Genomic DNA, 71,316 nt, shown 5'->3' with positions numbered 1-71,316 from the left:
ATCAGATGGATTCAAGGACCCCATGGGCTGCTTTGCTTCAGGCCCAGACATCAGCTCAGTCTGGCTGCCTAAAGCTGTGCTTGTCCCACATCACTTTCTATTTGAGCACTGTGCTCTAGCTAGGGGACAGGAAATACTTTGCAGAGAGTTCAATCCTTCTGGAAACAAAAAAGCTTCTTGAAAAGGGCTTTCCAGTATCCCCTCTGGGAAAATTGTCCTATTCAGCAGCTGGTCGACAGGGTCTGGCATAAGCCACCTGAAAATAGCGAGTCAAAACACAGTTGAGCACACAGCCAATTTAAAAAAAAAAAAAATTAAAAGCTGACTCTGCTTTTGAAAAGTGCAGAGTCAGCAAGTAAATTTGTCATTGCACCAAGCACAGATGCTGGGTCATGGTGATGACTCACCCCAAGTGTCCTCACGGTGGAAGTCTAGGCCAGCATCTAGTTGGAAGGGGTGGGATTCACTTCCCTTCATTCTGGGTTCCTTTTCAGCCTAACTAACCATCTTCTTCCCACTGCTAGTTCCTGGAGGGAGAGCAGTACCTGCAGAAAGCAGCTCCTACAGCATCAACACTGAGCCCAGCTGAGACAGCTGTCACATAGGTCAAGAAAGCCATCAGCTGCCTCCTCCCCACCCCTGGGAGAACAAGTGAGGTGTTATGAGGGGAAGCCTTGTCCTACAGCTCTCTTCAAGCTCTGCTCTATGATTCCTTATGTGTTAAATCCTTTGATCTCCACTCAGTCTTTTTTTCTCTCATCAGTTTTCCCCATCATTGTGTTCCTCCCCAGCTTCTTGTCCTCCAGCTCCCAGTCCCTCTGTGAAGGCTCTTCAGATTTGGAGGCATCAGGAGAGAGGAGGGGAGACTTGGCTGGGAGAATATTTGCCAGCAGATACCTAAGGGAACACCAGAAAAGGAACAGAGTACCTCACCCTGATCTTTCCATTTCCCAGCTACTCCTAGGAGTTCCCTTCTTTGCCCTCTCCCTATCCCTTCCCAGCCATGACTGTGGTGTCAGGCTAACTTTTCTGCCACTTGAGACAGAATTTCTCCATCCAAAAACCAAGCCCTTTGCTTTCCATTGCAATTCAAAGTCTTACCAGCAACTCCAGTTATTGGTAATAACTCTAATAAAAACTCCAGTTATCTCACTCATAACTTTCTGGATGTAGCTGTTCATCACTATGAGCATGGAAGGAAGGTGTTTGGGTTTTTTCTTTTACCCTTTAAATTATCTTCCTGTCCTTTGGCATTGTTACCTTTTATCTCTCATTCACTTCAGTGCTCTAATCCCATGCTTTTATTTTCTGTGCCAGACCTGACCAATGGAACTAAATTCTGGCAGATTTGGTTTCCTGGACAGTTACTCTGGGGACACCAACAAGCCTTGGGGGTCAGCAGAGCAGACCTGCCACCCCTCAGCTCCAGCCCAGCACTCCTCCCTGCCTTCACTCCTCTGTGCCTGCTGCTGTGCTGGGCTGTGAGGAGAAGGAATGGAGGAAGGTGGGTGTGTGGGTGGGGAAAGGATGTGGTGCAAAGCCGTGTTTGATTGCAGCTTTGCGTGGTCTGCAGCACTTCCATCAAAGATTGTTCCTGACGTCCCTGCCAGGGCAGCACGTCCTTCCCTGACAGATGTGGGGGTTTGGGCTGACAGGAGAGGTGACTCTCACCTGAAAGGCCCCACAGACACCAGCACACACCACGGGGCAAACTGAGCAGCTCAAAACTAATTCCTACCACTGGTACCTTCTGGTCTCCTACCCAGTTCTGCATTTTAACCCTACAATTTCTGCTTTCCTTTTACATCTTGACTTTTCCAACTTTTTGCTTCGTAAACAAAAATTCATGCCGTGGACCTCTTTCTCCTTCAGCTGCTGAGCATCATGAGAAGCTCAGGAAAGTACCCATCCCACAGGGTCACCCCATCCCAGCTCAGCAGAGGGGCCGGGTGGCTGCGGAGGGACCGAGCATCCTCTGGAAGTGTGCGAGCCCTGGGAAGGCTCTCCCAGGGCAGGAGCACCATCTCCTGGAAAAGGGATTTATAGCACTGGGGCTCTGTGTGAGGTGTTTCCCGAGGCACCGATGGAATGTGGAAGGCACTAGCAGTTTGGAGGGCATCCACTCTGGTTTCTCTCCATGTAGGCTGTGGAATACAGGTGAAGCAGCCCAGTACAAGTGTGCCCTGTGTAAAAAGGAGGGAGATGGAAAACCGGCTGCAGATAGGAGCACATTTTGTGGGCACATCCTTTTTTTCTGTGGTGTGCATTAGACAGACTTGAGTGTGAGTTGCAGGATCAGATGTTGAAGTTTTTACTATGCGTGTATCAGGTGAAGTTCCATCTTATTTCACATTTGAGACTGTCTCAAAGAGTCATCGAGTTGAACAAATATAAAGAAATACAAATCACATCTTGCTTTGCAAAGTTTTGAGGTGTACCTTAGAACAAGTTTTCTGCCTATATATCTTTCTATTGGTAAGTGCAATAAAAGGAGATACATGCAATGTATGACATTCTGCAGCCCCCACACATTTATTTAGCTCTCCCACTAAAGTTAAAGGCATGCTTCTGGACAGGGTCAGCTGCATGGATGAAGCCACTGACACACATCAGTGTCAAGTGCCCTATTAGGGATGACCTTGATTTCCTAACACATCATAGTGGTGTGTATTCACAGCTGCCTCTCCCAGCTCTTTGCAGACAAGCTGGTGTGGGCTGTACTGACATCAGTATTTGGGTAGCATCTGTTTCTGCCTCAGCAAGAAAGGCATGGACCTGTTATTTATAGTAGGACACAAAGATGATCCCAGGGGTGGAACATCTTTCCTGTGGAGACAGGCTGAGGGAGCTGGGGCAGCTCAGGCTGGAGAAGAGAAGGCTCTGGGGAGACCTCACTGCACCCTTACAGCACTTACAGGGGGCTTAGAGAAAAGAAGAGAATTTTTTTTATGCAAGCAGTGATAGGACAAGGAGGGACAGTTTTATACAAAAACTAAAGGAGATATTTAGATTGGATGATAGGAAGAAATTCTTTATTGTGAGGGTGGTGAGGCACAGGCACAGGTTGCCCAGAGAAGCTGGGGCTGTCCTATCCCTGAAGTGTACAAGGTCAGGTTGGATGAGGCCCTGAGCAACCTGATCTAGTGGAAAGGGTCCCTGGCCACGACAGTAAGGGGGTGGCAGAACAAGATGGTATTTAAGGTCCCTTCCAACCCAGGCTTTTTTTGATTCTATGATTTATATTTAATGCAGGGAACATGCTTGCTTTGCTTTGCACACTTGTCTGTCCTTACACACCAGAACACTTTCATGCAGGTTCAGACACCTGAGGAAATATCAGACTCTTTAATGTGAATATATGGTGCTACCTGAGACATCCAGACCTCCAGCTTCTGCCTCAGAAGAGAGGGGGACATTCTAACCTTCTGCCTAATTGACCAGCATGATGTCTTTAGACCTTTTCCAATGTAGATGATTCAGTGAGTCTACAGGGGTGTCCTGAGCATCCTGCAGAGAAACACCACGTACCTATTTTAGCACCTGAGCACGCGATCTTATGAGAAGATCATCAGAATTTAGTAGGAAAAAAATAAGATGGGACTTTCTGATACTGAAGAAATCCTTGAAGAGCACAGCACTGTGTGGGGGTTGCTTCAGCAGTGTCCAGGGAGCTCTGCCTATTTTTGTGGTTCACACATTGGTCTCACTAGGTTAGTAAGTCAAAATATGCCATTTTGGGCTCCTTCATCTGTGTCCAGAAGAAAAGTGCAGCTCAAAATGACTTAATATGACTGGATCCTGTATAAAATGAAATTAAATGATTGTTGGGAGGGCAGCTGCTGATTGCTAATCAACACTTCACACTTGGAACAAGGAGGTGTTAAATTCGGCCTCTCTCCTTTCTGTAGGACCTCATCCTGCATGCAGATTTACTCTTGGCTGACAGTTTTTATAAGAGTCAAAGGCACAAGGACAGTTAAAGGTTGTCCTTGATGAATTAGCAGTGAGGAAACTGCAAGTGAACCCAGATCTGAATCTTCTCTGTAGCTTTTTCCTCTGAATCTTCTCTGTAGCTTTTTCCTCTGTACAGTAATGGCTTGTGGATGCAATATTTATAAGACAGGTTGTGAATATAAAGACTCATGAGCTCTTCAGACAGACATAATTGTGCAAGAAGAGGTAGCCACTTGGGCTACATCTGTACATGCACATTAAATTTTGTAGAAACACTCATTGGTACCAAGGTCACATGCTGTGGATCAGCCTATGTCCACATGGATAAACTCCCATCATCTCTAAGACTGATGGTCATGTACAAGCTGTCAGCTGAGAAAGGTCCCCAGCCCATGTTAACAACTGAACAGCCCCAGGAACTCTTCATCAGGGTCTGAGTCCAAAACCACACCAGAGACGCTCTTCAATCTGTGCAGTGCTGACCTGGCTCCCTGGCACTATTTAATTTACTTGGGTAAATGAAATGCTGGAGACCCTGGAGATCAGGTCAGGGTACCTGATGGGCTGATGTAGGAAACCTAGGTCATTGTCAGGATTGTCTGTGGCCTTGCCTTCATTCCTTCAAAAGCTATTCCAGCATGGCTGGGCTGAACCTTAGCCAGCCAAGGAGCAGTGGCTTTTCTTGCTGGAAGAAAGGTCTGTGCCTTTGGTATCTGGTGGGGAGCTGAGAAGCTGGCACCAAGAACAATGAAGAATATTGCCTTGGGAAGGGATGTCAGCCAGAGCTCTCTGGAATTCTGGGACAGTCACACTCCTTCCCATCTTAGTTTTTCCCTCTCTTTTCAACAGGTACCTGACTGCTGTTGTGGGCAGTTTGGGAAAAGGATTAAGGAAATACTAAAGGTGTATTTACAATTTTGCACAGGGATGGAATGGATGTTCCTGGTAGAGTGTCAGGAGGGAAGAGCACCTTCCATGCAACCAACTTTTCCTTAATTCACTTTTTACTCCCCAGCTCAGCACTGCCCAGACCACTTCCCCTGACTGTGTAATGCTTGGGTAGCAATTACCATTCTGGTTTTGTAATTGTAGCTTTGAACCCACATGTGACTGATTCCAGCTAAGACTCCAGTCATATGAACCAGGAATAAAAACAGCTGGTTGTAGGACCAGCTTGAACAATGTGGTCTCCCAAGGAGACTTCATTTCCATTCTCCTCAGGCTGATTGTTTCTCTCACCAGGTGGTGGTTGTTTCTTGCACTACAGAAAGCTGAAAACTTGACTCATGAGAAAAATATCCAAAATGATTGCCACACCACTGTACCATAAACAGCTACATCTCTCTCTGGGAATGGTTTTTCCTCTGTCTTTCTGAAGCACAATCACCCACAATCACCTACCCTTCTCCAAAATCTCCAACACCCCTATAGTGCTACTTCACTATATATTGAGTAGATTACTTAATCTACAACATGAGATTTGTTAGACACACATCAGCTGTGCCACTCTTTGGACCAGAATTTCTCCTTTTGTCCATTGACTACAAAGTCAGTCTACCAGATCAGCACAGAGCAAGATGTTGATCAGGTCAAAATCTAATTTAAAGAAGAATAGTATCACTGTGTGACACTGGATAGGCAAGTAGTTACTGCTTCATAACACCTTCACAATTGCAGCCACAAATAACTTCATTAAAAAACATGAATATAAACAGCCATGACCTGGTGAAACCCAGAATCTGTTAGCCACTTTCTAGGTAAGAGCATCTGACTCAAAATGCCTGTTGTAAAGCATCTGTGAGCTAAACTCAGCTTCTGAAAGAAACAGCAATGACCTGGAAAGATGTTCACTTTCCTATCACAGCTGTGTATGAATGACTGGTTGATGAGATGGGTCATGCTGAGACAGAGGCATCTTGCAGATCTCCTTGGATAACTGGTCACTATCCTGGCTTGCTGTCACCTACAAAAGGTTGGGCTATTGAACTGGCTCTCATGGCACCTGCCACTTTAGTTATCTTGGACTGAAAAAAAATGCAGCAGAACCAATGCAACTCAGTTTACAAAAAACCTGCATTGTACTTCCTTTTTATTTCCATCACACACAGGAGGTATATGAGAAGCGACTGGTGAGCCAAATCAAACAGGTATCTGCTGAGTTTATGCCTCAGCTTTTCCCTTAGAGGCACATAAATCCTGGCCTCTCACCTATTGAGCTGCCAGGTTTTACAATGGTTGGAGGAGCTGAAAGTTGTCCAGCCATTCCCTCATCTGTTGTGTTTGGTTAAAATGGGTCATTGGGTCACTGCAGTGTTTTTCACCGGAGAGCAGCCACAGAGATTGGCAATACATGGAGCAACAGATGGAGCAATTGCACACAGCTTTTTAGGAAGAAGTACTGAAGAATAACATACTAACACCCCTTCACCTCCCAGCCCTTTCTCATTTTCTTGCTAATTCCAAAAGTTGAAATTCCTCCTTTTGGGAGAATTTCAGTCAGGTCCAGAATCGCTCATAAAATGGAGGAATAGTTCCAACAATGACCCTGAAAAGTTTCCTCATTTTAAAAGGAAATCCAGGAACAAAACCTGGCCAGCTGTAACCTGGATGGTTCACACTGTGCTCTGGTGAGTAGTTCAGCAGAGAAGCCTGGGTCTCCATCGCCCTCAGCCTTTACACTTACAGTCAGGAATCTGCACAAAGGGACTCCCTTCCACACTTTCACACAGTAATGAGCAACCAGGAGCCAGCACCAACACCAAGCAGGCCTTGGGTTCTTGCTCATCTCCATCTAAATAACTCAGCACAAACATAAACACCTCCAGAGCTTATTTGGTGGGAGTGGGGGAAGTGATTAGTAAAATCCTTGGGCACCAGCTTCAGTCAGGTGTGTGGTGAAGATGGACTTGAAAAATTTGGCAACATATTTAGGTGTAAACTTGTGCAGTTATTGACTGCCCAACACTATTCCTTCACTTTTCCTGCACTGGGGAAATACTTTCCATGGCTGCTATGTAAAGACTCAACTACCCAAAAACTATGGTTTCTTTAGGGGGAAAAAAATTACTGTATCTATCTACTGTAGATATGGTTTTTGAATAATTGAGACAATTTTCTGTATTTTAGGGTTTGGTTTTATTAAACTGAGGCAAACCAGGAAGTCTCATCTTTTCTTCCTCACTGGCTACCATGAAACTTACCCATGATTTACCTAGGACCCCCAAACTTAAGAGAGGTGGAATTTTAATTCTAGGGCTGCAGCAGGTCAAGAGCCAGGCTTATCTTTCAGCAGGGATTACCTATGGTTTCTACTAGATTATTCCTGACATGTGGCTCATCATATTACAGGTTAAATGTTTAAAGTGGGGGGGGAAAGCATGAGGCATAATGAATAACAGCTCTATAAGTCTGCTCCCTTCTCTCCAGAATAAATCTATAACGAGTTTAGGAGGTGTGTAGATTAAAAGACTGCCATGACAGGCTATCAACAACCTTACCACATCATATAACAAGAGTGAACTTTAAATCTACCATTTTGGCTACCTTTGAAACTCACTGAGAAGCCCAGTCATAATATAAAATCTCCTAGTAGTTCACATCTGGGTTTTGTAATTGTCATCCGAAAACAAATAGTGTTAGGAGTGATAAGTGAGTGATCATCTCACTGGAATTTCAGCACAGCATTTTTCAGTAATGAAATTATATTGCATTTCTCCAAAATCAAGGCTGAAAAAAGTTCCATGTTCAGCTTTTAAACCATGTTTCCATAGCTGATTTATTTTGTTTTTAAATATGTTCCTCTGCCCTCGCATTTTATTTACTATACCCTAAGCAGGGCTCTGGTTTCCCCTCATCCTGCCATGATTACAGCTAGAGTCCTCTGCCAGGGATTCAAAACTTGGTGGAACAATTTCCTCTGGGCTTATAAACTCACTGCTGCTCTCCTGCTGTTTTGGGGGAGATGAAAAGCAAATCCATGAGCTGCCAAGAATCACACCCAGGCAGGGATGCAGTGCTGAGAGAGCTGGTCCCTGCTCGGTGTACAAGAGACAGACACGACCCTGGGATGAGTTCATGGGGTCACACCTTGACCCTGATGGAGACCCTTCATCTCCCCTGCCCCTGTGAAGAACAGAGAGGGATTAAACTGTAGGGCTGCAGTCCGTTTGCATCGAACAGAACGAACAGACCCCAGCCACAAATCACTCAGTCTTTTATCGGGCTCTTAGAGGATTTTCTTCCTTGCTTTAACCCTTTGTGGGTCCTCAGTGCCTGCTGAAGATGGTTGGTGAGGAGCCCTCGAGCACAGGTGCTCTTCTTTACCCTTCTCATACTGCACACCTTACATCCATGCTGGGGCAGGGGGCTGAGAAAACCCCTCTGGGCTATGTGTCAGTGAAAGTCAGCTACTGGGAGTAAATTGTGTATCAAAAATAAATACAAACACCAGTCCTAACTGCAACTGCATCACTGACTGACTTCAGCTCTGTAGAAAATCCCAGTGTAACTGGTCCCAGAGGCAGGTTTTTAGCACGAGCTGAGTGTGGAGTTGGTGGGATTGTGAGTGTGAGTGAATGATGCCAGACAGGAGCTGGGCAGAGGGCTCCCAAAGGCTGGGTTTCATGGTTTACCAGACACTGTGAAGAAAATCAACTGCACTGCATGCAGAATCAGCCCGATGAGACGGAGCTGGGGACTGCAGTCAGCACCGTGCCCATCCCGTGTCTATAGGCGGTATTTGAGTGCTCTCTAGTGGACAGAAAAGCGGATCCAGAGCCCAACAAAACTGATGTGCTGTCCTGAGCCTCAGTCACTCTCAGCTGAGTGTCTGAGCCCTGGGTCTGTAACACCCACACACCACGGGTCTGTGCTGAGTGTCTGGGAGCAGCATTTGGGAGGCAGGCTCAAAGCCGGGTCTCCCTGATCTGGGAGCTTCAGGGCAGAGGTTTGATGAGAGGGCCATGCAGAGTGGCAGGGGATGCCCACCTCACCTGCTAAGAGCTGACTCACAAGCACAAGAACCACCTCAACCCCTTTGCACTGTTTTTCAGTGCTTTTCCTTGTGCTGAAGGAAACACCTGCAGTTCCTGCTCCTGTGTGTAGTCAGTGGTTAGAAGAGCAGAGAGGTACTGCAGAAGGAGAGTAAAAACCTTGGTCATGGAAGGGAACAAAGAAGTGGGGAAAAATTATATGAACTTGTTTTCCAGCTGCTGCTGAGCCTCCAGGAGCCCTCTGCTCTGAGAGCCCTGTCAGCACTAGACATAGTAGCTCTGAGGGAAAATATTCTTGTTTCATAGCACAAAGTGATAAGGCACTGGGTAAAGTGGAAACCTAGACTATGTCAGTGTAAAAACAAGGTTATTAAGGAAGTCAGCTCAGGACACAGGCCATAAAATAGTTATGTAGCAGGTACTTCCAGATCAGCAGAACCATACTGCTGAACCCATATGTTCAAAAGGTGCCCCAAAATCATGACATTTATAAGGATATTGTATTGCAGTTGGGATTTACTTATAGTAGGTATCTGAGTTTTGAGTTCTAAGAATAACTCGTTTTCCTTTTATTTCTGTGAAATGACAGCTAAAAGATTTTTATGATGGTGGTAGTAAAACCAGAAACAGCCACTTAACTCATGAAACACCTACACCTCTTGTTAAAGAGGTTACACACATTTCTCCATAAACTCTGTTTAAAACCTGGCTTCTCCATTACCTCTGTGTTGGGAGGGCTATTATCCTTGCCTGCTTGAACGATACCATTTTTCAGCATGAGCTCCTCTTACACAGACACTTCCCAGCACTCAGAGATCTTGACAAAAAAACCTTCAACCTCCTATTGAGCTTAATTACTGTCTCTCATTCTTTTCTTTCACTTTCTAGAGGCTTTTGACTGAAATCAGACTGACCTTTCCTTTGAGTATTTTCTCCCACTTGGGGCAGTCATCTTTGGCCTTGTCTCCTTTATGCAGAAACCACAGAGGGTCTAGTACAGTACCACACATACCTGCAGTAAAAGAACATGCATTTGTATTTAGGCTATTCTAATTCCATGCTAATTAATTATGAGTTTTACTACAGAGGCCACGCATAAATTAGGCTAGTAAATACGGATTGTATGAATATGCTGATTCAGTTTATTGAGGGTATAGAAAGAAAGGGGGGAAAAAAACAACCAGAAAAAAGATGGATAAAAATAATTCAAGCAATGTACCATACCAGCCAGCAGTGTAGAAATAAGAGGCAGGGAAAAAAGCCATAAATCCCAAAGAAAACAGTCCTGAAACTTCAGAGAGTTTCTTTGTCTTTCCTTTGCTCATAGGCAATTTAACTGAGGCAAAAGCAACCATGAAAGAGAGAGGAACAGCTGAGGGTAACCCAAGTAGTAGGAAAGAAAATGCACATTTATAAATGATGACTATTACTGGTATTGGTTCTCAGATCCTTTGCACATTCTCCCATAGGCTTTCCCCTGCAGGTTTCCGGTGGATAATTGAGTCAAAAATCAGTTCAGTGGAAGAAATTTTCCGTGTAGCATCCAAAGCAACGTGAGAATCAAACTCCAAGTATTCTGGGAGGTTGCTTCTCAAAGAGGCAAGCTGATGCTTAGCTCCTGCAGACAGCTCTATTGGCACATTAGTTTTCTCCTGACAGGTTTGATTTGTGTCCACCTTTTATGCAGAGGTTCACTCTTCACAGTCACCATCTGAACAAAGACCCTGCCCTAACCTCATGGGAAAATCAGCTGATTATTTACACAGCTTCAGAGGTTAGCACCACTGAGGCACTTGTTTTATTCGTATGTTACAATCATATAGGCTGTGGAGTTATAAAAATGCCATATATGATAAGGTTAGTTAGGAAATGAGATAAACAGGCAGTGCTTGGACTTCTTCATGAGCACACAGACACAGCATACACCAGGACAAAGAGTGGCTGCTTACTGGGGCCAAGCAGACACTTCTGTTTGGGGAGAAGATCCCCAGCTTTTGAAACACCTTCACAGGCACTTGGCAACATCTGGAAGGACACTGCTCAGTGAGCACGACAAGCTTCAGTGGGAACTCAGGTCCTGCTCTATTTAAACTGCCAGCTGCTTACTCCTTGTTACTATCTGAATAAATTGCATTATCCAGGAAGTCAAATGGGGGAAAAATGCCATTAGAGAAGCAATTTGTTTAGCCATAAAACCATTCATTATATGCTTTCAGCAACTCCACCCCAGGGCTTTTTAACCCTTCAAAGGCCACATGAGAACAATTAATGTCCCAAAAGTACTTTCTGGTGGCTTGCAGCACTTCTGGAAACTGCAACTCCTGTGCCAGAAAGGCTGCAGCTGGGTGGTGGTGTTTACACTCTGCTTAACAAAAGGTTTGTAGTGGCAGGGAGGGAAAACAATGGGGATTTAGGAAGGAACCCCACCTATGTAGTCTCCCTTTGTTTTGTTTTGACTCATGGGTTTCATATTTCAGACTTCTTGTTTCACCACAAGCATCAAAAGACTGTTATGTGTCTGCCACTTCAGACCTCTCTTGATTTTGACATTTCAATCAGATCCCAAACTCTTCCAGCCGTTCTTTTCTGGGGTGAAAAGTCTTAATCCACCCACTAGGTCCTCCTTCAAGGGCTGCTCCTCTCTGGGGACACTGTTGCATATCCACTTGAGATGCTGAGCCTGTTTGGAGGCTGGCTGCATTGACGTAGTGTCAGCATCTGGTTTTTATCATTTTTGTAATATTCCCTGGCATCACCTGTGGTTTCTGTCTGTCCAGAGAAGGACAACAGAGCTGGTGAGAAGGGTCTGGAGCACAAATGTGATGAGGAGCAGCTGAGGGAGCTGGTGGTGTTTAACCTGGAGAAAAGAAGGCTCAGGAGGGGAAATTATCACTCTCTACGACACGAAAGGAGGGTGCAGCCAGGTGGGGGTCGATCTCTTCTCCCAAGTAACAAGTGACACATGAAGACATAGCCTCGAGTTGTACCTAAAGAGGTTAAAATTGGATATTAGGAAAAAAATCTTCACTGAAAGTATGGTCAGGCATTGGGACAGTCTGCTCAGCGAAGTTGTGGAACTGTTGACTCTAGAAGCACTCAAAAAAAACATGTGGATGTTGCACTTAAGAGTTACGGATTAGCGGTGAGCATGGTGGATGGGTAAACGATTGGATCCCATGATCTTAGAGGTCTTTTCCAACCGTAGCACCTTTGTAATTCCGTGATCCCACAAAGCTGAGCCCGGTGCGAAGGCTTTTCCCCAAGTGCTTCCCTGCAGGAGCTCTGCACAGCAGTGCAGGATAACCAAGCGCCCAGGTATGCCCAGCAGCCTGCAAACAAAGCAGCGCTGCCCAGCCCGGCCAGGGTGCCTGATGGGCGGCAGAAGGACCGGCTGCTTCCCTCTTCTTTCCCGAAATGAACTTCGGAGCACACAGCCAGGGCTGCGGGGGTGCCTGTGCTTGCACCCGGCTGGCGCTGCCTCGGACGGAGCTGGGTGAGCAGCCGTGCCCATTGTTTCAGGGCAGGGAGAGGCGTGCGGGCTGCTCCCCGCGAGGAGGAGGAGGAGAAGCGGCCAGGGATGCTCCGAGGCTCGGAAATTTCGCTGGCGGGAGGAAGAGGAAGCGCGGGGTGAGTTAGTGGAGGAGGAGAAGCGGCCAGGGATGCTCCGAGGCTCGGGAGGAAGAGGAAGCGCGGGGTGAGTTAGTGGGGTTCGCACCGCGGCACTCCCGCCCGTCGGTGTAGTCGTGGCCGAGTGGTTAAGGCGATGGACTAGAAATCCATTGGGGTCTCCCCGCGCAGGTTCGAATCCTGCCGACTACGATCCGCGCTTCTCTTTTCCTCCCCGTGCCGGACGTTTTTTTTTTTTTTTTTTCCCCGGCTGTTTTTGCACCGGAGCCGCCGCCGGCTGACATCCGGCAGGGCGGCCGGCCCGGCCCCGGGCAGGGAGGCGGGCCCTCCTCCCGCGGCCATGGAGCAGCGCGGCGCGGCCCCCGCCGTGCTCGTCACCACCAGGTACCGGGGCGGGCGGGCCAGGGCCCGGGGCAGCCCGGCCACAGCGGGGGAAGAGAGAAGGGAAGGGAAAGGAGGGGAAGGAGCGCGGGACGGCCGAGCTGAGGGAAAGCCGGGTAGTGCTGCGTGGTTTGCCCCGGGGCGCTTCAGATGTTCTCAGTTTTCCTGCATTTCTCAGCCCCGGCCGTGCTGTGTTCCCTCTCCTCTGGCGTAACTCCGGCTGTTCGCGCAGCGTGTGCTGTCGCCATCCAGGAACGCCTTTTCCTGGTCGGCGTTCCGAGGTGGGTGGGCAGGGATTGGGATTTACCCTGGGGTGTCACCGGTGCTTGGGCTGGTGCCCATTCCCGCTGCTGTGCCCGCTCTGCCTGGAGCCCAGGGATGGGCAATCAGAGTTTATTCTCCTTTCCGCCTTCTCGAAGCTGTCCCCTGCGTGGTGCAGGGGCGCTGTTTTCCTTCGCGTTAAGTTTTTAAACCGTATCTTTTCCTAGATGGGGTAAAGGAATGCTCAAGAGAAATGCCTCAAGAAGAAAATGCTTATGGCAGTCTTTTGTAGGGAAATTGATAGATCTCTCTCTCTCTCTTTCTTTTTTTTTTTTTCTTTTTTTTTTTTTTTAATTTCCACGAGATATTTGAGACCGCATGAAAGCGTTTCCTATCAGATGAGATATGAGAAGCAGAAGTGTTGATTCAGCAAGGTCGTTACCTCCTAGGACATAAATAATGACTATTTCAGTCACTTTAACTTCAAAGCCATTATTTAATTCTTGAATATTTGGCTCTGTCAGGGCTGGACTTTCCTTGAAGCAGTGGCCTCAAACCTTCAAATGTATCTGATGTGACTAACATGTTTTATATTTATATTAAGTTTAGCCTTGGAAATATAAATCCAAACACCTGGATTAATTTTACAGTTGTTAGACTGAAAATGACCCCGCTTGCAAATTGTCCCACTGAAACTGGAATGTTTTCAGTGATAAAATTGGGTATATATGTACGTGTGGGATTAAGACTTTAGCAAGTGAACGTATTTTCTAGCTTCTGAGGTGAAATAGTTACATAGTTGTGACCTTTTCCACTCTTTTTTCCATATGCTTGTTTTGGGAATAGGATTCCTAGTTGCTGTGGTAATATAAATCATGGAATCATAGGATATGCTGAGTTGGATCATTCAGTCCAACTCCTGGCCCTGCTCAGGATATCCCAAGGATCACACCATGTACCTGGAGCATTGTCCAAATGGACAGAGAGAGGTGGACAGAGGTTGCTGGAGCTGGGTGCTGCTGGCAGGGCTGACTTTATCAAGGCAGGAAGCCCAGACTCTTTTATGCTGGAATAACTGTTTCTGCAGTCTCAGCACTTGCATCTCTTATTTTACTTTATTTCTGGTGGTTTCCCACCCCCCATGTTGGCCTTTCAGCACAGAAAGCGGATTAATTAAAATACCATTTAATTATTATATCCAAATCAAAAGAACAGGAGTGAAAACCTGGCCCTTAGTGAACTGTGGAAGCTGCTCCGTTCTGCTGACCTTTGTAGTCTGCACTTCCTCTGTTCTGGGCCAATCCTGCATGATCTGATTGTGCAATGATCTGATTCACACTGGTGTGGCTGGTATGAATGGTCTCCTTGTATTTGGGTGAAGGGATTCCTGTTAGGAAGGTTAATCACGTTCCCAGGTGAGCTGTCTGTTTTGTAGACAGAAGTGTAAACTGGAGATAAGCTAGAGTCAAAAAAGAGAAGAAGCAGTAAACCTGCGTGTCCAAGTTAAACAACCAGTTTTCTCCCTTTGCTGCTTTTTTTTTTTAAAGCTACAAATGCAAAAATAATTGTGTTTTATGTGAAAAAAATGCAGTGAAACTATATTCTGTCTTGGGATTTGCAGGTGCTGGTTCTGGTTGAATAACAATAACAATGTTTAATTAATTAAAACACTAAGGCTGCTTATTTTGAAAGCATTACAAGAACTAAGGGAGCACTTTGGATAGTATGCTCTGTCTGTCTCAGCCTCCCTGCTGATTTCTGTTTGTTTGGAATCAGTTTTATATTTAAAAAGAAACCCTGTTGCTATGGAAGAGATAATAGGGGTAGGTTTCCTGTAGGAGATGGTAATGAAAGTGATCATAAGGCCTAAAGCAAACAAACAAAAATGTAGCTATTCTCCTCCCTCTAATCATTTTCCACGACATTTTAGTGCAGACTTCTAACAACTTAAAAAGAGAACCCCTGGGTATAGATAAGGTGCTTGCTAACTTCATGACAGTTTCAGAACTCTATAATGCAGCAGCTCTTACAATGAAGCTGTAATAGTGTCACTTCAGAACATCTGTACATGGTGTTTTCAGCTAAACGCCACTTGAGGATGCACTGGTCATTATTCCTTTTATTTATATTAGAGGTGAAAAGCAGGTTAATTAGTCACTTATATTCTGTGTTAACAGAAGTAGAATAACAGATTCATTTGAGATGGAAAAGACCTTTAAGATCATCAAGTCCAAGCATTAACCCAGCACTGCCACTAAACCCTGTTCCCAGATGCCACATCTACACATCCTTTCAAGGGCTGGTAACTCAGACGCTTCCCTGGGTTAATAAGTCATTCCTGAATACCAGTGACAGACCTTTTTGCTGCCATAGCTGCAGTCACAACTTCTGAGTGACTGCACATCTGGAGAGCTGTTAAGATCTGATTATTGTGATTATTAGAGAGAGATGCTTCTACCCAGATTAATGTGCAAAATGAGATCATATGCCAAAATCAATAATGCATATTTTATTTAGTAAAATGTGTGTGAGAGAGAGACAAAGACATAGAAAAGAGGGTGGGGGGAGAGGCAGAAAGAGAACAATTAAGTAGAAAGATAATCACTAACATTGTGGATGCAGCAGTGTTCTCTTGGTCCTTTACCCTTTTTGGTGGTATGGGTCCCACAAAACATAAAGTTTAATGGGTACATTCAGGTGTACATTCAGCTATAAGCACATCCCCTGCAGGGCAGAGTTTTGCACTGTTTTGTTACACTGTGAATCATGCACAATCCTCTGATGGAAGGCCCCAGGAATAAATGTGGGTGTGCTTTGGGTGTCTTTGGTGGTTTATGACGCTTTTTAAGACATGACAGCTGCTTCTCATGCCTGTGTAGTTGAGCCTGTTCTGCCCCATCAGAAGGGATAAATAAATACCCTCAGGCCTACATGTGAGTGTGAATGTCCTGTGCTCAGTGTGTCTCTCCTTTTGAGTCAGTGCACTGTGGTCTCCTCCAGTCAGAGCTGACCTTCAGCACAGTTGCTGAGCTGGCCTTCTCCATGGACTCCTTGCAGTGTTATACTCTTCTTTCCCAGTCTTGTTTACCTCTCCTTAGGCTTGAGATAACTTGGACAATAGTACTACCTTTATCTTATCTCAAGTCTCCATCAGGTGGCTTAATTTACTGTCCATACTTCAAAGAATTCATGGGGGCAGATTTGGGGTGGAGGTGCCAGTGGTTGCAGATGAGGAATTGCTTCTTTATACAGTCTGCCATAGTGGGCAAAGTCCTTTGGTGATCTTAACAGTGTTTAAGGCTATTGTGATCTGTAAGTCTCTTATAAGAGCATATCCTCTGCTGCAGGTTTATTCTAAAAAACTCCAGATCCAGCTGATTTTACTGGCAGGTGCCCTTAGAGTCAGCATTTTGGCTGCCTCTGAAGGAGGCAGAGTTCCAGATGATGGTTGTTACTCGCAGGTCCCACAGGCTGTGTGAAAACCAGGCACCTGTGTGTTCACACACAGGCACTACTGGTCCTGTAGAGCCAACAGCACGTGTAACTGAGAACAAAATTTTGTCTGGATGTGTTAAGTCCTTGACTGGCTGAACATGAGAACAGATTGGCATCATCCAAACACTGGAGATGGTACAGCTGTTGTTAAAGCCCTAATGCTTTAAACATGCAAAGAGGATTGGGTACAAAACCTGGGTCTGTGTCCTTGTTTATTGTTATCCTACTTATCAAGAACTTTCAAGATACTCTCTTTAAAAGGCTTTTTATTCAAGCTTTGAATTAGAGATTCAGAGGTTGCCTTCTTGGGGAAGCTCAAGTTTCATAAGAACTGATCAAGTTTTGACATGATGAGAGGAATATTTTAAAACTCTGAAACTAGATGGTTTCAGCCTCTTGACAGTGCATACTAAGTTCTGTGCATTGTGTATCCTTAGGCAAAAGGGCACCTCTGTTAATGAATCTAAACCTTCTGAAGGAAGAGGTAAGAATTCCACACTCTGCAATACACAGGAAATCTAGGGAAGATGGAACTTCCTAATCCTCATGCTTAAGGTTTAAAAAGGCAGAAAAGAAATTTAATGATCCTAGTTTGGTTTTCTTTGAAATGGTCCGTTCTGATTTCTCAAAAAAATGTTCACTCACACATAGGAAGGATGTACTCAGAGATGTGTTCAGAAGGTATTCAATCCTCTGGATGGTGAACTTCTGATTCTGGCAGAGTACTTGGTTCCAGTGACAGTGAGTGTTCTGTAGCTTGGCATAGGGTAACTTTGGGGAAGGGATCTTTGACCAGTTTTGGTTTTCAGGCTATTGAAACAAGACTGTTTATTTCATTAAACATACTGTTTAATCGTCCAACAGCAACTGCTTGGTCTTGCTCTTGATGTGTGAGCACTCTAATATGATCCAGCATTCCTTTTGCAAAAATATCATAAATATTTTCAGATGGCAATCCAGGGGAAAGGTGGCACCACAGTTCTGTGGATCTGACGTGGTCAGGAGGAAAAAAATTGATTGAGTAAACTGCAGCAGCAGCTGCTCCCCTGTTGCATTTTCCTCCAGGAGGAGCCATGGATGGTTATGACTGCTGGCAGCTCTGAGAGGTTGATGCTGTGGTTGTCTACTTTAAGTGGGTATGAAAGGACAGGTAGTTCTGTTGGCAGAAGGATTTTCTGTGGCAAAGCCAAGGTGTTTTGGCTGGTGTGCCCTTTAGGCTGGTTGGCAGCAAGACTGTGTATCAGTCAAAACCAGAAGGCAGCTCTGAGGGATCATGTCCTCCTTTAACTTGTTCAGTCCTGATGTTTGTCTAATTTTCCTCGAGTACCTTCACAAATGGAAATTGTGATTGGCCCATCAGTCTGCTCCAGTAGCTTCCTTTGTATTTTGGCTTTAATCCAGTTCTCTGTTTGGCTCTTCACAAACCTCACAAACTGTGCTGCAGGGACAGAGCTTCTTTATTTCATGGCACCTTTCAGCTCTTGTCTCCATCATTCTTGGAAATGCATTTAGATTAAGGAGAGGTGGATAGGGCTCAGCACAAGTCACTGTGAACACACCTTTGTCTCAAAATAAACCTGATGAGAGATCATGGGATCTTCTCACCTGCCATGCTGGGTTAAGAGCACTTTAAGCTCCTGCGAGTGAGGTCCTGTTCTGAATAAATCCACATCTTTTCACAGAAATGCTGTGTTCTTGGCACATTGCCTGCAGTGTCATGGCAGGTGCTTTGGGATGGAGTATAGGAAACAGGCCGTGTCCCAGTTTATCTTGTTGCAGAGTAGGAAGTGTTTGGAGCAGGGTCTGTGTGATGTCCTATTCCAGTGAGAGCCTTTGCATTGATTTTCTTGGGCTTGTAACTGGGAGAGGGACAGTTAAAAGTCTTCGTGCGAGTGCCTGAACTCTGTGTATTTTCTTCCCTAGGCAAATTCAGAATACGCACACAGGGCTGGATTTGTCGGTGCCGGAATACCAGGAAATCCGGGGGAAGATGATGTCTGGCCATGTCGAGTATCACATTGTCGTTGTTACCCGGCTGGCTGCCTTCAAATCAGCAAAGCACAAGCCTGAAGATGTGGTTCAATTTATGGTAAATATTTAATCAGACCTGTTAGTGATCACTTTCTTAATCAGTGTCAATTATTTATGTCATGATGTAGCAGGTGCCTCATCATCAATCACAGCCTCTCTAGGTCAGGGTCGTTGGTAGGACAACACAGTCTGTACCATTTCTGCAATTCCTATTCCATTATTTGTATTCGTTATCCACACAGTAATTGAACTTTTATTCCAGGAGCTAAAAGTGACGATGACTGTTTTTGCCTTTAAGGCATTTTTCATTATGGATCAACAAAGAGAAACCAATTAAGCTTCTTGTAAGTTCTGCTACAAATTGGTTTCTCCAATATATGTATCAGTACTAGACTTCGTACAGAAACATGAAATAAATATATAGTAGCTTATTTGAGTGGGTCTATTACCTAGACACTGCTTTTAAAATCCTTAGTAAGAAAGGTTTACAAGGAAGTGTCCATATAAAACATTTAGCTGGATTGTCTTTTTCATTATACCTGCAGAGTAAAGGTTTGAAAGCACAGCACATGACTTCAGACAATTAATCTTATCTATGGCCTGTGCATATCCACTTAAGCTGTTGCCCCGGGACTGTCTGTCAAGCTGATGGAAAAGGTTTTTTTAGGTTGTTTAGTCATTTAGGGTGTTCTATTTGATCTTCCTTTGCTGCCTGCTGAACCACTCCCAAGAAGCGCATTTCTCTGTCCATTGACCATAAAGGGACACACCCTGTTGCATGCTGTGAACATGTGCTCTTTCCAGATGTTTTGGGAATAACTGTAATGTCAGAGTGATGTGAATGTGTGGTTACCTGGTAGACCATGACCCGTAGAGTAACTCACACTTTATGAAAGATAGTTGATAAAAACATATTGAAACAATCTGATTTGCAGATAAACATCTGTCAGTGTTGTAAAAAAAATACTTTACGACAGATGAGATCTCCTGCATTTATTCCCCACCTTGTGCTATATGTAACTGTGGTAAAAGCAACAATGCTGGCATAGGAGTCTGTTCTGTTCTCCCTCCTCATCCCTGACTGCTTGTTCTCACTCTGCAGTGTTTCTTTTGGTGTGCCAGTGTCATGTGGCTATTGCACAGCATCAGCTGAGGAACTGCTCCTGGCTAAAAATGGGTATTTTGGGGGGTTGTTATTCAGTACTGATTTACACCTCTTCCTTGAGCCTGAGTTGCACAATCTCATTAAAGTTTCTTCTAGGACAGGGAAGGGCCAGACAGGGGCAGATAAGAAAAGGGGAAGTGCAGTTGCATTTTTTCATGCAGCAATGCCTGCTTATGTAATATTTCCACACAGCTCTGTGGAAGAAAGAATCTGACTACACCTGAGGTGTTAAATTGGGCTGTCATCATCTACCTTCATTTTGCATCATTTAAGAATAAGTTGATAAAATCAGCTTGTCTATAAAGAGGATAAACAGATTTTGTACCGCAGCCCCTCTGCTTGCTGTGGTTGTTTGTTCTGTCTCTGGGAGGATTTTCAGCACTCAGTTGCTCTTCTCAAGTGAAATGAACCTTCCTGATTTCTCCTCTAGTGAGGCCTCCTGACATTTCATTCTTCATGAAGAAGAAAACTGGTGGAGCCTGACGAGAATAACACTTATCTCATCAGTTACATTTTTTTCAGCTGACTAAGTATGATATATTATATAGTTTGTTGTGTGAGAGTAATTCAAAACCGTGAGCTGGGAGGTTGAGGATGGATGCTTTCCATCGATTCATTCCGATGAGTCTTGTCTGTATGTATTACTGGAAGGAACAGAGGGATTCACCTGTCGTAACTTATCTCTCTGTAAGTTAGATATTTTAATCTGAGTCTGTCCATGCTTGTGTGGTCAGTGGGGAGGAGGGGAATGATGTGACTCATCCTCTGGAAATGCCTCTCTTCTTTGACCATAAAGGGAAAGTATTTACATTTTGGACAGCTGCAGTGAGGGGCTGAAATGCTTGAGGGTCAATAGAGTTGCACACCAATCACTGTGTGCACTCAGAGGTGCCCTGGGATTTTCTACCTGGCCTTCAGAAGGTTGTGGGTTTTCTATAGATCTTGTGTGGTATTAGCCTGCTGCACACAAGTCCCTTGGATACCCCAAAGCATCTCAGATCCCATGGGATGCCTTTTTCTGGGCAGAACAGTGTGCTGTCTATAATTAGATGTCTGCATTTGGTTTTCTAAACTCCCATCCCCATCAGTTCAGTGCTGTTGAAAAGGATGTAGCTGAGTATCTGTGGGGTGGGGGAACCCACTTTGCATAACAAAAACATCTGGTACCATTTGAGAAACCCTAAATTACCCTACCGTAAAGTAGGTGTGTGCACAGGGCTGGCAGGTGTGACAGAGGACATAAAGGCATTGGAGCTGCCCTGACACAGCAAGGAGAATACAGTGCAGCATCCAAGGTGCCACTGCTGCCTGTGTTCAGGTGAGTAGAGCTTCAATCACATTTCACCAAAATGTCATTTTACCAATGACTGTCATGGGAGCTGAGGCAGCTCATGTGTGTAGGCAGATGGCTTAACCTGGAGAGGAGTGCCAGTGCTGTGGAAGGAAGTGCAGGGAAGGGGGGTTGCAGCCAGCGGGTCTGTGCAGTGCCCTGTTCTGCTGGAGGCTGGAGCAGCACAAACAGGAGCTGTGACCCTTCCCCAGGAGTTTGCAGGTGCAGTGTCCGAGCCAGGCACCCGAGCAACAGCAGAGAGCAAGGCTGCGGTGGGCAGCAGATCTAACACGGCAAATTCTGTCACAGAGCAGTCGCATGAGACATCTGAAGGAGGAAGAAGAAACTATTACTATGTGCCTGTGCTGGGGCAGAATGGGAGAGGGGACGTCTTCTTTTTGCTTGTGTTGAAACTGCCAAATTGAAGGAAGGAGCCAGTGTCACAGCAGCAGCGTGACACGTAGGTTAGGGAAGGCAGGCAGGCGTGCTAGGATTTTCCTTGTCTTTGCATACCGATGTTCGGGGTGTGTCTGTTTTGGCCCCTGTGGAGCCGGGTCGGTGTTCTGTGGCTCCTCCTCGCCTGCCGCCGTCCCTGAGGCCTCCAGGAGCCGCCGCTCCCGCCCGGCCCTCAGGGCCTGCAGCGCGCGCGGCGGGCGCTGGGCGGCAGCACCGGCACCGGGACCGGCAATGGCACCGGCACCGGGACCGGCAATGGCACCGGGACCGGCAGCGGCACCGGGACCGGCAGCGGCACCGGCAATGGCACCGGCACCGGGACCGGCAATGGCACCGGGACCGGCAAGGGCACCGGGACCGGCAGCGGCACCGGGACCGGCAGCGGCACCGGCAATGGCACCGGGACCGGCAATGGCACCGGGACCGGCAATGGCACCGGGACCGGCAATGGCACCGGGACCGGCAGCACTGGCAGCGGCACCAGTGGCTCCAGCGGCTCCTTTTTCCCTGGGAAAGGATGGCGAGCAAGGCAGAAGCGTCCTCTCAGCTAGCCGTGCTCTCCAGGGCCGGACCATAGCATCCTTGGGGTGGGAAGTGGCCTTTAAGATCGTTGACGCAGCTTCGGACAGATCACCTTGCCAGCTGTGCCAGAGCACTGTGCAAGTGCCACATCCGGACGCTTGTTGAACACGTCCAGGGATGGCTCACCACCACCACCCCCCTGGGTAGTTCATGGCAATGTTTAAGGACCATTTCCATGGAGAAATTCTTTCTGATGTCCAACCTGAGCCTCCCCGACGCAGCTTGAGGCTCTGTCCTCTCGGGGAGATGTGTTAAGGCCCTATGACAAAAACCAGGTGAACATCAAAAAGAGATTTCAGATCTGATCTGTGAAGCCTTTAGTTTGGGTGTAAACAATCCAGAGTGCCCTATTCCCCAACCTTAATAGGACTCTGCAAAATCAGCATCGTGGCATCTCTAATTAAAATGTTTGTGAAGTATTAACAGAAGAAGGAATTCACTTCTGTGATGACTCTCAGATCTAAATTTTTAGAAACTGGAGGAATTTTTTTAATTTTAAAAAATACTAATTGTAAAATAGGGCAGGTGGGTTGTAGAACTGCATAATGTTAAGGTTATATTTGATAATTAAAGGAAAAGTCAGTTGCACTTCTTTCAAAGGTCAGAATACTCTTGTACTATTGAAAGAGGGAAATTGGTTTTCTCTTTGGTACTGCTACCAAGGTGATATTTAATTATTGCCTGCAGATTTGCCATTTTCTGTGATAAAAAGAAAAGGCTTTGCTTTTCTTAAAGGCATTTCTTCTAGCTACACCTTAGCTTTTTCAGCAATTAACTTCTCCCTTCCCAGCCTTATTAAAAATCCACCCAGCCTTTAGTGCCTTCTCTTTGTCTCTGCATCCGGTTTGATTCTTCTGCACAAGTTATTTGTTAGTCAAGCTTTTTCTTTTTCAAAACTGAGCAAATAACTACTGGTGTTTGACAGGCACAGCACAATTTAGGGAGGCATTTACTATAGAAATGTCTTCCTCTCTTAAAATGAGGGAGTGTGTGAGTACGTGGGTGTGTATTAATTTGTTTTCATCATTGCCTTTTTGCCTATGTTGGCCTTTTTTTTTTTTCTTTTTTTGCCTCAAAATCTGTGTGCATTGGAGTTGCTTTTTCCTTACCATACAGATATGTTGTGAAGATAAATTCCTTCACCTTATGGCTTCTGTGATGTGAGGGGGGCGGGAATTCATGCTCAGTGTAGCAGTAGGTTCAGGAGCCACTAAGGATTCATGTTGATTAAAAAGAAATATTAGAGTTCTTGCTCTTCTGCTGGGCAAAACAGATGAGGAGAACAGCATGTGGTCTTGTAATTAAAATCTACCATAATGCATACCCACAGGGTCACCAAGCAACATTAATTCTGGTATGGCTTGAATTGGGAGTTTCCAAGTGAAAGCTTTGTTTGTGCTGCCTGGGAGAAGGGATGCTTTTGATTCCTCTACCCAAAGCTGGTGGTTGTTTTAAAGGACAGAGATGCTGGATCTCCCTTTTCTGACAGCGTTAAGAAGTGGGCTTTTTAAGGAGAAAGTCACAGTAACCCTGGTTTTTACAAAATACTATTAAATCAGGCGTGCTCTTTGTTGGTGTGCGCTGGCTGGCAAAGGGCTCGAGTTAGCTGTAAGATCTCCAGTTTGTTGAAATCCTTGCAGCAGATACAAAGCATAGGAAGGCAAGTTTGAGGTCAGAAATGGGACAGTAAAATGAGCTTTGTAGGGAAAGGAGGCATTAAATAGCATTAATATTGAGTAGGATCAAATTCTGTGCACAACTGCGAGTCCCAGGCTCGTGTCCTACAGCCATTCCGGTGTGCATTTTCATGTGTGGGGCCCTTGGGAAGAGGGGGGCAAGGCACATGCATGGGATTTGAGGGATTAGCAGCAAACTTCAGACTTTCACTTTGAACTTCACGGTGGTTTTCTTAGCCTTCTAGCTATACTTGATCACATTCAACTTATTTATTTGTTCCCAGTGGAAAAAAAAAAAAACATTCAACTCATCCCTGTCTGTCTTTTAAGTTCTGTGTTGGATGTTAATTGTTACAGGCAAATAAGGTCTTGACCTGGCAAATGTGCACATGCTTTGCTGTATTTGCATGATTAACTCTTTTGAAGTGAAGCAGATTGAACCTTTGATATTGTGACTTGACAGAACTCCTTGAAGTGTGTGCACTCAGGCTGACTTACAGGTGGTGGGTGTTTAGCTCCACAGTGTTCACAGAGTTCAGTTAGAGGCATGGAGGGGGAGAGGGTAACTGCAGAATCAAGACCTGGAGGAATTACAGGCAGCAGAAGAAAATATATTTGAATATTAATCAAATGGAACTTTGTTTACTTAATAAGATTGATAAAATGGGGTTTAGAGCTGTGCTAATTTTTTATCCAGACATTTTGGGCCATAGGATCCATCAACAATTTTCAAAGAGCTGTAAGTGATAACCAGGAAAGGCAAGATTTAATTTTGTTACATGCTGATAGACCTTTCTCCTGGAAAACTGACAGAGGATGTCAAATTGAAAGGGTCCAGAATTGTTGCAGCAGAGCAGCGCGTTCTGACTGGAAAGGTGTGAGAATGCTCTGCGTCATGTCTGAGATTTGACTTGAAAAAATGCACTCTGTGGAACCTGTCTGGCACTTGTGTACGGCCTCTGTGCTGCTGCATCCAGCTCTGGGGTCACAGGTGCAGGAGAGACATGGGCCTGTTGGAGCAGATCCAGAGGAAGGGTACAAAGTGGTCACAGAGCTGGGCCAACTCTCCTGTGAGGACACTGAGAGAGCCAGTTTGGCCTGGAGAAGGCTCCAGAGTGACATTAGATCCCTTCCAGTACCTTAAGGGGCTGTAAGGAAGCAGGAGAGGGACTGCTTGCAAGGACCTGGAAATGACAGGGGAGAATGACCTTAAGCTGAAAAAGAGAAGGTTTAGATTAGATCTAAGGAAGAAATTCTTGGCTGTGAGGACGCTGAGACACTGGAACAGGTTGCCCAGAGTAGCTGTGGCTGCTCTATCCCTGGAATTGTCCAAGGCCAGGCTGGATGGGGCTCTGAGCAGCCTGGTCTAGTGGAAGGTGTCTGTCCTGTACTGAGCAGGATGATCTTTAAGGTCCCTTCCAACCCAAACCATTCAGTGGTTCCCAGTGCACTAGTGTGGGGCTGTTGGGCTCAGCCAGCCTTACCACTGCATTCCCAAGGTAAATCTGGCAGTGAGCTGAGCCCAGGTGTCATGGAGCCTACCAAGGGACAGTGGGTGAGGAGCCCCAGCTGGCAGGGGCTGGCAGGGGCCAGCACTGGGCTTAGGCAAGCAGGGAATGGTCTTGGCTGGTCTGACACCTCCTGGTACAGCGGGGTGTTCCAGCAGAGGGCATCCCGGCACTGCTGGATGTTGGCCTGCACGGTGTGCTGCAGGCTTTGGGAAGCACATTAGTATGCTTTGGACACGGTGCTGTCACACTTGGTATTCCGTGTCGCGTGTGCGTTCCCGGCGTTGTTGTTCAAAGCCCACGCAGATCCACAAAGGCGCAATTAGCGATGGGATGCGAGGGTGTGCATTTGCTTTAGGTTCAGTGGTGTAATTAGACATAAATTGAGATTTATGAATAATTTACAGACTTTGATAGAAGAGGAATGGAAATTAAGTGGGGAAAGAAATAAGTTTGTGTATCTCAGTTCAGTGTTAGAGTATTTTAAAAAACTGTTTTGGCATAATCTTGATTGGCTGCTGTCTTGTAATGCTTTCAGAAATTTGGTAGTCATTATTGAAATTAATTAGATGTTAAATGTTCTTCGCAAATCAGACTTAATTTTTTTTTTCCCTGGGTGAAAGGTAATGATGTTTATTCTTTTGGAAGAGCACTGCTGAATTCCTTACTACCCTTATGTTTGTGTTTACAGAGTATTTTTGGGAGGGGCTCAGACACCATACCTGGCTCAGAGTGCTACTGGGACCTACCAAACTAAAAATGTACAGCAGTTCAGAAGCTCTGGAATTGCTTTCCCTTCTCTTTTTGGGGTCTTTCAAAGGGAAGAATTTGATGTTCTGGAACATCCCTATTGCCCTCACTTTAGGGCTTGGTTGCTGAATGGCATTTCAGATCCTGCATGTGGAGCACAGTGTTACTCACACTTAACCTTTGTTGCTTTCACAAGACAAATATAAAATTTTTGGTTTTTCATCCCCCATCAGCTCAGGTTGGATGTTGTGTTTCAGATCTTTGTTACAGAGCTGCTTGCCTTTTGTGACTGGACACTGAACCCACAGTGAACATTTTGCAGCTGAAATGCAAATGCTTTTCCAAATCATCTGGCTAGGTTGGTAATTACTGCGAAAGGCAGGGAAGCGTGAAAGCTGAGGTGGTTATTGCTCTTTGTGCCCACATCTGAATCAGTGAACTGGTTGAGGTGTGCCTGTTATTGTCAGGGCCTGTTCCCTGGCCTGGAGGGCAGCTCACTCAGTCTGGCTGCATGTGCTGGATTTAACTTTCTTTCCATCTGCAGTGCTCATCAGTGCCCAAAGTGGCTGCTGAGGGGGTCTCTCCACCAGGCTAGATCTTACCTGGGGGTGTGAGAGCTGCCCAGAGTGTAGGAACTGTGCCAGGCATTGTCAGGTTCTGATTAGACACTATAAATGAGATTTCTGGTAGCTGCTCTCAGGTTCCAGTGGCTGGAGTATGCCTGGTGCTGTTTAGTTTGCTTGTATAAAGGTAGTGTAGGGATTCTGCATTAATCTGTAACTCATTTCCCTTCTGTGCTTTTGTTAGGCTGACTTTCTTTTATTCCTGTGTCTGTGGGAGAACTCTGCATTTCTCCATTCCAAGGTGTGGTTCTTGAGTCTCTCCATCTTTTATATCCATCTCAGTATGTGCAATACTGCACATACTGCAGGGTTAATTAGGATTCACTCCACTAGAGTTCAGCAACATGTGATAAGAGCTGGATCCTAAAAGAGTATCTGTGTCCTATGCACTCCACTAGCAATATTTTAGGAGGTTTTTTTTAAATTTCTGTATTAACTGAAACACTTTGGTAGATTGTGGGTCCATGGAGGGCCTTGACAAATATATTATCTGTATAACACCACAGAGCAGGGAAGTCACTCTCATTGCATCTATAATGTCACTTAGAGATAGTGTTTTGTTTGTGTTTTGGTTTAAGATACTGAATTCAATACTTAATGTGGCATAAAAGCCACACCTTTTCTAACCAACATTCCCATTGCTATTGCTTTCCTTGTAATATCTTGAGCCTTATTTCTCCTCAGGCTTCCTGTCTTTGTCCACAGAAGGAATGACTCCATTCATTGTTGGCATCTTCTCCCTGTATGAGAACCTTTTAGGCCATGGCCAAGTTGTTGTTTTTTATTTTCTCATGGATGTACTGAATATCCAGGGGTCAGCTGAGGTCTTTGCCCTTAGGTTTTTGTGTCAGGTGACTCTTCAGGGCAGAAGATGTGACAGTTTTTTAAGCCTCAGCAGCCAAAGGGCACTGAAACCACCAGGAGTGAGGAATGGGAGTGGTGCAAAGGCACAGGCAGCTTTCTCCACCATATACCTACCAAGCAGAGCTTTTCTTCCCTCCTGTCTCTCAGGACTGGGCATCACTTTTAGTAGACAAGGATTCCTGCTGTCAGAAGAGTGTCTGGAGCAGTGACCTTCGCAGTATTTCATTAGCTGATGAGTCAGACAAATGGATTCTGGCAATGAACTTTAATTCCATTAAGCAGTGGATTTTAATAACAGAATTAGAAGACCAGCAACAGTGCTTGAGGATTCACCGGGTGTATAACAGGCTTTTGCTAGGCCATGTGTAAAGCTCCTTGCTAATATATGGTTTTCTACTTCCACAGTTAATGTTTCACAGCACTTAAACTGCTACTTTGCTGCTCCTGTCTCTCCTGTAAAGAAATTAACCCGGGCAACACGTTTTCATTGCAGGTTTCCAAGAAGTACAGTGAGATTGAAGAACTCTACCAGAGACTGACAGCACGATATCCACAGGTTTCTCTTCCACTCCTGCCTAGAAAAGTTCTCTTTGTGGGGGAATCTGACATCTCTGAACGAAGAGCTATGTTCAATGATATAATGAAATTCATCTCCAAAGATGAGGATCTAGCAACGAGTCCTGAGTTACTGGAATTTTTAGGTAACTAAAAGATGTGAGTGTCCCCTCTCCCATGAATGTGCTTTTTGGAATTGTTAAGTTCTTGCCTTGGGTAGCCAAATACTAGAGAGTGCCAGAATAAAGGCTGTCACTGAAAATATCCTCACGTGCATTTGCAGTGCTGCACAGTCATGTTTGCTAGTGTTTTTCTGTCCTCTCAGTGGAGAGCCTCATTCAGAGATGTTGGTAGGCACCTTCAAAGCAAGCATTGTGCTATCCTGTTTCTGATTTCCTGCTGTGCTTCAGGACATATAAGTTTAGAAGGCTGAATAGTCATATGTTGCCAGTGGGGAGATGCACCCTAAAGAAGATAGTGCAGGGTCTCTTTTAGTGAGCAGCTCTTCCATGCTTTGTCTGATTTACCAGCATGTTGTTGATTCTGATAGTTCCTTTCCTATGTCCCTTGGACATAGCAGCATACTGAATGAGTGGAACATGAGTTCTCTGCTTTTAATTCAGCTGAGGGCTGCTGAGCAGGGAATACTCCAGCTTGGTGCTGTGCAGGATTCTTTGCAGAGAGTTACTTTTAAGTAAGTGAAGTTGCAAGAAACTAAGAAGTGTAAACATATCATCATTTTGCGGAAGTTTCAAGTGTGACTAGATCTGTGAAATTGGCAGCTTCCTAAAGCCAAGGGGGGCAAAGCTGCTAAATGTGTGGCAAGATCCAGGTAGTAAGGTTTTTGTTTGGGGTTTTTTCCTCTGGCAGTGTTCTCTTGAAAGCAGACCCCTTGCACTGAGAATTCAGAATTCATGTTGATTGATCTTTGCATGCTGGTTTACCTAAGCATGGTGCACATCTGCATCTGAAGTAGATGGATCTGCATCCTGTGGGCAGATTTGGTGTGAGTAATGTGAAATCAAAATTTGCCTTAGAATAATGTAAATCTTACACTGATTTGGCAGATGCAGACATGAAAAGCAGGGTGAGATGAGTCTCCCATGCCATGTTACTTCGATAGTCAAAATGATGTAACCATGAATTTCATCCATCATAGCTTTCAGTAGCCTTTTTTAAGCTGGTCTCACTATTTTAAATTGCTTCCCTAGATATCCAGAAACTCAACAACAAGGATCCATTTTCTCCTCATTCTGCTGTGCTTTGCATGTAACAAGTATGGTGAGAAGACTTAGTTTTATGTTTCAGTTGGCTGAATTTGCTGGGCTGGATGCATCTTGCATACTGAAAGGTGGTAGAACTTCAGGCTTCATTTTTCAGTGTAAACTGAAGAGCTGCTGTAGAAACATGCTGTCCAGTGCTCTAATTTTAGCCCAAGTTAATTAAATAGTGTCAAAAAGAGGATTTTTCTCTCTGCTAGCTATGTGAAAGTTAGCTACCTACAGCTAAGAAGAGTATCTACAGTCTCTCTGTAGCCAGTAGAATAGAAATAGGCACTTCCAAGAGGAGCTTCTCACATGACTTCATTTGTATGGGATGAATCACCATGTGGAAATTCTATTGTTTCTGTTGACTGTAGAAGGAACATAAATAAGCAGATTTGACATGTGCTGCTGTGTCTCAGATAAAGTTCATTTCCTCTGTCTTTCTCTACTTAACTACTTTAAATCAGTAAACAGATCAGACACATAATGACACATAGTGAATAAAGGGAACAGTGGGAGTGTTTTGAAAGAGTTTCACAAAAGCTGATCGTGTCCTTCATTCCTCAAACAAAACTGTCAGAAACAAGTACAAGGTATAAAAACCTTGTATACTCAGTTTAGCCTCCATTACTGTGTTTTGCAGGTACAAAATCTTCCAGTGCCGTTGACTTCAAGGGTAAAAACGTGCCTGATGACAAGGAGAAAGAAGATGAAGAAAACGAAGCATTGGATTTTTTCAAAGAGGAGAAGACACCTGACCTAATCTCACAGCTTTTATCAGTGGAAAATGTCAAAAAAGGGGAGGAAAAAGAAGAGGGAGATGAGGAGGAGGAGGAAATTTTAGACCCTCTTGGGATAATCAGGTATGGCTCAAATCCTGTAAATTAGGTATGTAGATGATAGCCTCTCTGAATAAGGCTGTTGTATGTCACTGTCCCTACATCACTAAATTTCACAGAGGAGGAGGAGCCTCTGCAGTTCAGGGATGAGGTGCTTTGGTAGAGGGAAGAGACTTTGTAGTGCCTTTTCAGTGAATTCCTCAGGATCCAAGTGACAGGGACATCATTAATGGCTTGGTAACAGTCCCAGCTACAGAAGGGACTTTGCTGAGCAATGCAGGGTTCTACCACAAAGCATCAACCCTCCAGCATCCATGGATGTGCCTTCTGGAGTACACAGGACACTGACTGCAGTGTCTGGAGCTGCTTTTGAGCTCACTTGTGGCTTTTCTTTCCTTTTTCCTTTGTCTGAAGGTGTCACATGCTAAATGCCACTAAAGCATAAGCAGTAACAGCTTGAGAAACAGTAATAGGATCAAAGTTTCCTGATGTTAGTGTCTGGGCTTGCTTACCTGTTAAGTAATTTTCAGACAGTTACTTTCTTAACTTCAAGATGGAATTTCTCACTGAATTCCTAGCTTCTAAAGTCTGGAAGCAAATTTAGCTTTTCCATGGCTAGGATCATAAGCAACAACTACTTTTTTAGATGTCCGAGTAAAGAAGGTGTAGCTGCTTTTGATCTTCAGCAAGCACTGAACTGACCCAGCTGGATGGTTTCAGCCCCTCAGAGTCACCAGCCACTACTGAATGTTGTCTTGGATCTAGACAGCTTTCAAAGTGCTTCTGCACAGCAATAGGCAATAATTGAGAATAACAAGCCAGACCCCTCTCTTGGTGTTCCCAATGGCATTAAATCATTTCCAGGTGATCATTCACTCTAGGCTCTAAGCTGGAGTCTCCTACACTAAGTTTGATCAAATAAGATGATTAATACTGGAAGCACTATTTGGACTTTCCTCCTGCTATAATCATCTGTAATTGTGGCTACCCAGACATTGTCCTTTTTACTTGAAGTATTTAATCCTTTAAATCAGAAAAGATTCGCCAGAGAATGATCACCAGAAAACATTAACTGTTACTCTTTTGACAAAATGCACTGAATTACTCAGCATCAAAATTATTGTTTTGTTTAAGGAGAGTTTAAAAATTTAAATAACCATTTACAGTGACAAGTTAGATAAAGAAATACTTCCCACAAAATGTAAGGTCCTTAGTTTGTATATTTACAAAAGCAGTTCTCCTTTTTTGGATAGGAAAATGATCTATTGGGTTAGCAAATGCAATGTTATATTTTCCAACTTATAACAAATAGAAGCTGTAAAGAGCTTGCTATGCCAAAACAAGCAAAAAGTTTGCTTTTCTCCTCTGCACAGCTTGACATAGCATTTGAAAATCTTGATTATTTTGGTCTTCTAATGCACTGAAGGATGACAAGATCTGGTATTTAATCCTCATTTAGTTTATTGCTTCCATTCCTTCCAAGTACAGAATTCTTACTGAATCAAAATAACTTCATTTATATAAGAAGTATGGTCTTCACTGGGACAGAGCTGCAGTGTGACATGTTATGCAGTCAGATGTTTTTCACTCTAAAGCAGTGGCTGGCTATCTATAAAAGAAACCTCCATATCAATTTATTATTGCTTTTGCACTCTCACATGTACAGCGTTGGGGCAGAAACATGAAAGTGGAAACAAGAATTCTGAGCTGGATTTTTCATTGTCTCTGTTCTCCTGTAACTCATCCTGCTCCCATGGAAGTTATTTTCAGCTCACATCAATGGAGGTCAGACTGTACATCAGCACTGTATCCCAGCTCTGTGCCATCTACTAAGAGGTGTCTAGCTGAGAGGCCAAAGGCAGGAGCTTAGTGGTCTCTGGATGGGCAGGTCTCAGGAGACATTTTAGTGTGTCTTGTGTATCTGTTAAAATGTTTGGTGCTTGCATGCTTTGAAGAGGGAGCTGAAGCCCCACAGCTTTAGTGCTGTAGTGCTTCACATTAGTGCTCAAAGTTACTTTGGCATGGGAATGAATAAACGGGAGGTGAAGCAGATAGATAAATGTGTTTAGTAGGAGATTGTCCCCTGGTGCCTAGTAAATTCAGGTTAAAAAGGAAGGAAAAAATCCATGCTCCTTTCCTCTCTAAAAAATCTTTGGAAAGCTGTAGAGTCAGCACTGAAACAAGCCAGTCCATTTCATGCAGTAGTGGTGGCCAGAGTGCTTTGAGCAGCAGAGCTCCAGCCTAAATTGAATCATGTGTTTGGCATAATCTTACAGGTTTTTTTGCATTCTGGATGAGGATGAAACTGCTCCAGTAGCACAGGCCTCCATATGCTGTCAGCACGCTTCATTTGGTAACAACTTCTCCTCCTGGGCCAGAAGGCTGCGTGTTGGATTTGGCCCAGCACTGCTGCTGTGCTGCTGAACCACCCAATATCCAGTTAAATATCTGGCCTTAGGGGTAAAATGCTAAACTAGGGCCTTTTTTTTCTGGTTTTGTACTGCTGTTGGTCATCCATGTGGATTTTGCCTGGAAGAGACATCCCAGTGGTGCTGATTCTCTACCTGGCTTTCAGGGCTGTGTTTGAACTGCTCTTTGATGTCAGGTGGGCAAACTCACTTGCCAGTTCAGCTCTTCATCTTTTGTGGGTATTACTGATGATCTACAAACTTGGTGTTTCTCTGTTGTATGGTTCTTATGCCTCAAAGCTTCTCTCTGTGTCAGCAGGGTGATTCTGGGATTCTTAACAGCAGAAAGTCTTGGGGTTTTGCTGTCCAAATCAGGAACATGTCAAAAACAATACATATTTCTGATAAAGTTTTCATCTTTTAACACCCCTCTCACTTTTTATTGTTTTACCCCAGAAGCCTGGTTCTTCCTAGAGTAAATGTGCTCAAAATTAACTTATATCTGTGGGATGCAGTGTTGAAATTCATTGAAATACGTTTTCTTCTCTTCATCCTCTGCCTTTCTTGATAGTTTGAAGTATTGGTATTCCCATGTATTGTAACCAACTCTGCAAGTTTTCCTGGACATCTGTAGAAATCTTTTCAGCTTTGGACAGAATATACAGGTCAAGCAAGAAAAATCACTCCTAATACAGAGTAAGATGATCCTTTGATATCAGCTGTGCATAAGGGAATGAATTACAGTATACTCACTTTTGTAGCAGTGGCACACTTTTAGCTCTATTTCTTAGCACTCAAAGTATACAGTGACTTGTAAGTCACTTTAAGGCTCTCACAGCATTTTTTTGAAGTTAACATCTCTTGGGTTTGGATTTTTTTTCCCCCTCTTAAGCCACAATCATAATAATATTCCTTTGTTAAAATGTTTTAATTCCCTTAGAGGTAGAAAATCAGATACATATTTAACTCCCCATTGTAGGGACAATATTAGGTACATTAGGACTTAGCTTTGTCACCACTCTTTATCACTCTTCTTTAAATCCATAGAGCTCAACATTTGCAGATACATATTTTTAAATCCTTAATAGCTACCATGATGCTTTGGTATCTGAGTTATTAAAGGTCCAGTAGCTTTTAATAATGTTTTAAAGGATTTTCCTCATAAATTGCAAAATAGTATTGTGTGGCTAGTCTCAGTTGCAGGGAGTTCTCCAACTGGCACACCTTTAGAAATGAAAGAAGCAGGAGCAATGATTCTGAAAGAGGCTAACCTCTGAAGGACAAGGCATGGAAGAGAGACATAAGTTGCATGAGTAGTTCATTTGAACTTGATGGTACTGTTGAAAATTCTGCAGTGGAAAAAGGTGTGATTTGGCAGTGGTTTGAGAGGAGGTTGGCATGGGGTGAGGGGAGCTGTGTGCAGCAGGGATCAAATAAGATGACTGAGCAGAGCCTGGCTGTGGCTATGCCAGGACATTCTCCTGTCCTCTCAGTGAGCTTGGCTGTGTCCAGACTGGCCACTGCAAGTGGCTGCTGGCCTGTGCTGCCTCCTGGGCTGTGATTGGGATGGTTTGGGAGAAGGCAGGTTGTCCCATGCCAGGGGGTAACAGGGACTCTTCTAACAGCTTGAACTGTTGAACTGAGCTCCTGTACTCAGGCCCAGGCTGTGTAGGAATTACTCAATAAAACAATGTGGCCCATGTTCTTCTACCCGCAGAGCTTTCTGCCTGCTGCCATCTTTGCTCCACTCTACCCTAGGCCTTGGCTTTCTGTAGGGAATTCAGGCATCCAGTTTGGGATTTTTTTGGTTAATCCAAGCAAGATCAAGTTGACATTTTCAGGTCTTCATCTTACAAGTTAAAAACCACATCACAGTTACTGAATTGGGTTTGGTCTTCTTCCTCTGTGGGTGAAATAGAGAGTATTACTGTTTATATGTTGAAGCCAAGAGCTTTAGCATCCCCTCCTCCCGCTTTCTAGTCACAACAACTGAATTTAGTACTTGTATTCAGTTCATTCCAAAAAAGCTCAGACAGCAGCTGATTAAAATGAACCAGCCCCTCTGAACAAACCAGCAGCAATTCTGGAAAAGGAGTGTGGCTGCCTCATGGGTTAAAACATGCAGCAGCCCTTTCAGTGCATGCATTTCTTCAGCTGCAATTACCTTCTGAGGCAATATTTGTTCACCACTTTGACAGAACCCACCTTTTCCTGTGCTTTTTTTTCCCTGTCTTCATCATCTCTCTGCAGCCCTCAGAGGAGGCTCTCCTCCACACCGGGTTCCTCCCTTCCGCTGTTTTTTCTTTGCCTCCCTAAATCTTTCAGTGACAGCATGTATTTCCCCAGGCATAGGTTTTTCCTGGCAAACTGCACAGAGGTGAGTATTCCCTAGGCAAGAGTTCTTCTATCTCCTAGTAGGTCCTGGAGAGTTTGTCTTGACTCTGTGCCTTTACTTTTGTTTCAGAGGATTTCCCTTTGTGGCTTCTCATCCAGATTTGTTCCTCTCCTGAGGAATACAGACACATGGGTAGGTGAAAGCTTTGCATCTATTGTGTTTAAACACAGATACAGCTAAGTCCTGACAGTAGTTAGGAAGGGATGGGGCTGGTGAGGGCTGATGTTTTGGGTGCCTTCTGCCAGAAGTTTTTTTTTTAATCTTTGTAGCTGGTTGTTACTGGGGTCAAACTCAAGCACCTCCAGTACTAGAGGTTTGCTGTTGCTGGGTTTAGTTGGTTAAGGCACTTGGTGCTTTTCCTGGCTGCAGATGAAGAAGGTGATGGCTTGGAGCAGCAGATTGGCAGGGAATGAGCAGCCAGGAGCCTGCCCTGGCCTTGCCAGAGCCTGCAGAGCCAGGCAGGCTGCAGGAGGAGGTAGGTTGGCACGCAAGCCAGCAGTTGTTTCTGGGTTGCATCCTACACCTTTTGTGTTCCCCAGCCCCTGAGTGGCAGTCAGGCTAGAGCTTGACTCCTGAGTTGTTGATCCCAGTGCTCCCTTTCCTTTTCGTGTTGTGGCAGAAGAGCCTAGAATGGCCTCAGCCTTTTGTCTTTGGGAAAGAAATGAGTGGCAACATTTGATCTTACTTCCTCTGCCAGAAACCTTGGGCAGCTGAGTGGCTGATGGAGAGGCAGAAATCAGCTTAAGGGAAATCCTACATTTAGCATCTTTCCAAGAGGTTTTATTGATGGAGTGCCCAGAGCTATAATAGGTGAGAGTAGTGTACTTGCTCATGGATTTTCCCCTCCAAGGAAGAAAATTTCTGCAGGCTGGAGTGGCACAGTGTCCCAGCACAACTGCTGGACAGATGGTCTGGAGCAAACTTGTCAAAATGTGTGTTCAGCTGCTGTGCCTTCTGGTCCTTGGCTGGCAGGGTTGTATTCCTGCCACTCCTCAGGCATTCTGCTCCTCGGCCACTCACAAATTCACAGCTGCCTTTTGGGCCAGCCAGGTACATGTTTGCCTTCCCCTCTGAATCCAGTAGGATTTATATACAGCATAAAAACTGTTTGTCCTGGTCAGCTGAAAGAAAGTGAAGGTGTCAAAACATCAAAGAGTGAAGATATGGGTCATTTTTTCTTTAACAAAATTCAAATAGCTAAAACAATGAATGAGAAAATAGAGCTTTGTTTTCCTAGCAGTGTGTGTATCCATGCTCGCAGCTGTGAAGCCTTCAGAGATTCAAACAGGCAAACCTTTATTTTCTGTCAGTTGTTGAGTCACAAGCTTAGGTTGCAAGGCATGTTTGACCATCACTTTGCCAAGTGACACTAGTATTTGTCGCAATTCCAATCCAGCTGCTGTCAGATTGGCAACTCGCAAAATCCCAGTAAACAGCCCCGTTGGTCTTCTACTGACAGATCAAATTTTTCTGAAAACCAAGGATAATAGTCTGGTATAGTGTTCTTCTCCATCAAAAAGAGAAGAAAAGGGAGCAAAAATTCTGTGTGACTTACCCAGTTAGAGGATAAATCTGCCTCACTGTCCATAAATTGTCTGGTCTCAACCTTTTTTAGAGGCAACCTTGTAGCCTCTCTTTGGGTTTGTTTTTCTCTTTAGTGGCTAGGGAGTAAAGCAGGTTGGCAGGGATGCTCTCCTTATAGGAATTCAGCCCTTCCAGTTTGTCTCCTGAACATCTTTGTTTTTCTAAGTGCTTTGTGAGTGATGTTTCCCATGCAGAGGACTTTCCTTTCTTTCCTGACACCAATCCTGTCTCCTGAGAACAGCTTCCAATGTGTTTCTTTACTGAAATCTTGCTGTGCCCCCACAAATGGGAGGTTGAGGGTGATTGAAAGAAAACAATGGAAAATGAAACCATGTTTAGCTGCTGGATCTCACAGAATCATCCATATTCATTCTATGTTATGTCTTCTGAGTGGCAGAAACCTGTTCTTGAGATAACTCTACCAAGCCTTGTGTGGCTCCAAGTGGTGGAACTGAGACCCTTTTCTAGCTGTACTTCCCAGTCAGGGAAATCGAGTTGGATGTCTGAAAGACTTGGCCCTCTTCTCTCATGGCTTTTCTTTGGAGGGCAGACTGAATGGAATTATGCTCAGGAAAACTGAGATTTTTGGGTGCTCCTGGACTTGTAGTTGACATAAGCACTGCTTCAGGAGAGTGTATTGCACAGGTGGTGCTGCTATGTGTGCACCTGGCAGTCAGAAAGAACTGTACCTTGGGATCAGAGTAGGGCACTCACACTGTCAGAGAGGTTTAAAGTAGTCACAGCTCTAAAATTGGCTACTCTGTGTTTTCTTTCATTTTGGAAATAGTAATTTCCCTGACCTAAGGAAAACTTATGGCCGTCCTCCCTGTGCCAGCATTGTCCTTATCTGCATTCATATTTCACTGTCTAGTGTTGGATTTTTGGTCCCATGAGATTATACAGTCATTATTTCTCCAGGTTTTTAAGCAATTGCCTGGCTTATAGTTCAGTGGTAAGTTTCTGTCATGACTGGCTTGAGTGATTTCAGTACATCCACAGCTGGAACATGAGGATCCTTTGGGAAAGAGTTTAAGTAATTATTTTAATGTGCTTCATTTTCTTTCTGATTAGAACACTGAATATACTTTAATGGGTTTTATAAATAGTTAATTTGTGTTTATGCCATCATCCTAAGCCCAAAGGGCTGAAAATAGCTCTCTAGTCTGTGTAGTGTTACAGCTGTGTGTACCATCCGGTGGTGTTTCCAAGCAGAACACAAATGTAACTTCACCTAGGGTGAAATGCAGCAAGGACGTACAGTAGTTTCACGAATACAAGCCGCACGGATTATAAGCCGCACCCCCGGTGCCTCGACAATGTTGCTGTCTTTGTCAATAGATAAGCCGCACCCCGAATATTAGCCGCACTTTCGTTCGTCGCGAGAATCCGTGCGCAGCTTTCACAAATTGGCCAATTAGTAAGGGGATCGCGGCATAGCGGGCTTTACTGGCTCGGGGCGGGGCCAGGCAGGCTCGGCCCGCTCATGGTTGCCGACGGGGCCGGGTGGCCCAGCTCAGCGCCACGGCTCGGCGGGGCTGGCCGGGTGGTGCTGCCGCCGCCGCCGGGCTCGCTGGCCCCCCTCTCCCGTCAGCACCGCCCCGCTGCCGCGTTCGCTCGCCCGGCTGGCAGGGCTGCCGCTGCCGGGCTCGCCGTCCGCCCCGCTGCCGCTTTCGCTCGCCCCGCTGCCGCTTTCGCTCGCCCCGCGCCGCGCCTCGCGAGCGCCGCGCCCGCCCCGCGCCGCGCCCGCCCCGCGGCGCTTTCGCGGCTCGCGGCGGCGCGCTCGCGGTTCGCGGCTCGCGGCTCGCGGCGGCGCTTTCGCGGCTCGCGGCTCGCGGCTCGCGGCGGCGCTTTCGCGGCTCGCGGTTCGCGGCTCGCGGCGGCGCTTTCGCGGCTCGCGGTTCGCGGCTCGCGGCGGCGCTTTCGCCGCTCGCGGCGGCGCGCTCGCGGCTCGCGGCGGCGCTTTCGCGGCTCGCGGTTCGCGGCTCGCGGCGGCGCTTTCGCGGCTCGCGGTTCGCGGCTCGCGGCGGCGCTTTCGCGGCTCGCGGTCGCGGCTCGCGGCGGCGCTTTCGCGAGCGGCGCTTTCGCTCGCCGGGCGGCGCTTTCGCGAGCGCCGCTTTCGCTCGCCCCGCCGGCAGGGCTGCCGCCGCCGCCACCACGCTCGCCGGCCGCCCCCTCCCGTCTGCACCGCCGCCGCGTTTCCTCGCCTTGGCCGGCACTGCAGGCCCCCGCACCGCCGGGCTCCCCCACGCTGCTGGCCCCGATTATGCTGGGCTTCCCCCGCTGCCAGGCAGCCCCACCCGCCGGCCTTCCTGCTTCTGCCATGCTCCCCTGCACTGCTAGCCCCAGTTCTCCCGGGCTCCCCCGCCCTGCTGGCTCAGGCTCTGCCGCCCTCCCTGCCCCGCCCTGCTGGCTCAGGCTCTGCCGCCCGCCCCCCACACTGCTGGCCCCGCCTCTGCCAGGCTTTCCCACCTCTGCCGGGGCCGGCCGGGCTCCAGCTTGGCTTGGGGCTGCCGCGGGCTCTCACTTCCGTGTTGGCAGCTTTTAGAATTTTGTTAATAGATTAGCCGCCCCGGAATATTAGCCGCACTTCCGGGTTTCCACCAAAATTTTGGTCAAATTGGTGCGGCTTGTATTCGTGAAATTACTGTAATTGCTTTGTGCAACACTTCATTGCAGCACCATAAAGGAAGAGCACTTAATTCAACTGGAAATGCAGAGAGAATTGCACCCATGTAAATGCAAATGCCCAGCTTGGAATTTGACCAGATTGCTAAAGTAGATTGTCTCCTTTTAAGAAAGATTTGACAGGATTTTTAACAGACCTGGTTCATTGTTTACAATATACTAAAGGAATAAAACTTAACATGCACTTTTCTGTATACAGAAGAACTGTAGAGCCAAGTAATATCAGGGAACTGGAATGAAATTCCATTACCACTAGCTGGCACCAACTTTCAAATACTTCCCATAGTCCTCTGAGTGAACTCTTGGCTTTTGGTTCCCCCTCCTGTTTGGCAGGACATGGGGGCATTTGTAGCAGAGCTAGGCAGCACTGAGGGTGCTGGAGCTGCTGTGAGCCTCTCTGCAGGCATATCCAGCAAGTCCTTACTTAACTGAGAAAGAGAGAAGGCAGAAGAGCCTTTAGAGAAGCTACAGGATAAATTTATGACTACACAGAATCAAAAGTGTCTTTTTTTTTTTTTAACTTCTCCTTTGGAAGAGGATTGAACATGACGTAATTGGGCAGATTTAAACATGTTTTGTTTCATGGACTTTACAATAATAGGATGACTCAAGTCCCTAATTAGAATAAAAAAGCATTACCTCATCGATGAGCCTGCTCCTTTCACCAGGGCAGGGGAAATCTTTAATCGACAGATGCAGGGAACTGCTCATAGATGAGACAGACTGCTAATGAGGGATGGATTCAGAGCTGCCCTATTGCTTTACTGTTCACTGAAGAAGCTGTCTGGGGGGTGAATGTGTGCTCAGTTTAAGTAGAGGTGGGAGACTTGTTTTTCCTTTCATCTGATGCTGTCAGGTTCCTAATTCAGCAGACTTAATAAAAGCATTGTTCCATCTTCCCCATGGACCTGCTGCAGACCTTCCTGTCTTCATTTCAAAGGATCAAAGAATCAGCTTTGGAAAACCATTTCTGAAAGCAATCTCTAAAACTTTGCCAAAAATGCATGATTTAGCTATATAACTATAGGCTGGTACTAATTAACACACCTGGGGATCACATTTTTACTGCTACCCCTTGCAGCATTTGGCCAGGTCTGGAATTATCTGAAGTGTCAATTAAAAAGGAACAGCCCTAAGGACAGATTCATCTGGGACTCAGCAGCTCTTCATTCTGCACTTTCTTGGGTCATATCACAGTACTTAAAAGTTAGATTTCTCCATTATCCCTTTAGTAAAAGGAGTAAAACTGATTTTATAGATCTGCCTGGGGAAAAGTTTCCCTTTGTACAGAAATGTGGCATTCAGATAGTTGTTAATGACCATTGTCATAGAAGCAAAAACAATGCTTTCCACTACCTTCTGTAATTTTGGGTATGAATCAGACCCTTTCTTTCCATATTGCCTGATATGCCCAGTCATGTCCAAATCATAGAGGAAATAAGGTTTATTATGCCAGTGAATTACACAGCTGTTGTAGGTGGTTTGACTGTGGCTAAACTAGTAAATAAAAGCAGGCAGGAACTGTAGTGTTGCATTTGCCAATTTGAATAAAGTAGCTTCTGTCCAACAGCTAAATCCTTCCACTCCCTAGAGCAAGCTGGCCATGTCCAAAACAGGAAGGGCCCTAAGCTTGTACTGATCCCTAAACTTAGTCCAGGCATTGTTTGGGAAAGCAGTAGCTACCTTGGGCCAAATTCAGGCTGCTAAAAACTCACAAGGCAGTTACTGTGCACCATTATCCCAGCCCATGCACTCACCACATTTATTTGCTGTTGGCCTTTTGTTGCCCTCAGGGCAGCCTGAGGAATGTGCATTTTTAGGAGTCAGGATTGGAGCTGTTGGGGCCCTGTAATGAGGTGCAGGCACTACTGAGTGTGTCTGGCACCTGAGGATGGTCCATGGCCATAAACTCCCAGGGGCATTTTGCAGCAAGGATGGGTCTGGCTGCTGGCTCCTCTCAGCTGGCACTCTGTTGGGTGATGGCACAGCTCAGGAACTAGCCTTCAGCTGGATAGGTGCAGCCTGCCTCTTTTGGGCTGTAACAGAGTCCAGCCTTGTGGGTGTGAGCTGTGGTGTATCACATGGCTTGGAAAAGGTCTTGATTTTGATTTTTATTTTCTGAGGTCTGCTCTCTGAACCACAGTTTTCTGTAATAACTGCTCTTTATTTGTCACGATCCACAAAGGGATTGGAGTGGCTTGAATGGAAGACTTCTAAGCTTCTCTCTTCCTTGCTTTTTGTCTGTAATAGTATCTGAGGCATACTTGATGGCATCATTAAACACAAAATGCAGTGTCATGCCCTCAAAACCATCTTACAGAATCAGCAGGTTGGAAGAGATCTTCAAGATCATCAAGCCCAGCCCATGCCCTAATGCCTCAACTAGACCATGGCATCAAGTGCCACATCCAGTCTTTTTTTAATCATGTCCAGGGATGGTGACTCCACCACCTCCCCAGGTAGACCACTCTAGTACTTTATCACTCTTTCCATAAAAAACTCGTTCCTAATATCCAACCTATATTTCCCTTGATGTAGCTTGAGACTGTGTCCTCTGATTCTGTCAGTGCTGCCTGGAGAAAGAGACCAACCCCACCTGACCACAAACACCTTTCAGAGAGTTGTAGAGAGTGATGAGGTCACCCCTGAGTTTCCTTTTCTGCAGGCCGAACAACTCCAGCTCTCTCCCTTGAAAGATTCAATACCCTCATCCAAGTCATCAATGAAAATACTGAACAGGACTGTCCCCAGCACAGACCCCTGAGCGACACCACTGGTGACAGATTCCCAGCTGGATGCAGCACTGTTCACCACCACTCTCTGGGCCCGGCCATCCAGCCAGTTCTTAACCCAGCAAAGAGTGCTCCTGTCCAAGCCACAGGCTGCCAGCTTTTCCAGGAGTTTGCTGTGGGGGACAGTGTCAAAGGCCTTGCTGAAGTCCAAGTAAACAATATCCACAGCCTTTCCTGCATCCACCAGGCAGTCACCTGCTCATAAAAGGAGATCAGGTTGGTCAAACATGATCCACCCCTCCTAAACCTGTGCTGGCTGGGTCTGACACCCTGGCCATCCTCTAAGTGCTGTGTGATGGCACTCACTATAAACTGCTCCATAACCTTACCTGTACTGAGGTCAGGATATAATTGCTGGGATCCTCCTTCCCACCCTTTTTATGAATGGGTGTCACATTCTCATGCCAGCTCCCAGTCATCTGGAACCTCACCAGTGAGCCAGGACTGCTGGTAGATGATGGAGAGTGGCTTTGCAAGCTCATCTGCCAGCTCCCTCATCACCCTGGGGTGGATCCCATCTGGGCCCATAGCTTTATGAACATCCAAGCAGCTCAGCAGTTCTCTGACTGCCTGCTCCTGGATAACATGGGGGACAGTTGTCCTGAGGACAAGCTGTCTTCCCACTAAAGACTGAGGCAAAGAAGGCATTAAGCACTTCTGCTTTCTCCTTGTCTGCAGTTACTAAGTTCCCTCCTGCATCCAGTAGAGAACAAAAGTTGGCCTCACCCTTTTTTTTGCCATTAATATATTTGCCATTAAAATATTTTTTATTATCCTTACAAAAGTTGCCAAATTAAGTTCAAACTGAGCTTTACCCTCCCTGGTTTTTTTCCTACATGCCCTAGCAACCCCCTTAAATATTTCCTGAGAGACCTGACCCTCCTTCCAAAGATGATACATCCTCTTTTTATTCCTAAGTTCCTTTGAAACCTCGTTGCCCATCCAGGCTGGACGTTTGCCTCATTGACTCATCTTTTGGCACACAGGGATAGTCTGTTCCTGTGCCCTCAAGATCTCTGTTTTGAAGCACGCCTATCTTTCCTGGACTCCTTTGTTTGTAAGGGCTGCTTCCCAAGGAACCCTCCAAATAAGTCTCCTGAATAGACCAAAGTCAGCCCTCTGCAAGTCCAGTGTGAAAGTTCTACTGATGTCTCTCCTTATTTCACCAAATATTGAAAACTCTATCATTCCATGATCTCCAAACAGCCTCCAACCACCACATCTCCCACCAACCCATCTCTATTTGCAAAGTACAGATCTAACATAGTCCCTCCCCTGGTGGGCTTACCCAACAGCTGCAACAAAAAGTTGTCCTCCACACACTCTAAAAACTTCCTTGACTGCCTCTTTTCTGCTGTATGAAGTTCCCAGAGATGTGTGGTAGGTTAAAGTCAACTACAAGAGCAAGGGCTGGTGATCCTGAGACATTCTCCAGCTGCTTGTAGAATAAGTTGTCCATTTCTCCTCCCTGGTTGGGTGGATGATAACAGAATCCCAGTAGGATGTCAGCCTTGTTGGCCTTTCCCTTAATTCTTACCAGGCATTCATCTGCATCGTATTAGTTTCAATACCCATGGCATCAAAAGCCTCCCTAATATAAAGGGCCACCCCTCCACCTCTGCTCCCTTTCCTGTCACTTCTGAAGAGCTTGTGCAGTGCTCCAGCTGTGTGAATTATCCCACTGTGTTTTTGTGATGGCAACTACATCATAATTCTGCTGTTGCACCATGGCCTCCAGCTCTTCTTGTTACCCCTGCTGTGTGCATTGGTGTACATGCACCTCAGCTGGGCTACTGATATCACCCCTAGCTCGGGCTTACCACCCTTGGGCCTGCTTCCAGACAGCCCAGCTGCACCCCCTTCCCCCTTCAAACCTCAATGAGTTCTCCAGTTCATGAGCTAAAATCCTTCAGTCCTTAACAGAGAGATGGAGCCCATCCAGTTCCATCAGTCCAGGTGCCATAAAAGGTGTCCCATGATCAAAGAACCCAAAATTCTGCTGATGACACCAGTCCTTGAGCCACTTGTTGACAATGTGGGTTCTCCTGTTCCTTCCATTGTTTTTCTCTGCACCAAAGGGACTGAACAGAACACCACCTTCACCCCTGCCCTATCAACTACTTGACCTTTAAAGTCCCTTTTAATTCCCTGACCCTCCTCTTTTCAATCTCATCATTACCAGCCTGGACTATCAGCAGTGGGTAATATTCAGAGGGCTGAATCAGCCCAAGAAGTCCCTCAGTGAAATCCTTTATGCAGGGAGGCAGCAATCCTCCCTGTGGAATGGATCCTGTCACATATGGGGCCCTCTGTTCCCCTCAGAAGGGAGTCACCCACCATGACTACCCTTCTTTTCTTTTTGATGTCAGAGGTGGTGATCTGTCCTACAGATGGAGCATAATTGGGAGGGCCACTGGGCAGATCTTTTTCTTCTACACCATCTGGCTGACCCTCTAGATCCAGGGCCTCACACCTATTCTGGAGTGCACCTGGATAGGTGATGGGGGTTGGGAGGAATTTTTATTATTAGCTCCTCAAGTAGGAACCCATTTCCATTCCCCTTCATCCACCAGGTGTGTCCTCCTGTTACCTGCCAGTGGGAGGCAAGGGAGTCCTCTGACTGCTGGTAGGCTTCCCTCAAGGATGGAAGGGCAGAACTTCAGCAATCTACTTCCCTTTCACTTTCCCAAATACTCCTTAGTCTTTCAACTTCCTCCCTAAGCTGGAAGCGAAAGGACATCATTCTCCTGATCAGCTCAAACGCTCCACACAGGAGGGGTCTGGACAGACACATCCTTTTTGGAGGGTTCCATTTGGCTACACACACTTTTACCATTGCAGTTTTTGACCGTGTAAAAACCATTATTAACAAAAAAACCCAAAACCAACCAACCAACAAAACCACAACAAACTAAAAACCCCACTAGCAGGAGGAAACCTGCAGTCCTGCCTGCTTGCCCTGCCTGTGCAAGCTGCTGTACCACGCCCCTGTTTGCCAGCTCCGGGTCGCCATGCTCCCTAGAGCCCTCCTTTAATCACCCCACTGCTGGCAGGAGGAGAGCCCTGCCCCACCCCAGCATGGCTAACAAGAACTCGCTACATTATCTGGGCCCCTTTGCAACAGACACCTCATTTTTCATCTGTGTGATGGGTTATCTGCCAGCATAGGTTGTTGTTGCGTGTAACACTCTTGTTCTGGAAACTTACTCCTGAATCATCCATCTTTCTCCTCTTGGCTATGAGTGACAGAGCCATGGCCCCAACTGTTCCTGTAATATTGGAAAAAGCAAAAGTGTTCTCAAGAGACTCCTGAGGGTTAATCCTCACTTTGTCCCTCAAGGGCTGTTATACCAAACCCTGACCTCACTGGAATTGTTTTTATTTGTTCAGTGATGCTGCCAAGAGATGAGGGCAGTGCCACACAATGCAGGATGTTGGAACAGGAAGGAGAAGCACATGGTCTAGAACTGTGCAGCAAAGTCTCAGGAGAATTAGTTTTAATTCTTCATTTCAAAGACATCCTGTTTAGGCTGCAGATAGCTAACTTCTGGTTTTCAGGACCACATTTCATTCCTGATGTGTAAAGAAACAATGCTGGCATACCCTGACATGCAGAGGTGCTGAGAGAGTGAATTCTGACAGGCTCTGAGGTGTTCTGGGGCTATCCAAACATTGTGGTTTGTTATCAGTAAGCATTGGTTTAGTTGCCCTTGGGAGGTGATGCTGGAGGTGTTACCCAGCCTGTTGAATTCCTTACTCTCATGGAGGAACTCCTTGTTCTGCCAATGCTTTTCCAGCACAGCACCATTGCTCACAGGAGGGGTGCTGTCCTGGTGCTGTTGTGTGCTGCTGGTGGATATAATGAAAGATGCTGAGTAGTCCTTAAGCCCTACAGCCAAATGGACAACATGGCAAAGGACAGCTGTCTCCTTTCTGCTCTCTGCTTAGCACTTCTGCCTGGAAGGGGCTGGTACCCAGGACCTCTTGCAAGGGCCCTTTCTAGAAGGTGACATGGACATCAAGCTTTCCTCCATATACAGTTTTCTGGCAGTATCACACCACCCTTTGCTCCTTTAAACACCCCCACATGCCTTTGTTCTGTGCCCAGAGCATGTCATTAGCACCAGGTCAGGCTATGACTTTGCAGAGCTCTAGCACAGCCCTCATGTAATTTCATTTTTAAGTTTGAGCACTTTGAACTTACAGATGCAGAAAAAACATTAATTGCAGAATGCCACAGAGCCAAGTGTTTTAAAGTATGGATACAGTCCTGCACCAGCCTTCTTGTTCAGCAGGGAGGTGTGTGTGCTGCCTCCTGTGCTTATGGCATCTCTGGTGTGGAATTCAGTGTCAAAATCTTTCCATAGCCACTCCATCACTGCTCTCCTCAGCTGGGCATGGGAGAGAAATTATAATGACAGACTTATGAGTTGAGATAAGGACAGGGGGAGATCATTCACCAGTGACCATCACAGCCAAACCAGGCTCCACTTGGGGAAATGAACTGAATTTATTACCAGTCACATCAAAGCAGGATAATGAGAAATAAAATTGAATTATAAAATGCCTTCCCCCCATCCCTCCCTTCTTCCTGGACTCCACTTCTATTTTCTCCCACCAGCAATGCAGAGGGATGAGGAATGGGGGTTGGGATCACTTCCTCACACATTGTCTCTGCTGTTCCCTCTCCCCACATCCTTCTCCCTTGGGGTCACAGGTCCTGCCAGCAAACCTGCTTCAGCGTGGGCTCCTCTATCTATGGGCCACAGGTCCTGCCAGGAGCCTGCTCCATTCTGGGGTCTCCACAGGGTCACAGCCTCCTTCAGGCATCCCCCAATCCAGGTTGGGATCCTCCACAGGCTGCAGGTGGATCTCTGCTCTCCCGTGGGCTGCAGGGGAATCTTTGCTTTGGCACGTGGACCATCTTCTCTGCCTTTTTCACTGCCCTGGGCATCTGCAGGACTGTTTGTCCCACATTCTCTTTCTCTCCTGGCTGCAGTTGCAGAATAGTTTTCCCCCTTACCTGTGCTATCACAGAGGCACTGCCACCGTGGCTGGTGGGCTTGGTCTTGGCCAGTGAGGAGTCTGTCCCTCTTGGAGCTGGCTGGCATTGACTGTCAGTCATGGGAAGCTCCAGCAGTTTCTCACAGAAGCCATCCCTGTAGCCCCTGCCTCCTACCAAAGCCTTGCCATGCAAACCCAGAACAGCAGGTACCAATGTCCCCTCTTGGAAGAGCAAAGGAAGATGAAGAGAGACAGGAGTGAGGCCAGGAGCTGGGTGGGCAGCATGAAGGGACTTGGCTACAGGAAGAAGTCAGCTCTACAAATCAGCATTTTGACCATATCTGATGAACTGTATGTTTACAACCATGCTGACTCTGTGGTGTTTGTCCTCTGTCCTGGCTATGTGGCGTGTGAAAGGTCTGCTGTACCATTTCTGCGTATGGATCCAAATTCTGAAGTGCCTTAGGTCTGTGTTTTCTGTCTGTACTGATCACTCTTCCTCCATAGCCACTGTAGCACAAGGGAGTAAAAGCTCAAAACCTTGTGCAGTTGTTTGTAATTGCTACTCCCCTGCTTTCATCAGCATCATTTCAGCACTTTTCCAGTCATCCCTCTTACTGACACAGATCAGTGATACAATCTGTGTTCCCTCTCTGTATTCAACCAAAGATTCTCCTTTACCAAACCTCAGGTAATTTCTCAGCTCTCCAACTTTCTAGATGGTACAAGATTCTTCATAGCATAGAGCTGTAATGTTCTTTGAATGAATTTAGGATTTATGAGTCAGCAGACTGACCCAAAGGACCCAAAGTTAGCTCATAGGTGAGTGACCAGTAGCTAAACCTGGCTCACACTGTCAGTGGCCAGTAGCTAAGCCTGGAGGAAAGAGCTCTCCTTGGCTGTTGGAGCTCTGGGTTTGCTGCTTTTTGTCCCCACACAAGCCTGACATCTCATGTCATCTGATGTGAGAGCCTGACATGTTTACCAGCATTTCTACCCATGGTCTGTGTTCCCTGATGCACTTTCCCTGCTCCACCCTTTGCAGCACAGGAATCTTCAGTGTTTAATGCAGCCATCTCAAGGTGGGCAGGGGCAGATCATGAGGTGGCTGAGCAGGAGCAAGGAGTGGGGTATGCAAGAGTCAGTTGTGTGGATCTACAGGCTCATGCTGTGTCAAGTCATAATCCTCTGAGGATGTGAGATGCTCTCTGGAGGCTGAGATGATCTATCTGCCAGGTCTGAAGAATGCTGTGGGAATAGCAAGCGTCCTCTGGCTGGGCTGAGCTGAGAGATTTTTTTTTGCCAGCAGGAGGGTAGTGAATTTTGTTAAGATTTTGGAATATTGTCATGGCTGCCAAATAACATCAGCAATGAGTTGGATTGCATGTGTAAGCCAGAGCACTTGTAAAGAGTACTCATTTCTTCTTTCAGTCACATGTTGTGGCTTGCTGGCACTTAGCAACTTCCAGTGGTTCAGTGCCTGGCCCCACTGTGCTCCCCAAGGGGTTTGTGGTGCTTCCCCACTGGACCCCCCTGCAGCCTGACAGACAGCTGGAGCTCACTGCCCAGCCCCTGGAACTACTGACCTTGCAAAAGCTTCTCTGCTGAGAAATCAAGCTAGTTACCAATAAAATCATAAATAGGAGTCCAATTTTAAAAATGCAGAATTTCGTCATCTGTTTTTAATGCTTACAGCAGAAAGCAGCCCCCAGGCAGTCTCCACTGCAGAGCCTCAGTGTCTTGCTTAGGAGGGAGAGATTGTGTCTGGGGTGCTCCCTGGTGTGACTGTTCCTGCAGTCTGACCTCCAGCAGTGTCTGCAGCACCACAGGTGGAACTGCTTCATGCAATAGGTATATCCATGGCCTAGGGAATATTTCACCCAGAGCAATTTTATCTTTCCTCTGTTAAAAAAAAATCATCACAAGAAACCTGTAGGCAGGAAAGCAGTGTTCTCCTTTTGTGGAAGATGTTGCCATGATCAGCAGAAGAGGCAGCAGCCAGTGTGTCTGCAACAGCAGTGTCATTTAGCTCTGACAATGTCTCACTGTGTCTTTGTCCCATCTCTGAGTTGTAGTGAGAGGTTTGTTTTACCCATGGCACAGCCAAGAGGAAAAAGTGACCTCGGTGAACAGCAAGATGTGGGGGAGGGAAGGCAATGGGGAACCAGGCTCAGCCCCATCATCCCCCCTCGAGCTGATGCAAATCCTGCTCAGTTACTGCTGGAATCTGATCACTGCCTTGGTATCTGGCTTTTCATAAACCCTTTAGATGTGGTGTGACAGGTATGTCACACAAAGTTTTAGACTGAAACGTCATGTGCAGGTTGCCAGAGGTTTTCTGTAGGCTCGGGGTTGGTCTGTTCAGGTGCCAGGCAAAGAAAAGGAAAGGTTTTCTTCCTTCAGGGTACCATCAGGGATTAGAAAGGCCAGGCGTTTTTTATGCAAACATCCTCTATCCTATTGGAAGCTTCTCTGTTCACAGAGAGAGAAAAATTAGAGTAGTGTCTGCAGTCTGGGCTCTTGTACCCCTTCTGCTTTAGGATGTGGTGAAAAGGGAATTCAGGTGAGGCATCAGCAAAGTGTAAATTATCTTCTCCTGAGGAGTACAATGTAAGTCCAGGGCACTGGGCTGCATTCTGTTGTGAAGAGGTAAAGATTAAATAACCCAAAATTAAAACTTGATTACAGTAGTTTCACGAATACAAGCCGCACGGATTATAAGCCGCACTTCCGGTGCCTCGACAATGTTGCTGTCTTTGTCAATAGATAAGCCGCACCCCGAATATTAGCCGCACTTTCGTTCATCGCGAGAATCCGTGCGCAGCTTTCACAAATTGGCCAATTAGTAACAGGATCGCGGCATAGCGGGCTTTACTGGCTCGGGGCGGGGCCAGGAAGGCTCGGCCCGCTCATGGTTGCCGACGGGGCCGGGTGGCCCAGCTCAGCGCCACGGCTCGGCGGGGCTGGCCAGGTGGTGCTGCCGCCGCCGCCGGGCTCGCTGGCCCCCCTCTCCCGTCAGCACCGCCCCGCTGCCGCGTTCGCTCGCCCGGCTGGCAGGGCTGCTGCCGCCGCTGGGCTCGCCGGCTGCCCCCTCCCGTCTGCACCGCCGCTGTGTTTCCTCGCCCTGGCCGGCACTGCAGGCCCCCGCACCGCCGGGCTCCCCCACGCTGCTGGCCCCGATTCTGCTGGGCTTCCCCCGCTGCCAGGCAGCCCCACCCGCCGGCCTTCCTGCTTCTGCCATGCTCCCCTGCACTGCTAGCCCCAGTTCTCCCGGGCTCCCCCGCCCTGCTGGCCCGGGCTCTGCCGCCCTCCCTGCCCCGCCCTGCTGGCTCAGGCTCTGCCGCCCGCCCCCCACACTGCTGGCCCCGCCTCTGCCAGGCTTTCCCACCTCTGCCGGGGCCGGCCGGGCTCCAGCTTGGCTTGGGGCTGCCGCGGGCTCTCACTTCCGTGTTGGCAGCTTTTAGAATTTTGTTAATGTATTAGCCGCCCCGGAATATTGGCCGCACTTCCGGGTTTCCACCAAAATTTTGGTCAAATTGGTGCGGCTTGTATTCGTGAAATTACTGTAAGTAGAGGTAGTGGTTACAAACAGAGGCTGCCTGTCATTGGAAGGAGGCACCAAACTGTTGCTGATTAGACAATGCCAAGGCCTGCAGTGAGACAACACTTTAAAACTTTTAGTGTTAAGCTGAAAAAGGGTACGTTTATATGAGATACAACTATAATAAAGGTGGTGAGACACTGGCCCAGAGAAGCTGTGGATGCCCTGTCTCTGGAAGTGGGCAAGACCAGGTTGGATTGGGCTCTGAGCAATCTAATGACAGGTGTCCCTGTACACAACAGGGGGGTTGGAATGGGTGATGTTAATGTCCCTGTCAACCCATTTTGTGACTCTGCTGTTTCATGAGGTGTGAGTGCCCAACACATCTGAAAATGAGGAATCAGCTATTCACATGTTCAGTGCTTTTTCAGAAAATAGATCTAACAAGAAGCTACAGTAGTATGTTCATGGCAGGAGGGGAGCAGGTTTCACCATTTCAGTGTTGAAGAAACCAGTCACTTCTCCAAAATGGTTGCTATTTGCATTTGTCAGTTTTAGGTGCTACATGTAAGAGTTCTCAGCATGACATTGCATACTTTTTAATTCCCTCTTTGTGAGGCCTTCTTTTTAAGTGTTTCTTCCCAGTCTGAGAGTGTGGCAGCAAACATGCTTACTAGCAAGTTTTTTTCACATGTTTCAGCTTGGGTAACTTGGATTGTGAAGCTTCTCAGGATGTTTTGTGAAGAACATCTCATAAAGGGATGATGTTGTCAGGTTGATTTCATTATAGTGGCCAAATTGAAATTCTTGTGGCACATTTTATTGCTGAGTTATACTGCATATAGACATCACTTTACAGGCATGCAACACAGTACTTACTCAAGAATTTCTTAGTTTTGGAGCTACAGACCTGCAGCAATCATTAATTAATGTAAGAGGATGGATTTTTTTTTTTCTAAGAACGTAGTTTTTATAGGGTTAAAAGAAAGTTTCCTGAGAAGTAACTCCTGAAATATAACTATTCCTGAAAGTAATGTCTTGCACAATTTTTTAGGTCCAAAGTGTTCTCCCTCATTTTATTTCCTGCTAAAGTTTTGGTTTTTTCAGAAAGATTCTGCATTTATTTAAGATTTGACATGAATTTTGCCTTTTATTGAAAATTGACTAGTAAACATTGTTTCTTTTCAGGGGCTAGCAGTTATAGCTAGTTATCATTTGTGATCAGCTTCAACCTGTCCCCTTTCTCTTGTTTTGCCTACTGTTACCTCTGCTAAGTTTTATCCTTTTTTTCCCCCTTACCTCTTCTCATCTGCACTTTCCCACTTTGACATTGAAGTTTCCTGTTTCTCCTCTGGTCTTTTTCAAAAGTGCAATTTAACCAATGATAATAATCTTTAGGGTTAAAGCAGAAAGAGTCCAGAACAGAGGTCTGGAGAGTGAGAGGTACATGATGTGAACAAGGGAGGTGAAGATGACAAGGAGGCCCTATTGTCTGGAGGGTAAGCAGCACTGCAGATTCTGGAGGTGGAGCAAGAAAATGTATGATACTGGCCAGAAAATTGGGAAGATGAGGAGGAGGGATGAAAAGGGGAAAAAGGATGGAACTGGGCAGAAATCAAAAAGGCTGGACATAAGGAAAATGAAAGGTGCACCAGAAGAGGGAAGCAGAGCAAAAATCAATTTTTCTCTCCTTTTATCAATTTGAAATCCAATTGTCCTGCCAGACATACAAATAGAGAAAGAGAATTATGGGCATGGTAAAAGCTCATATGCATCAAGCCCTGATGCTGCCATCATCATGATTGCCTTGTAGCTCTTTGACTAATTCATAGACAGGCATAATATTCTCATCTCCTTGTCCTACCAAAAGAGTGTTGTGGTTTTATCCCCTGTTGCTTGAGGTATCTCAGTGTCCAAGCTAATGCAGAGATGGCTCAGGATCTCTGCAGAGAAGCAGGTTCCTGCAGTGGTGCAGTGAGTTCACTGTCTGCAGGACCTGGAGGAGAGAAACTTCCATTGTCCTGCTCCTGCTTTAGAAGAAAATGGTGGGAATTTTCAGGATTGCTATGTCATTCCTTGGGTAAGATACCATTATTAATCAAAGCTGTAGATTCATGAAAAGATCATAGCATGATTCTGGCCAGATTTTAGTAATAAATGCTCTTCTAATTACTGACTGATTATATCTGATAATCCGCCTTTCTGTAATTTTACTGAGCATCAAGGCAATGCTCGCTGGCCCATGCTTGTGTTCTACTTTTTTAACTTGGCTGATTTCTAAAATAGCTTCATTTTTAGCCCTCTGTAACCTCCCTGGAGTTCTAAAATCTGTTGAGTAGTTATGGGTACAGAAAATGCGAGGCCAGTTTTTTCCAAAACACTTTAGTGCGTGTTATCTGGTACTGTATATCTGAAAATTTTCATCATTAATATGAGTATTAGGATAAGAAAAATTTCACTGTTGTCAGTAACCCTGAAAGTACCATTTTGCTGCTTTGCAGGCGAAACCCAAAATGCTAGTGAGTAGCTTTGCCTTTTTCACATAATAATTGACAACTTTGTTAGGCTTCTTTTGTTCTGGACCACGGTGGTTTAATTTAGTCATGGTTATGTTTTGAAACTTGTCTTTTGTTGTCCTTAACTTGTTTCAGCAAGTCTTACACACTGGTTTAGTCTAGAAAATCAGAGGAAAATGATAAAGAAAGTTCCTTTATGGTAGTTTTCCTTCTTTGCAATCTATTCTATAACCCTAGTTCCCTTGCCAGGCTTATGAGTGCTTGAGTGTTTTATTAGTTATTTCACTGAAAACATTTCAGGAAATGTTTCTGCATGATGATTATTGCTAGTGAACTGTGTACTAAACAAAAGTTGTCCATCTGTGGTCTTCTCATCTGCTTTCAAATTATGTTGGAAAACGATATAATGAGAAAAATTGAGGACAGATTATAAGCACATCTTGCCTTTGTTTAGGTAGAGCAGGTACTGTTGAGTTCTGAGCTCTTCAGAAAAATCTCTCCACACAAGCAGATCCCTGGATGGGAGCTGAACTCTTGAAAATCTGTTCCTTCAGGATTTCTTTCCATCTGTTGCTCTACTGGAACAAGAATCCAAGGCTGACCTAATCTTGAAGCTGCAGCAGACAAACCTTGCAACTGAATCCTCTTGCTCCAAATGATTTCTAATTGGAAATTTATTCCATCCATTGCACATTATCTTACTTTGGGACACGCCAAAGCAATTTAAAATACTGTAAATTAGCGTGATATCCACAAGAAAAAGACTGCTGTGTGAGGTAAAGTATCCCTGCAGCCAGCATTTGTCATGGTGGTTTAATTCTTAGGAGTGAGGCTGTGTGAGCTGATGGGCTTCAACTCTCTGTTGAGCATCCCTTGGCCAGAGTGACTGAGAATGACCCCCTTTGTCCTGTCTGTTATTATCAGGCAGCTCTGGAAAATGAGCACTGCTGAATGAAAAAAAAAAGCAGCAGATGACATTTTGTTTTCTGCACAAACATACCAGTGTATAGAATCTTTGTTTTTCAGATGTGGTTTTCAAGAAGATGTGCTAATATTGCTGCTGTTCTATCTGTAGCTTTTTTGTTCAAGCCTGCATTTAGATCTGTGGGAGTTGGGATGTCCATTTATATTAATGAGCTCTTCCCTTGTAAAATTCCATGGATACCTAATATATGAGTATGCATACTCTGAATAAGTCTTTTTTTAATATTACTGTAACACTCCTTTTCTGAAGCATAATCTTATTTCTGTAAAAAAGAGATGGTCATATTTTCAGAATAATAATATCTGAAAACTTCTGCTGAGATTACACGTGCTCTTGATAAACAAACCTCACTTCTTTAACCCAGTACTGAGCATGGGGCAGGGACTCCTCTCTGTACAGAGCACAGCAGACACACTGTGATTTAAACCAGTGTCACCCAGCATTGGATCTGCAGTTCCAGTGTTTCACAAATGTCTGTCACACACAGGTCTGGTGCCTTAGTCATCCTCGTTGCTGTTTTCCACAGCTGACCAGAAAGCTCTTGTGCATTGCTGCTGTGCCAGTGAGACCTGTCAGATGAGTGACCTTCATTGTGTCAGGAAACAGCAACAGGAGAACCCACAAAACTCACAAAGTGAGTCAGGTGTGAAAGTGTCTGCATACAGGGTTTTGTTGACATTTTCATGGGTGATTTGAGGATCATGTGGAAGCCAGGAGTCTCTAGCTGGACTTTTGAGTGTTCCAGCAGCCTGACTAGGTGGATTAATATACTCTAGCCTTTGATCATCCAATTTTGGTCCATGTCTAGGAGGCCAGTCTTTATGTACAGTCATTTAGGAGGCTTCTTTTTGTCAGAGCAGGAGACAGGAGTGTTATTTGAGTTATTCTCCCAGTGCTTTCTGTGTAGACATCAGTAGGCTCGGCTGGGTAAATCGTTTCTGCTGAACAAAGTCGTCTTTAGGGCTGGTTTGGTTTTTGTTAAAGTTTTAAAGGTCACTAGAGTGATATTCCAAAAGTTCAGTTGTTTCATAAATGAAGAAATAGCAATAACATGGGTCATCTTCTGCCAGCTGGATGCTGGTAGTTTCAAAATGTCAGATGCCAAGGTTGTGAGCGTGATGTATGAAGAAGGTGCTAATGAAGTGCAGGGTTTGGGTACAGTAAGGCTTTGGAAGACTGAATGTTCCTTCACTCTGTCTCCCCCAAAGACTCTGCATTCCTACACAAGTTTACTGCAACCTGGTACATCATGACCATTGAATTAGCTGTCCTTGCAGCTTCTCCTCTGCCTGCCAGCTCAGGGCTTCACAATCAGCTTGGCTCCAGCAGAGTCCCTGGGCCCTGCTTATGGGGAGGTAGCACCAATACACAGAGAGGGGATGGGTGGGCAGGCAGATGCACACTCAGGCCAGCTGCAGAACCTCAGACAGTCTCTGAAACTTCTCACACTCTCCTTCTCATCCATTAACCTCTGCCCAGCAGTGCAGTCTGGACTGGCACAGCTAAATACAGAACCGTGGGAATCCTGTTTTCCCACTTAGGGACTGACCTCAGCAGTGTCCCTGTATGGAAATACTTGGCGGTCCAACAGTGGCTGCTTTAGAAGGGTAGTGAGGGGAAACAACTTGAAGGCAGAAAAATAACTTCTTCCTGTTCCTGCCAGTACCAGTCAGGCCCAGTGGGTCTGGCCCTGTGCCTGTAGCTGCCAGTGGAGTCCCCTGACCAAAGAGAAAATGAGCCCGTGTCAGTGGGCTGGTTTAGTGCCAGGTTACACAGAAGGTTGTTACCAGGACTTTCCAGTTCCATTATTTCCATGTTACATGCTGGTCTGTATGATGCTCTTTATGATTCTCTTCCCTTCCTTTGGTGTTTCCCACTATTCTGGTATTGTTTACTGCAAATACTTGAGCTAACTAATAGTAAATTCTTTGCTAACTTCACTGTTGCTTGGCAGTGTAGTGCCTCACATATATATAATTACCTGTGCCATGATGGGCTCTTATACACCAGGAGAGCTGTTGTAACTCTCTAAATGGACCAGGGGTCTTGTCAAAGACTGCTGGCATTCTGTAGGTTGGCAAATCCTCACCTATATTGTCATTTACCTCTCAAATAATACTTTGTCAGGAGTGAATTGTGCAAATAAAGGTTGTTTCTTCCCTAGTAGATCAGATTTATTTGGTTTTACTCAATCTAAATATTTTTTTAATCAGTTTGTCAGCTCTGAAAGATTTGGTGCTACTGCTTTTTGGTTTTGTTGTTGTTTGGTTTACTTTATCCTTTAATACTTAGGCTCATTTGAGTGATAGATCCCTTACTACAGCTAATGAAGCAATGAATTTCAGTTTGTGTAGGCATCCTGGGTGAAAGCTGCCTGCACTTCAGATCTTGATAGCTTTTGGAAGAAGGGTCTTCTACAAATGCTTCAGTTTGAAGCAGTTCCATGGAACTGGGCTTTCAAAAGTAGCTCAAATTCAGAAGTTACTTGAGGCATATATCCCTAATGAATATGAATGCAAAAAAAAATAAATTCAGTAAAGTTTCTTCTGCTTTAAGATGAAGATTTTTGTCATAAATAGTAGTTGCTGACATCTGCAGATACCTTAAGAGTATCAAATAGGGTATATTTCCAAATAAATCAATATTTAAGGTCTGCATGGGGCTCGTTCTTAGGCTGCATTTTCCACGAAGTGATGGATGCAAGGTAATAACCATCTGTGAGTTCCAGTTTGTTGATAATAAACTTGTGAAAATAACTGGAAGTAACTGGACTCTGCTTTTGTGTGCAGCTGTAATTGGAAGAGGATTTTACAAGACTCTTTCATGTACTTGGAATGTGTGTGTAATCTTTTGACCTTGCTCTGAGTTTTTGATGACTGTGGCATGTTAAGTGCTGATAATTGGGTTTGCTCTAGGCTGAAACCTGACCTGCTCTCTGCAGAGGAGATCAGATCTTCTATTGGAAGGGGCACTCAAAGGGGCTGCCTTAGAAATTGCAGAGCCAGGCCTGCTGAGAGTGAAGATCTCTGAAATATGGCAATTACATTGGAAGGGCATGATGTACTAGGGACTGCTTCACTTTCAGCCTAGTTTGAATTGGACTTTACACCCAAAGGTTTTTTTCCTCTAAATTTTCTTCTCTGTGCCATCTGGTTTGCCTCATAACTCAAGCTGCCTTATTGTGAGAGCTGCCTTGTAGCTTCAGCTGGTGCAGTGGGAGTCCTGGGTATGAGAACAAGAGGCAGGTGCATTTCATTCTGCTCTTGGAAAGGGAGTCAACTCTGTTTAAGCCATGTGCAAATGAGGGGAGTGTCTAATACCTTTATGAAAGGAGTATGCAGCAATCATAAACAGCAGCAGGAACTGGCAAGGAAATGGAGCCAGAGGGATTTTTTTAAACCTGTCCACAGGGATCAGTGCTATGGACTAACTTGCACTTTGTATTTCAAGCCATCTTTTTCTGTCTGTCTGAAACAGTGTTAATGGATCTGATCTTTCTTATATTAAGCTTTCTGTGTGGGAGTAAAACTGCTTTAATGTTTCTCTGAGTAGTAGTTTGCACAGTATAGCATTGCTAGCTCTGCTTTTCCCGTTCCCATTGGGACCTTTGTCAGGCATTAAGAATACACAACATGGGTCCAGCTAGAGAATGCCAGACCAACTGTCCCTCCAGCTCAGTATCCCATTCCTGCCAGCAATTAACAGATGCCTGTGTACCTTTGTCTAAACCTTTCCTAACCTCCCACTATCTGTTTTCAGCTTGTGAGACTTTCTAGCCATTAAGTCTTGCTTTTTAAATGAAAAGTTGCAGCTAACTTTCTTTTCTATTATGTTTTAGAACTAAAAAAACAAAGAAGACACCTGCTCCTCCAGCCAAGGAAGAGAAGCCCAAATTAAACATTTTTGAAGAGGAGGTGGATCCAAATGAAGGACTCTTTGGCCCAGAAAAAGATTTCTCATCGATTGATCCCAGAAAAAAGATGAAAGAAAGTAAATCTGTTCTATATTTGTATATACACAGCTTGTTTTATCTAAAGCATATGTATAACTGAGCCTTTAAATTACAGTGATGCATAGTATACAGGCTAAATAATGACTTGGAAATGTTCAGGCAAATCTTCAGCTGAGCAGAATCATCCAGAAAGAACAAATGAAACCTGCAGCTCCTGTAGCTGTTCTCTGTAAACATTTGGAACTGGGATATTATGGTCTGTGTGAGCTGGCTGTCCCACAGTCACCCAGGCCACACTAACAAGAGTAATGTGACCTACTTTTGAATGCAAGGAAAAAGCAGATTTACCAAGTCCTTAGAGTGCAGAATATCACTGTACTTAGTGGACTGGAAGTTTTTGGGAAAAAAAAAAGAATTGTCTACATGATATTGCAACCCCACTAGCCAGATTTACTAGTTAGTTTAGTGCAGGCATTGTGTTAAATAGCATGATTGAACTACAGCAGCTTCTGATTCCCTTTTCTAGATCTGAAGTTATTTGAAGACCCAGACCTCGGTGGGGTGGTGAGACTGGGTGATTCACTGCTGCTGCGAGCTGCCTGTGAGCACAGCAAGTATGTGCTGAGCAGGGATCCTGAGGAGGACACTGAGGAACTGCTGAGGTACTCACCTCAAATCTCTATGTGGGATGAAGGTGGTCTGAGATGTTATTTAGATCTTGAAAGAGATTAATTTGGGGACAAAGCTTAAATACTCAGAATGCAAACTGTGAATCAATACTTGTATTGACATGTAAACTGTAATGTGTGTCATGGAGCTTGGACATCAAACCCATTAAAAAGAAGTTAGGAAGGCCCTTTGAGAAAGGTGAGGTGCAAGGAATTATTCTGTGACTCCAAAGGAAGAGCCTTGAAAGCCCAAGGTGTGCTATCTTGTTCTTGTTTTCCAACATGACACTTCTGCTTCCTGCAAACAGTCCACAGGGAACCTGACTTCCATTGTGAAAAGTGGGGAACAAAGCCCAGAGATGAAGAGCAGTTCAGCTTCAGGGAGCTGCCACAGGAGGAATGATTTTCACACTGATGGCTCACAGACTTCCGTGCATGCTTCCAGGAGGGATCCTGTGCATACCTCCACAGCAATAAAGGACTCTTTAACACCCTGCATTTAATTTTTAATCTAGAGGGAAGGAAGGCTGGAGCTCAGAGTTGCAGGAGGGTGTAATATATTGCTTCTCCCTTGATAGTGTAGCACTGGAACACATCAGCACATAATGTGTTTATCCCTGGCATCTCTCTCACAGGGCTGGTTTGCCTGCACTGATAATCCTCCAGGGATCAAGCAGGGAACCAGTGCTTGGAGAGACACAGGGAATCTGTGCTGCAGTAATGAGTCAAATTCATTCCTTCTGGGTCTCTGGCATCTGAGTGATGAAGCCAGCCTGCTTCCAGTGCTAATTTGTGTCAACCAGCTCCTGTTAGGATGTATGATTTCCACAGCAGGTTCTAAACCCAGGAGAGAGACTCTGTGTGTGGTTTCAAACCTCTCCTGAAGCAGGTAATTTTGCAGCTGTTGCTTTCAATGCATGGAAAAGTGCTGGCTATCTCAGCAGTAATACCTCACTTACTTTAAACAAAGGTAAAATTGGGTGTTGCCATCTTGCATTACACCCTGACAGCCCACCTGATGTTTATAGAAGCTGATGGGGCAGGACATGACCTGATTTCATGCTGTGGTATACTGGGAGTAAACACATGTATGCATGCAATATTTTCTTGTTTGCTAGTGATCTCAGCATACAGCACTTCATCCACAGTGTTCATATGACTACAGGAGAAGGGCCTGTTCCAGTGCAGTCCTTGCATATTTATCCACTAGGGAGAACTCCATCTGTCATGTTAATGTCTTTTGGATTATATATGTTTAGAGAAAGGTCTCTGAAGTCTGCTCTGAGACCAATAGCCCATGCTTTCAGATGAGTTTGAGATCATCAGCAACAGGAGCACACCTAGATGGTTATGGGAACCCATAGGAAAATATTGAATTTCTTTTAAACTCCAGTACTTTTCATTTATTCCTGATTTGTCTCAGTGCTTCCAATAGTTGATAAGTCATCAAGATCCAGTTGGAAATGAATGCATGTAATGAAGCAGAAAATCATGCCAGTGATCCAATAGGAAAGTTATTATGGGAATCCAGAGGCAGCTCCTGGCTGTGCAAGATATGGGCAGATAGGTCAGGATCTGTTGACCTGTTCAGGTGCCTCTGATATTCCCCTGGTAAGCCCAGTTGATGGTGTTATGTGCACATCATAGAGGGCTGGTGAACTCAATGCAAGGCAGTTGAGGGTAAAGGAGAGGCAGCTGTGCAAGAGGGGAGGAGGAGTGGCAGTGCTGTTTTAACCTAATGCAACACTTCACCTCTATGCAAATTCACTGCAGTCACCTGAAATCCCATAGTGGAACTTTCTCCAGTGGCAGGGCAAAATGCACTTTGTTTTCTGTTCAGCTGGAAGCCTCAGTGGAACAATTCAGGTCTCATAAATGTAGAGGTACCATTTGAATGAGGCAACATTTGAATCCTCTCCCCCATTCCCTTTGCACCAAAGTGCTGTTGGATATTCTTACAGGACAATATCACAGTCTTTTCCTGGCAGTTACCCTTTGTGGTGAGAAAATGTTCAACATAAGCTGCACTCTGCAGTCTCCCTGGCATGGGAGCTTGAGCTTATTTTCAGGCCTAAGAATAAGTCTTGCCTTTGTCCTGTATGTGTACCCAAAAGGTACTGAAGAAATCTCTCCACAGCCCTCAGATCAGAGTAGGAGCTGTGACAACCCATTCCTTCAGCAGGCTAGAGCTGGATATGCTACTAGAAATGGAAATGGAAACATCTTGGTCTCTTGGACATAGTCAGTTCTATCATACTGAAAGTTTACCTGGACACATTTTGTTAAGATCTAGGACTGTCCTGAGCTGTGATGCACCAGCAGGTCTGTGCTAGGTCCAGAAAGCTGGACATGTTCACTGCACTCCAGTGGAGTAGCTGAATAATGCAGATGTGGGAGTTCTTCACTGGTGCAGTGAATGTTCACATGTGTGTGGTAGATCTGAGAAGTGTCTGACTCACTGTGAATCATGGGCAGAGTTAGAAGAGAGCTGCCTAAGGCAGAGGAGGGCAAAACCTTCTTCCAAAGGGGGATGAGAAGAAGATAATGTTCAGAGCAGAACACAGGAGCAGCCAGGTCCTTTGAGATCTTTATGGTACCTGAATGGTTGTAGCAGCGGTAGCACCACAGCAGTGTCAGCACAGCAGTGAATCCTCAGCAGTGGCTGTAACTCATGAGGCAGAGGCTGTTAAGGAGACAAATGAGTCTGCAAAATGTGCGTGGGCTGTGCTTGTCACAACATGAGGGAGAAGAGAATCTGATAAATGTTCTCATTGCAAACTGAAGACTGTGCTCTCTGTGGATACTTGCTCATATGAAATGAGAATTACTGTTTTAAATAGAATCACCAACTTTACATTAACAAGTGCTGAGCATTGAGAAGAACCAATTGCATTGTAAGTGCAATGGAAGATTTCATGGGCTTTATCCCATGGGACTCTACAAAACAGATCCCTGAAGACGCCAAAGTTTGCTCTGCTGAAATCCAGGCTACTGAGTTTGCTGAGCACCCACTTCACACCCATGAAAGACTCAAACTCCACCATTTCATGGTCACTGCAGCCCAGCTGCCCTTGAGCTTCACATTCCCCAGCAGCCCTTCCTTGTTGGTGAGAACGAGGTCCAGCCTTGCACCTCTCCTTGTTGGCTCCTTTTCACTTGGAGAAGCAAATCAGCCTCAATGCATTTGAGGGACCTCCTGCATTGTTAAGCCCTGCTGGCTGTCCTTTCAACACATAATGGGGTGGTTGAAGTCCCCCATGAGGGCCAAGGTTTGTGAATGTGAAGCTGCTCCTGTCTGTGGAGTACCTTATCCACTCACTCTTCCTGGTTTGCTGGGCTGCAGCAGACCCCCACTGTAATGTCACCTGTCCCTGCTTTCCCTTTAATCCTGACCCCTGACGTCTTGGATGGCTCCTCATCTGAGGCTCATGGTTGGGCTCTGTGCACTCCAGCTGGTCACTGGCATAGAGGGTGACAGTCCCTCCTCTCGTCCCCTGCCTGAAGAGCCTGTATCCTTCCATTCCAGCTCTCCAGTCCCAGGACCCATCCCACCTGTCTCCATGATGCCAGTGAGGTCATAGCCCTGCAGGCATGCACTCTTCTACCTCATTAATCTCAATCATGCCTGCCTGGTGCGATGGATCAGGTTTTTGTGGAAATCCAGTGCTGGACTTGATCCTGTGAATGTTGCAGCAGTCTGTGTGCCCGCAGAATTACATAAATTATCACACGTCCTAGCCTGAAATAATTATCACAGCTGCCTGAGCAGCCTTTTAGGAGAGATTTAATTATCTTCACCTTTGATAATGAATAGGGAGCTGAGATGGAAGGAAGCAGCTGTCAGCACAACATTTGTCTTTTTCCAGCGCTGAAAAAACGTGTCAGCAGCAGGATCCCAGTTCTACTGCCCTGTGATGGCAGATCTGGTGTGTTCCTTCTTAGGATTACACTGATAACCCTTTCAGGAGCATTTTACTTTCTAAGGATGAGGCTGTGAAAATGTACCCCAGACACCGTTCAGTCCACAGAGCTTCTTGAGCAGGTTTGTCAGCTTCAGGTTTGCCAAGGTTGGCCACACTTGAAGCAGAAAAAGTTTGTGTGTTCTCCTTTCAGCAGGCATTTGCATGCTGAATTCAGAGAGTAACGCCTCTTCAGCCAGGAGTTGTGTGGAGCAGGTCTCCAGCAGTAATGCTTGCTGTCCTGAGAGTGTGAGAACAACACTATAGGTAGAAAAAAAGCTTTGAGAAACTCCAGAGGGTTTATATATAGATTCTTTTGGAAGAGGTTTATTTGGGCAATGTACAGGTGGAAGGGAAGGCTGCAATAACTGAGTCAGAAATTTGGTGACCACTCCAGGGCAGTTTCTCTTGCTTGATATGACCAAACTGTGGGGAAAGGTCCTTGATTTGGCTGCAGTAGGTTATAGAAAAACAAATTCTTCTAGGATAGTTTCCAGGCATTTATTTTTTTTTCATTCCTGTGATGTATTGGGATGCTACTTACAAGCATTAGAAAAAACATAAAGTAAACTTACCAACAAAAAAAAAAAGTTTTTTGCTAGACCAGAAACATTAATCCTTGCCCCACCCCTAGGAACATGCACGGGTTGTGTAGTGTAATGCACAGAGATGATGTGAAGTCCTACTGTAGCAAGAGATGCTTTTGCTGGGCTTGAGAACCACCAGATTTCAACCATCTCACCCCAGGCTGTTTGAATTTTTGACAGTTCAAGGGGCAAAAGCTGCCTGCTCTCCCCTGCCCCAGCTGTGCCTTTGGCTGGTGATTGAGGACCTTTCTAGAGAGCAGGAGAGAGAGGTTTGAACATTTTCAGACTGGAAAAATTGGCTTTTTTCATTTCCTAATCAGCAGGCTGACTTCCTCAGAGGGCTTCCTGTGGGACTTACCTGCACTAACGAGCCTGTTCTCTGGCTCTTGGCCAGGCAGCACCACCAGGCTGCATCCCTGCTGTTGGACTGCAGCTGCAGAACAAGGGCACTGTGTGCAGCTGCCCCAGGGAATGGTCCCTGGCCCACACCAGCTTCGAGTTGTGCCGGAGAGTGCTTTGGAGGAGGTCTAATCTCTCCCAGATCAAAGCCATGCCAGTGGTTCTTGCAGCATTTAAACAATACTGACTGTCACATTCCAGTGTCCAGACATATTTCCTGGCCCTGGTTAAAATACCACTTTGTATTTACCTGTAATGGATTGCAGGGCAAAGCTGAAGCAGGAGAGAGATCTCCTTCACAGCCCCCAGTGCTTGGCATTCCTGGGGTTAACTCCAGCCTGTATCTTTCCCTGGGCCTTGCTGGACATCCCACTGTCTCTCCTGACCATAGCAGACATGATGGGCAACAGATACTTTGAAGTCTTCTGCCTATTTTTGGGCACAAGTCTTTTCCCAAGTTGTAGATGTGGTATTACAGCACTCCCCAAGGCTTCACCAAGGTATCTCTCATACTCAGAATTAACACCAGACAAAATAAAGATAATAAGATAACAAAAGATGAAAGTCTGTTCTGCAAGAACTGCAGTTAGTTGCACAACTGAACTTCAAGCATGAGCCTTTGGGATACTTTAGCAAATTATGGGAGCCTTTGTCTCTTGCTTTCATTACAGATTCTCCTCATTAAAGCATTCCCAGCAAGCAGAGGTCACTGTCCCCATCATGTTGTACATGCAGACAGTCATTCCTGTCCCAGAGATCTGGTCCAGAGAGAAGGGACAAAGTCCAGAGAAACATGTTGATGTTCTTGTGGCAGCTGCATCTGTCTCCAAGTCAGAGCTCGTTTACTGTCTGGAAGTGCACATGACAGCAGTCATGAAGGGCTTTGTGACAGCCTTTCTTCAGTAAGGCTTTGATAGCTTTCTGTGTCAGAGAGAATTTCACCAATAGTCTCTGTGAATCAGCACAACAATATGGCAGGAATTTTAAACAATGTGGCACTGCTTTTCTTTTACAGAAAAAGAAAGAGACTAATTAAAGAATGATTAATTACATGGATTCTGTGCCTGATTGTCTATAAAAAGATGGGATGGGAAGGTTCTTCCTTTAATCTTGTTTCAGAATAGCTGCTTGATTTTTTTCTTCTTCCTCCTGGCCTGGAGTTAAATATGGTGGTAGTTATGCACTGTAACAATTCATTTGCTTTCAAGAAATAGAAGTCCTTGTTGCTATCTCTGCCTGAGGCATTTTGCATTTTACCTCTTTAGTTTTGCAAAGACAGTTGTGTCTCACATGATCAAACAGCAGTGGATCAAACAGATTGCCTGGCACTGCAGTGCTGAAAAGCAGGTTTTGAGACAAAGACCACATATTATCTGCTGTGTTCTAAGAGACTTCTGTCTAACCAAGGTCTTGAAAAAATCCAGAACAGAAAAAGGAAATCGCATCATCAGCTTCCAGACTTTCTTTGGCTTAAAAGCAGAACACCAAACCCCCACCCCCTAAAGACCCCCACAACCTAGTGGACTGGATCTTTTGGGGGTATTTTTTGGCTGTGCTGAATGGTTTTGTTGCTGTGATTAGCACAGAAACTGGAGTAGAGAATTTAGGAAGTTGTTAGTTCAGCTTCATACCAGGTTAGTGAGCTGCTGCCCTTTCTGGGTAGTGCACCTAGTTCAAAATACTGCTTCCTCTCTCTGTGTATATTGTGTATTGTTCCTCTGCTTATTATGTTTTCTGTTATTTAAAACCAAAACTTTATGACATGGACACTGATTCATTCACTATTTGCTTATGCCAAGAAGGGAAGCTTCAGAAATACCAGCCCTAACAAGTTTTGTTTATTACACTGCAAAGGGAACAAGAACATGTCTTGGCAATGTGATCACAGGTGTGATACCTCTTGGATATCAGTTTGCAACAAACAGAAAGGTCTGGGCTTAAATGAAATTAATTTCTTTGTAGATGAGGAATTCAGAAATACCTTCAGTGTGTTTTGTAAGTTAAGTAGGATATGTCGCCCACAAAGAATCATGGAAAATAAAAGACATCAGAAATCTTATCTTAATTAAAGAGAATATAATCTCCAGAGTTACTTAGAGGATGCAATTTGAGGTGCTGCCTGCTGGAATACCATAAGTAGAGTTCAAGGTGCAGAACTCCAGGGCAGTGAATGGCTCTGTCCATCAGCTGATCTCTTCAGGTGTTCCCTAGTTTTAGATGTCAGTGTTCATGCTATTGGTTTTACAGCAGCCTTGGTTGAAAGTGATTCTTTTTAGTTTCCTTTGAGAGTCCCAAGATCTGTCTGATGTTAGGAATGGTTTTACCTTACAGTTCTGACTTTAGGCTAATTCTTATTGACTTCATGGCTGGTTCATGGTGGGTGTAGTTTGTCTCAGTTGGGCTGTACAGTTGTAAGTTCCTCATGGGTTTTAATGAGGGTGAACACAAAAAGAAACCCTTGAAATCATGCAGCTTATCTTAGTAATAGTGGGAACCTTAGCTTGAGGGGGCTGTAACTCTTGAAATACCTATGGTTTTAACATTCAGACTATATTCACTGAAGATGGAGGAATAAAGTGTCTCAGAGCTGTTGGTCCTTATCAGTTGTTTCCCAAATCATGAAAAAGCTCGGGTTTACTTTTAACCATGTGAAGAAAGCCCCAGCAGTTGCACTGCTGTGTGGTAGAGGCATTTACATTACCTGTCCTAAGGCATCTGGTGAGCAGAGAGAGAAAGGGAGGAATCACTGTCACATTTAGGAAACAGAAATTGTCCCAGAGGTTTCACAGGGGTCTGGGTAACCTCCCAAGATGCCTCATTGCCTGGCAGTGAGGAAGTTGTAAACTGGATATTGGGAAAAGGTTTTTCACCCAGAGGGTGTTTGGGCACTGGAACAGCTCCCCAGGGCAGTGCTCACAGCACCAGCCTGACAGAGCTCAAGGAGGTTTGGACAATTCTCTCAGGCACATGGTGTGACCCTTGGGGTGTCCTGTGCAGGTCCAGGAGTTGGACTTGATGATCCTGATGGGTCCCCCTTCCAGCTCAGGATATTTAATGATCCCATGATTTTAACTACAAAAGGCAGATGAGAGGAAGAACCAAAAAATACATGCCATGAAATGATTTATTCATGCTCCAGGTAATGGAGAAGAAAATAAAAAGGCATCTTCCTTGGACTCCAGTACCATATCCTGTTCCAGTTAGTGGAGCCACTGAAGAGCATTCTTCCTTTTCTTTATTCCATATTTTGACTTTCCAAAGCACACAGTTCCTGGAGTCACAAGATAATCTGTGATAAGGGTTCTCTTAAAATCTTTTAACAGCTCATGTGGGAGCAGAGTTGGGCATGCACAGCCTGATGCATATCTGATAGGGTCAAACAGTGCAGGTACAAAATACCCTGAACTGTTTGAGATGTTCTGGGTTATTTCAGTAGGAAACAGAAGTAAATTATCACCAAAAAGAGTTGTTGCATATGGTCACATATTGCAAAAGTTCATCAGTGTCCCAGAACCAAATACGAACACAGAATTTTTAAATCCATTAATGTTTACAGTTTCTCATGATTGAGCATGGGGATGCTCAATCTCAATTTTGGGTGATGGGGATGAAAAGGAAACAGAGTTGAATGTGGATAATTTTACTTTCTCATGAAAATTTATGGGGAAGCAAAGTATTCTGTCACAAATCAAAAACATTTGTTTCCCAAACTAAAATAAGGTATGGTGGTTTTAGTAATTGCAAATTGTCTTTAATTTACACATTTGAAAACATGCTGTAAAATTCTATAAGCTGACTTGTGTGAATTGAAGGGCCATATCATAAAAATGATGGTTCTTGTGGGAATTTCTATGGAGAGAGAAATTTATCAGAGTAGATCCTTTCTTGCAGAAAGTTTTGTTTTGAAAGATTGCATTTTCTTAAAAAACAAAAAGAAATTCAGAAATTCCCATGGTGTTACTGATGTTTTCTTTTCATTCCAGAGTTGAAGATGATTTTGAGAAACTCTTAGAGGTTACCTCCAAACCAAAACCTAAGGTCCCACCAAAACCACCTCTGCCTCAGAAGCCAGCAGTTGCCCCCAGGAGCACTAACTCACCTTCACTGGCAAAGCTAAAGGAAAACAGGATTCAGACGATGAATGAAGTGGACATTCTCCAGTATATCCAGGAAAATGAATCTGTCAACAGCCAGGATACCAGTCTTTTTTGAACATAGCTATTTTTAAAATGTGATGATGCCTTCTTGGCCCCACTTCCCAGTGAGCTCAAGTGACAGCAGCAAGAATTGACCAGGTGTTTCTACTGTCACAGTGCTCATTTGTGTACCAGGATCCAGAGAGCAAGTCTGAGCAGCAGAACCTCCCTGTGAGCTTATGAAAACAGTGCAGCTGTGATCTAATGTTGCCTTAGATTTTCAGGGTTTTACAGGGAATGTGGACAAGGATGTAGCACTACAGATTGTCTACTGCTATTTTAGTATCAGCATAGTCCAGTTTTGGCCAGTTGACTGAAAATGGTGAGGATGTTATACACATGGCAACTGTGAATAATGTCCAGCAAATGGTCTGAGGCATGATAGGGTGCTGTTCCTGTCATTTTTAGAAAGTGTTTTTCAGTTCAATGGAAAGGCCATTTTCCTTTTATCCAGTGCATTTTGTAGCAGCCTTTTCCTCCCTGACTGGTATTTTGGTAATTTTTAGTAGGAACTGCTAAATATAGTTCCTCTGTCTTTCCATGGAACATTGAAATTCCAGCTAAGCCTGACAATCTGCTGCCTTAATTGCTGCACAAATGCCAACCTGTGAGAGAACTTTAGGCCTGCAAAGACCACACTATGCATCTCTGATTCCTGGGAAGAGCAGCAGATGACTGAGGGTGACTAAGAACACTCTCCAGACATAGATGGAGGTTGCAGTGCCTAGGAGGTTTGGATGCTGATTCACAAGGGCTAATTTTTTCAAGCCAAGTCTTCCTGGACTTCCACTGTAGTTAGTGGAGAGAGAAAGAGGTTTCTCCAGGAAATGTCATTTAGTGCAGGTGTGTTAATGGAGGAAATCTGAATTCCTCTCTCGAATCACTCTTTCTCTCCTATTTCTTCACTTCTCCCAGAATTTTTAAGAACCAGCCATGGTGATCAATTCCACTAAGCTGAAATGAGTTTGTGTGATAAGATGGTGGTCTGTTCTTTACCATGTGATGGTTAAAACAAGGGAAGAGCTTGGCATTATCTAAAGGAAAAACATAGGAAGAAAATATATTGAAGAAATTTTAATATGAAGAAAAACAAGAACATTGTAGAATAGGTATCCAAAACTTTCCCTCTTCTTGCCAGACTCAGGCACTCTGGTTGAAGAGACCAAATTAATACCTAATGTGGGTTGACACCTGCTGTCATGCAGAGATTCCTGAACTCATTCCATGTGTGGTCTAGCTGGAGAAGAAGACAAGCTCCCCAGAGGGAAAATTTTAATATATTTAAGCCATATCATCATCCCAGTATTTCCTTTTCTAATATAGACCAAAATAAATAGAAAGCATTATATATTTTTTAATAATAAAATTATTTCTATTAGCATTTCCTTTTTAACTCAGTGGGGAATATTATAAAGATATTTTGCTTTGATGGGACAGATAAAATATAACCATTGATTCTCCTCTGTGTATGGTATGTTTTACTGTAATAAAGCATTTTGCTAACCCACAGATGTTACTGTTGTTGCTGTTGTTCTCTGGGTTGTACAGTAGCAGCAAAGAATCAATTCTGTTCAGCTCAGGAGGAGTGCTGTGTGGTGTTAAAGTGTAAACAACTGTGAAACCAAAAATGTGGCTGTGCTCATATTTCCTTTGAGAGCAGCTAAAGGCAGAACCAAGGGTACTACTTGGTCCTGTCAGTCCCCCCAGTGACCTGGTGCAATTAGGAATAAAAAAGGTGAATAAAAGCAGGGAAGTGAAAACAAATGCCTTGCCCAAGAACAGGCAGTGAATAACAGGCAGGAAAAATTAATTGAGGGTGATGCCTGAAGTAACAGCCTTCCTGTTGCAATCCCTGCTGTTGTGAACAGCCCCTATATTTAATTAAGGGCTCAGGGAGCATCATCTCCATTTCACTCAGCACTGTTTGGGGACACTGCTTGCATTTCTGTATTTTTGGACCACAGCCCACTGCATAGCTTGAACACTGCTAAAACTTCCAAACTGCAGCCATGGATATAATGATCAGTAGAGTGAGTGTAGTCCTTCACCCTCACTGAATGGTCAAGGAATATTTTGCCCGCCAGTTTTCCCTAAAATTGTCAATTAATTACCTAATCACAGGGAAGGAAGAGCTGTTAATTGTTTCCTGTGCTAGATTTTTAAGATTGTTTTGAGGTCAGTATTTTACTTCAGAAAAAAAATCTGGCATTCCTGTCAAGAAACTAATACAAAAGGCTCCTTCATAAACCCTGGTGTTATGCTTTTGTTTTACAATGCAAATGTCTAACTGCAGTCATATTTTTGGGCACTAAGAGGTGAGTTACAGTCATTGAATACATTATATATAATGAATCATTATTGTACAAGAGAAGAATGTCAGACAAAGGTAGCCCAGAAAAATTGAACATACTATTAGAAATGACATAGGGAAACTATACAACATAGTTTGCATCCTGCCAGAAGAGAACTTTGGTTTTTTTCTTTCTTTCATATTTCACTTTTAGTAGGAGCTATTTGATTAGCCTGCTCTTGACAACTCTTGAAATTCAATTATGGACTCTAATGTAGTTCTTGGCTGACAGTCATCACCTTCCAACATCAGTAACAGAGTTCATCAAAAGATTTGACAAGAAGGAGTTACATTTAAATCTCTGAAAAAGATGGGGAGGTTAGTTAAAACTCATAATAGGTATCTCTATTGCCTTATAAGCAGCTTCTTGTTTTGCATAACATTCTGCTTGCTCTGTGGTAACAGCATTAATTGACAAATAACACTGTATACTTCATTATTTGGGTCACAGCTAAACAAATTATTTCACCTAGCTGAGTGTTTCACAGATGACTTGTGGGTCATCTGCTCAGGTCTGTTCAGTAGGTGAATTTTTAGGAAAGCTAATTCCCATGTAGCACTTAAGGCCTAGTTCTGTCAGTGATAATTTGGGTTGAGTTGTAAAACAATATATTAATTGAAACTGATATTTCTGCTAATTTTTGCCCAGATGTTAGCTTCTGCAAAGAAGCTGGCTACAGCAGAATACACAAATCAGCCTCTGATTTAAGGTCATGAAAATCCAGCATGCTCATGGGCCACTAAGGCATTACCTACTGTAAACAATCAATCCCTGAGGGTTTTAGATTTAATACTGAGTACCAGAAAGCACTGATGTTTCACTTAGAAATGTTACTGCCACAAATTCACCAAGGATTCTTGAGTCTTTGTGTGGGTGTGCATCAACCACATTTCATATAAATTGAAGTGATCACACATTTGTGACAGTTTAAACATCTGTGG

General features: G+C 45.1%; 1 protein-coding gene and 1 non-coding gene across 2 annotated transcripts; both read left to right on the top strand.

Moving 5' to 3' along the window:
- The first annotated feature begins 12,682 nt into the window (after window positions 1–12,682).
- TRNAS-AGA lies at window positions 12,683–12,764 on the top strand. The gene has a single exon. It is a non-coding gene; the product is annotated as a tRNA-Ser (tRNA).
- Window positions 12,765–12,876: 112 nt separating this feature from the next.
- HS1BP3 (HCLS1 binding protein 3) lies at window positions 12,877–69,495 on the top strand. The gene is made up of 7 exons (XM_033056625.2): window positions 12,877–12,956; window positions 18,633–18,798; window positions 28,188–28,395; window positions 30,158–30,377; window positions 58,102–58,253; window positions 58,742–58,877; window positions 67,812–69,495. The coding sequence occupies exons 1-7, from the start codon at window positions 12,913–12,915 to the stop codon at window positions 68,038–68,040; spliced, it is 1,155 nt and encodes a 384-aa protein (XP_032912516.1). The 5' UTR covers window positions 12,877–12,912; the 3' UTR covers window positions 68,041–69,495.
- The last annotated feature ends 1,821 nt before the right edge of the window (window positions 69,496–71,316 follow it).

This window comes from Catharus ustulatus, chromosome 3, assembly GCF_009819885.2.
Source record: "Catharus ustulatus isolate bCatUst1 chromosome 3, bCatUst1.pri.v2, whole genome shotgun sequence".
NCBI lineage: Eukaryota > Metazoa > Chordata > Aves > Passeriformes > Turdidae > Catharus > Catharus ustulatus.
The sequence above is the reverse complement of the archived record's forward strand: the minus strand, read 5'-3'. Positions and strand labels throughout refer to the sequence as shown.

What these genes read in the sequence shown, in the direction of transcription:
- HS1BP3 (XM_033056625.2), top strand. Translation starts at nt 12,913, where the DNA reads ATGGAGCAGCGCGGCGCGGCCCCCGCCGTGCTCGTCACCACCAG. An exon ending in AAGATGTGGTTCAATTTATG is followed by an intron (nt 18,799 to 28,187) that starts GTAAATATTTAA and finishes TTTTCATTGCAG; the next exon opens with GTTTCCAAGAAGTACAGTGA. An exon ending in GACACTGAGGAACTGCTGAG is followed by an intron (nt 58,878 to 67,811) that starts GTACTCACCTCA and finishes TTTTCATTCCAG; the next exon opens with AGTTGAAGATGATTTTGAGA.